This window comes from Aplidium turbinatum, chromosome 4 (genome assembly GCF_918807975.1).
Source record: "Aplidium turbinatum chromosome 4, kaAplTurb1.1, whole genome shotgun sequence".
NCBI lineage: Eukaryota > Metazoa > Chordata > Ascidiacea > Aplousobranchia > Polyclinidae > Aplidium > Aplidium turbinatum.
This window is the reverse complement of record NC_137475.1, coordinates 25,640,376-25,712,464: the sequence shown is the minus strand read 5'-3', so window position 1 is coordinate 25,712,464 and position 72,089 is coordinate 25,640,376. Positions and strand designations below refer to the sequence as shown.

The 72,089-nt window shown below is 39.0% G+C and overlaps 2 protein-coding genes across 2 annotated transcripts in view; both read right to left on the bottom strand.

The window, feature by feature from the left end:
* LOC145768714 (large ribosomal subunit protein bL19m-like) overlaps positions 1-10,413 on the bottom strand; it is a 15,816-nt gene extending 5,403 nt beyond the window's left edge. Inside the window, exons 1-6 of the mRNA XM_082580292.1 lie at positions 10,274-10,413; positions 7,744-7,844; positions 6,205-6,407; positions 5,842-5,971; positions 4,981-5,118; positions 141-262 (exon numbers count right to left, since the gene is read on the bottom strand). Coding sequence (XP_082436418.1) covers positions 141-262; positions 4,981-5,118; positions 5,842-5,971; positions 6,205-6,407; positions 7,744-7,844; positions 10,274-10,328 — 749 coding nt within the window. The 5' untranslated portion in view covers positions 10,329-10,413. The remainder of the gene's footprint in view (positions 1-140; positions 263-4,980; positions 5,119-5,841; positions 5,972-6,204; positions 6,408-7,743; positions 7,845-10,273) is intronic.
* Positions 10,414-26,486: 16,073 nt separating this feature from the next.
* On the bottom strand, positions 26,487-68,273 carry LOC145768784 (uncharacterized). The gene is made up of 5 exons (XM_082580375.1): positions 68,099-68,273; positions 47,559-47,652; positions 38,419-38,521; positions 29,117-29,277; positions 26,487-27,266 (listed from the first exon to the last, which is right to left on the bottom strand). Exons 1-5 carry the CDS (start codon positions 68,230-68,232, stop codon positions 27,060-27,062), a joined length of 699 nt encoding a protein of 232 aa, XP_082436501.1. The 5' UTR covers positions 68,233-68,273; the 3' UTR covers positions 26,487-27,059.
* Positions 68,274-72,089: the final 3,816 nt, after the last annotated feature.

Below are 72,089 nucleotides of genomic sequence, written 5' to 3'. Positions count from 1 at the left end.
AAACCTCCGCGCATTTGCCTGTTTGACTTATATAATGTTTGTACAAAAAATAAGCTTTAGTTTAGAAAGGTGTTATATTGTGCACAATTTGCTGACATTCAGTCACAAATAAACTGAGGATATTGTGTATTTTCACTCACCTTTCAAAAGCTACCAGTTCTTCCTCTAAGAAATATTCTTCAAAGAATGCATTATAAGGACGCGGCCAAGTCTTATGGTAGTTATATGACCATCTCGGCTCCTCCCTCAGTTTTATTTTATCCTGTTTGGAGAATGCAGCAAGTTAGCAACTAAAGAGTCACACATGAAAAAGCAAACAGTCATAAGGTCACCTTTCCCATGAGCAATGTTATTCCAAGTGAACGATGAACTACTTGAATACAACACAAATTAATCAGCTGTCGTGTAACTAGTTGATAACATGTTGATAACTTATTTTCACAAACCACACTAACACCACTTATTGCCTCGGGATGTGATAGCTACATACGTCTAACATGTTCAGTTGTTCACTGTGGCAAAGATATATGTGATATAGGTATTAACATTTCACGAATAATTTTGTTTTGTTTAGATGAATTAAGATATTTTCCTGAAGAGGGCAGAAAGTTTTGCCGAAAACGTTTGAAATTATGTATCTATTTCATTTCTGTATTAATTTTGAATTATGCAATTCAATGTTATTAAGTTGTTATCGATTGTCTGTCTATGGTTTTTAAAAAGTACCTCTCTACCAAAGCTATACTATGGTTATATATGTGTCAAATATATTTTCTATTTCTTGTTCAAGGAAAAATAACGTTTGAATATATCTTTCAGCTTGTGAAATCTTAGAAATGAGATTTGGATTATTTCGGCTGGTTCATGCGTGCAAGTGAAACAAACGCAATGCAAAAATGAGACAATGTGTACTGTGTAGCGTAACAATGTGGATGTCACAAAGAAGTATGTAGATTGTAGAGTGAATAGCTGATTTTTAACAGCATAGATTTACAATAGATCACATGGATGATCTTGATGTCAGATAGAGTTGTAGAAAAAATTGACGACTTATAGTTTGAATATCTTTGCAGTTTAAAGCTGTGGGGATGTTCGAGTAAGCACGGAACCCAATTGCTAAATAGTAATCTGGACTAGGTTAGTGATATCTAGCCAGTTGCCTGTTTTTGTTTGTTTATTATCGGCGGGATGGTGCAGCGGATAAGGTGTTGGCTTTCTTATACCAATAATGTTAATACTAAGAATAATAATACAGCGTTGGCTTTCTAATACAGGCCTCGAAATTCACGGCGGACACGTCCGCCGTCACAGCATGTGATGTCCGCGGGAAGTACCACCTAGATCGGTCATATTTGTCCGCCGAGAAATAACACAGGAACTAGCGATACAAATCGTCATAGCACAAACAATTTTTGCGAGAATGTAATTTCCCACGCATTCTAGCACGCATCTAGAAAATGTTAATATTGTATCGCATCCCTTAGTTTCAATTCAAACAGGAAAAGTTTCGATTTTTACGTTGCTTCGATTGATGACATTGAATCAGCGTAACATAGGTGGATTCTTCGCCAAGAATCGATGGGAGTACGGGTACTTCTACACTATTCACGCACAACTTAGTTTAAGTCTTACGTCACAATGTCTGGCTATGATCTCCGAGTAATATTGATAAGGCAAGGTTGGTTACAAAATTTGTTAAGCTTTGATATTACTGTAAGAAAGAAAAGGCCGAGGGAAAATTCTCTTTCGTTAACATGACGCGCAAAAATAAACCTAAAGAATAAAGCCTAGTGAAACTTTGCACAGCAGAAAATAGTAGCGTTCGTGTAGATGTTTTCCGACTCGTGCCCAAAGCATTGTGACGCAAGAAGCCACAGGACCTCGTTTCGTGGAAGTTAATCAGTTATGCGGGTATCAAGCAGCTACAGGGCGCTTTGACTCTTCCAGCGCACGTCGTTGGTCTGATGAAAGCCTTTCAGAGTGACTTCACTGCAATTTTAACAAGCTTTCTAAACCGTAGCTATAGTTCTCAAATGGTGAAGAATTATCAAGATAAAGTGATTAAGCATGACGATCGACTCTAAAACTGGTGTGTCCGCCGTGAGACTTAATTTGTCCGCCGAGATAGCTGCTCAAACCGGACACGTTTGTCCGCCGTCAACAAAAACGAATTTCGAGGCCTGTAATACATGGTTCGACACCCGGCTTAAGCTGGTTGTTAATAAACACCGCTCACCTCTACCCAGGGTAGAGTAAATTGGGTGAACGAAAGAAAGGAGCTGGCCACCCAACTCTTGTTATTAGTGCTGAAGGCAAAGAGGGTTGAGAACCTTATCTCTTTATTTTCCGAACTTCAATAACTGAGTGTGGGACCACCTTTACTTTATATTTGCGCGCACGCAAATTAAGGGAGTGATTAATGCGATGCAAACTATGCTTGAATAATTTCATTAAAAGTTTGGCCTTTCCTTATGCTTTTAGGGCCAGACTCACTGGCGGTCGTAAGTAGAAAAAAAGCAACTGATGCGGCTGCCGAAGCAGGGGCGTAGAAAGTAGGGTGCTCAAGGGGCTGCCGCCCCCCTAGACCTAATTCAGCCCCCTTGGAATTTTTAAGAATTGTTTCAAGGAGCGTGGAAACGGCAATACATCGAAGCCCTTGATTGATTTGGTTCAAGCTGAGCTTGATCGAAGATTCAACCAGGCGGATCCCGCTTATACCAGCAAACAGAGAGAAGGCCCTTCTGAAATGTGCAAACGGTGAGGAAAGATCTGATACTGAGATCAGCTTACCCGATGCCATCAGAAAAGATCTCGTAAAAACGGAACTTACCTTGCTCAGCAATGTTGTAAGTGGAAAAACCGCAAACTCCATTCAAAAAGTTGCTGAGATACTATCGCAACTAAACCCTCCAACACAACATATTTTCAAATCAAAGAAACGCGACAATTCGTGGAGCTCTGCATTTGCCTCTCAGTTTCAGCTGCATCATCCGAACGTACTTTTTCTGCTCTAAGACGCCTGAAAACGTAGTTGAGAAACTCAATGACACAAAAAAGACTTACTCATCTTGCGTTGATGCATGTCCACCAAAACATTTTGGACACTGTCGATGACACAGTTCATAGAGAAAACACTTGAGCGAAAATCAATCTTCAGAAGAGTGTGAGAACTCATTTCCACAAACTGTCGTTTTCATATCACTTTCTGATTTGTTCGTTTTAACTTCCTGAACAGCTGCTTTGTTGTTGTCGTTCTTCATTTTTTTCAATGTTAGTTTTTGGCGTCGTTTTTTTTTACACAGAAGGGGACCGAATGAAGGGGGATCTGGGGGGCAAAGCCCCCCAGAATCTGACAATACTTCAGCCCCCTAGAGAAAAATAGTTCTTGCGCCACTGTGCCGAAGTGAAAAGATTGTGCTAAATTGCACCCCTGAACTAGATGATCACCTCCATCAATAATTGCAAATGCTTTTTACTATAATCAGACGTATTTTTACGTTGAACTTTAATTGTTTCTTACCACAGTATCGTGTAATGTGTTTTTTTTATATAGCGCTGTGTCCATCGCAGATATGCGTTGCTCCTCAGAGCTTTACCAAGCAATTATTGCACCTGCAGAGAGGCGATACCGAGTACATTATTATCCAATCATGATCATTCTTTAAGTGAGAAATCAAACAGATATTTGAGTTTATAAAACAATTAATACCATTTGAAGTTTTGCCAAATGTTTCGCAAATTTTTCCAAGTTTTTGATAAATACAAAACATTGGAGATGTAATTGCACCTTTTGCTCCCGCTCTCATATTTTAGCGCTATATTAAAGCACAGTCGTTTGCTTTCGGTACAGGCTGAAACAAAGTTTTACGTAAATTGAGGGATGCATTGAATTACGAAGTATGTGGAATGAAGATGAGCAAAAATATACAAAGGAGTATTGGATCGTCCATCAAGGTTGCTTAAAGGGCGGGGAAATCCAAATTCACTTTTTGCGAGTTTTTTGTTTCAGCGTGATGTCATTGTGTACAACATGCGTTTTAGCAAAAAAAAAATCCAAATTTTGTTTCCTTCGTCTCGCTAAGGCCGCTTTTGTTTGATACCCGTTTGCGAGGTCTCGCGCGCATCAAGCTGTGATTCTGTTCGCTGTGACGTCACAAGATACATATAGTTGTGGCCAAAACTTTAAGACCAGACTTGATTTATGACGATTTTTGCATTACTTCAAAATACTGCATCATATATTGTTTCAGTTGCATCATCTTTATGCATCATCTTATATCTGATGCAGTATTTTGAAGTAATGCAAAAATCGTCATAAATCAAGTCTGGTCTTAAACTTTTGGCCACAACTATATGTACTGTACCTTGTGACGTCACAACGAACAGAATCACAGCTTGATGCGCAACGAGACCTCGCAAACGGGTATCAAACAAAAGCGGCCCTAGCGAGACGAGGGCAACAAAATTTGGATATTTTTATTGCTAAAACGCATGTTGTACACAATGACATCACGCTGAAACAAAAAACTCGCAAAGTTAATTTGGGTTTCCCCGCCCTTTAAGGAGACTTTCAAATTTAGGAAGCTCGTATTGTAAGTCTCCCTACCCTTTTCTAAAACTTCCTTTAACGCACAACTTTTTGAAGCTTATTTGTTTTTCTTTTTAAAGGATTAAAAATAGTTCTTCACAAACACCAAACAATATCAACACCAAAAGATCTCAGCCATCAGGACGGCATTAACAAAAAACTGGAGTGATTGAAAGTAAACAGTGAAACAATACTGTCTCTACCTTTGAGAAGGCGCCTTCCCGCAGGTAAAGCGCTAATGAATTAAGTTACGCGTGCGCAGAAACAATTAAGCAAATGAGCCTCGAGAACAAGTATTTAATAACTTAAGTTTTTGTTACGTATTCCATACTGTTTCACAGAAAAAGCAGTGCTGTACAAATACACACACAGACAGTGCCAGCACAACTAACCTTGAAGATGGGCAGCTCTTCAGTGGTTGGTAGTGGGGCCTCTGGCGACATCTTTGGATCAATGGTGCAGATAGATTGGTCTGCAGCGTCTCGCAGATACCGTAAATCCGTGTCTATCCATTTTTCTAGTCGTAAAACCTGTGGAGAAATGTACAAAAAAAATATATATATATAGGGTATAATCATTATATAAAACAACTCAACGTCCCACCTCAGGAACCTTCCTGGCGACCAAAGTCAAGACACCCCTTTGTACCAGCTGTCGCTGAATTATTACAACCCGACACTAAACTCTATGGTTTTATACTTCACCTAGTGGCATGCCACCCTGGTATGGACCTGCCCTGACTGACTTGGGTTAAGCTTGACAGAGTTCAAACAGGAATTAGCCACTTCCATTCGAATACGAACAAGTGGGGTTTGGCTCCCTCATCGGCCTGTAAATGTGGCGCAAAGGAACAAGCTGCTGACCATGTCATTCTTGAATGTCCTATTTACAAGGCACCAAATGGAATGCATGGTACAGCAGCACTAGACGAAGCTACACTCACCTGGCTTTTCATCACCTGCCCTGAAATTTGAACAATCCTGTCTCATACGAAAGAAGATTTATTTTACAAAAAATTGGTAAAAATACTAAAGTTGCTAAAAACATGACCCCTGTTAAAATGACATCGGTAAACGTTCTTTTAATTTCATGCATTCAACAGATGCTACCATAACCCATGACATGCTTGAAGATGAACAAAAAAATTACCTAGTCAAACTAACATAAATTTCTCAGGCTAGTGGTAAGGCTAAGAAGTTTAAAAATATGTAATTGTTAAGCATTAGAACTTTAGAAAGAAACATTGCAGATACCTCATACTTCTTAATCAACGGAGAAAACAAATGATATATGACTTCCATTCCCTCTCCATTAATTACATTTCGAAGGAGAAACTTGCATCCCAACCCAAAGCCATCTCGATATAAACACCTCCCGGCAAATCTGTTTAAGAAGCGTAGAAGATATGGTGATAACTGAAAAGGTGATTTAATTCTTTCAACACCTAAAAAAGCGAAAGTAGATCTTTCTGCGAGCCAGTTAAGCAGTTTGACACCTCACCAGTCACATACATACTGCACTGGGAACATATTAATAAAACAAAACAATAAAGATGCAAAAGCGTTAAAATGGGGAAAGGCATTTTTTAATTTAAATTAAAAGGCCTGTAGATGTACCTCATTGATTTTCCAGGTGCATACTGATCAGCAACAGTCACTGCTAATATACTTCCAGGATAGAATTCTGGTATGTTAGTGGCCTTGCGACGTCTGAGACAGTCCATCCTTTCCAGTCGATAAGAAAGCTTATTGCGATGCCATTCCGGTCTAATCGGAGGAGGGATGTATTCAGAACTAAACAAGAATGGATCTTCTCGTCCCTAAATTAAAAGCACAGTTTGTAGCTATGCCTAATAGGGACAAGGTAAACAGAAAAAAGAAAAGTCACATACAATAAGTTAACCAGTGAGTTAACACAGTATTTTGGAACACCAGTCATTGTAATTAAAGCAGCTGAGACTGTAAATTAGCTAAGTCATCTTTCGCATGCAGTTGAAGTGTTCTATTGCATAATGAAAAAATAGCTGACAAGCTTGTAGTTTTAAGAATTTGGTAATTATATTGATTCACAATATCACATTTAATATAGGCCTGTCCTAAGGTGGATATATTAAGGACTCATTACCATCCACCCTAAGAATGCCTTTATATGGTTTGGTAATATAATTAAGAAAAAAAGAATCGTGGTCCTTGGTGGTAATTTGAATGAACATGTTAAAAAAGAGGTGATGTTATGACAGAGTGCATAGTGTAAAGTAACTTTAATATTTATTATAAACATATAAAATTGAATAACGTCAATGGGTTTAACACATATACCAGTATTTTTTACTCATGCAAAAACTTTCAACTGTTTGTAACACATCATTGTGTCATCAGGAATAACCTAACAATTACATCTATAATACATAGAAACAACATTTAAGTGACAATTACCATAGACGATCAATTTGACTACTGTATGCAAATTTTTTTGTCCTAACTGAATGCTTTTTACTGAAGTTCAATCACACAGAAATATGACACCACTGCTTCTTCTACCACTACAAACTATAAAGAATTGATGAAGTCAATTAGATATCAATGGGAAACTGGTTGCTGAACAGAATCAACCAATTCTTATGTCCTATGCATTATATTACTGGGAATCAACATATTACGGTTCGGTGGTTTGGGCGTCTGCCTCTAAATTTGTAGGCATTGTTTGGATACCCGGTCGCCGGTCGGGTCCTACCATTACCAAAAACTTAAAAAAAATGGTAGGCTACTAAATCTTATTCCTGCTTGGCACTCAGCAATGGATTTGGGTAATAATGTATTCAGTTGCGCATCTATATGGCTGCATTGACACTGCCTGCATTTTAAAGCGCTGAGAAGCAAGGCATTCTGCGACGGACGCAGTACTAAAAAAACAAGCATGATTATTATTATATGTTTCAACGAAAATGACTAGGGTTGGTGATAAACATAAAACACAATTAGTGATGTTCCTGAAACGATACCTGGATAAGATAATTTAAATGTAGACATTCCTTGCAAAGATTTGTGACTGACTCAAGTCCAGCTAAGTTAATAAAGAAACATTGATTTAAATAAAACTCAAGGATTTCAAACAAGTCTTTAAGGTAGCCTGCTACAGTACAGAAAGCAGTATACCTCAACTATTGTAGATTTAGTATCAGTGCTATCAATGGATGGTCGTTCAGGAGCAATAAAGGTACCACTTCTTCTACAGCAAACATAAGATTGTAGTAGCCCTGAAACAAATTACAAACATGGTAAATAACCCTTTAATTTCAATCAATTTATTTTCATGAAACACATGCGGTTGGTGGGCCAAGTTAACTTGGACAGCGATAATACTGAAAGACTGTTGAGAGTGAAGTTTATTGAAATTGAACCCTTGTAACCATGAAAAGTGGAGATCAGATGTCCAATTTATTGTGCGTGCAGCTAGGCAGCCATCTGGAATGGGCATATGAGTGAAGAACTGCCCTGCAAAACTTGCATGTTAAAATGACCCACTTGGCTCCGCTCAAATGCACACCCCGGCACTTGAACCATGGTTGCGTAATTTAGCTATTTTTTTTGTTCACAATCGGTCTTAAATAAATGAGCTTATCAAAGCTTAACAGAATGAGCTATCAAAGCTCACTTTTCTAACATTTTTTAAACACTTTTTGATTTTGTAATTGCACATGCTGTGTGTTACTGTGAAGCATGAAAAAGTATGTGGCCACAGTTACTAACTCATCCGTTAGACTACATGGTATTAATTTAACATTGAGTCGCGATCTTGTCTGGAATATCTGTTATGACTTTTGGAAATACAGTAGAATTCGCCTATAACGGCACCTCTAGGAGATTGCAAAAACTGACGTTATTGACGAACTACCGCAAACTATTCTAAAACTGTCTTTTGATTAAAGAAAGAGGTGTATAATCCAGTCAGGTTTACTAGTGTGTACCACCAAACTGACAAAAGTCACGCAGAAAACACAGTAAACAAAGAAATTGTTTTTAAAAAAAAGCCTACAGCGAAAGGTACAGGAAATTTGTGCAATACAGCTCGTTACATACAGTAGTAGAGAAGTTCATTGTTTATTAGCAAAAAAGACATTGATCTTCAGCTGTTTCGGTTTTGACACGGATTTCTCTACCACATAGCATTCAGCTTTTGTTAAATAATGTAGGATTTGCTCGCTATCGTCGTGACTGTTGCTTTGAGTTGTTTAAAGGTCAGCTGTAGGGCTTCTTTTTACACGTGATAGTTTTTCACGCCGGAAAAAAGTTAATTCAGTTAATTAAAGTCCCTGCTGCAAACGACGTACTAGTAAAATAAAGGGAAGACATTTTCCAAGCAGCAGCGCTAACTGAATTAAAAGACTGACCGTTTGTGGTGAAGGTGATGGCTTAAAGTGACGTTGTAAACGAACAAAAGACGTCTGGGGACCAATAAAGGGTGCTGTTACATGCAAATTGACGTTATGATATAAGCGATGCTCAAGTTGTCAACCTCCTAGTGATGAGCCCTGGTAATTGATTCTTGCAATCAAGCGAATGATAACAAATCGAGACAGCAATTGTAGCTCCCAGAGCTCCATGCCTGGGAGTGACCTTGGATCGGCAACTCACGTATAAAAAACACTGTGACTCAGTTCGTACCAAAGCATCAGCAAGAAACAACCTTCTCAGATGTCTAGTTGGGTCGACTTGGGGATCCAAAACCCCAACACTGCGCACTAGTGCCCTAGCGCTTGTGTACAGTGCTGCCGAATATGCTTCTCCAGTCTGGTGCTGCAGCACACGCCACACATGCAGGAAAAGTAGATATCGCCCTTAATGACACCGTGCGCATAATAACTAGATGCCTGTGTCCAACTCCTACAGACTTACTACCAGTGCTTTCAGGCATCGCCTCGCCAAAACTACGCAGAGAGAATTCTACCATACGGCTCGCATTAAAGGCAGAGGTCAATGATTGCTATCTCCTCCACAATGTAGTCCTTGATGCACAACAGCTCACACGTCAACGCCTGCCTTCCAGGTGCCCTTTTTCTCGACACATTGTGGCGCTTTATGAAGGTCACTTCGACCAGATGAAGTCATGGAGAGACCGCTGGGAAACCATCTCACGGCCCAACCAGTTCCAAGTCACACCAGACACTACGGTACCACCTGGCTCAGGCCTGCCAAGAAAAGAATGGGTCACTCTGAATCGCCTCCGTACTGGTGTTGGTCGCTTCAAGCACAATATGTTTACCTGAGGATTGTGTGACTCACCAGCCTGTATTTGTGGTGACTGTCAAACAGCACAGCACATCATAAATCACTGTCCAGTGTTTCGACCTGAAGAACATGTGAATCTCATAGACCCTGATATGAAGACACTGCTCTGATTGCAACAATTGGGAGATGTTACCTGAATTGCTGCCTCATAAGCAAGAAGAAGCGATGCTGTTGTAGCCAAACTACATTGTACGTAAAAGATAGGAATTCTGCCGGGACCGAGCCAAATGTGATGTAATAGGCGAATTGACGTTATAAACGAAGCCGTTATAGACGAATTCTACTGTATGTAGTCTAACGAATGAGATGTAACTGCGGCCACACACTTTTTCATGCTTCACAGTAACACACAGCATAACTTTTTGTATAGTTTAAAAAGACAAAGTGAAAAACATACCTGCATAATTGGAATACACTGGCCGACAAGCAGATATCAGCTTTAGAGGTTTCATAATCAGGTAGCTTATACCTACTCACTTTAAAACATTAAGCAAACCGCAGAAATCTTGATAATACTTTTTCTTAATTGTATCTCTTCGTTTGTACAACACAAAAATAAAACACAATGAAAAGGCCATATCAATGGTCGCAAAACATTTTTGAATACAGGTAATTTCCGAAAAATTAAATTTTAAAAGCACTTGTGACAGGGGTGTTTTGAGACAGAGGAGGCCCCATCAACACCTAGCTGTGTTGTTATAGGCTAGAAATGATAAACCACTGCTCTGAAAGTCATAAACAAGGTTACCATATTGGCGTTTTTAATATTAAACTTGAGAAATTTGGCGTTTATAGATGAGTTTGGCTATTTTTGGCTTAGTACCCTTAAATACCCATTACCAGGCAATGCCGAGTTTTTCAGGTATTGTTGAACATCTTCATTCAGGGGTTATCAGGCATTCTCAAGCATTTTCAGCAGCAGGCATTGTTGAACATTTTGAGCAAAATTATCAGACATTGTTGAGAATCAAATAAATTGAAGCAGTGTACCAGCAATTTTCTGGTACAACCCTTCATTTTCTTTGAATATTAATATTTACATGTGTCAATATTTTGGATCTATTTCAGATGATTGTTATGTCCTTGCTTAGTGACAAATTCCTGTCTTTTTCTCAAGCTTTTATTTTTAACAAATTTCATTCATTGCTTAGCAGTCACAACTTTTCTCAAAAAAACACACTTCTAATTGGCGGTAAAATTTTGTTTCACTGGAGACCGAAATTAAAAATTAAATCAATTCTCATTGGCTTATTAAAATCACTCTTAGAAACCATCATCTCAAAACTTCAAAACAACTTTCTACTTTCATTTTACTATGCTGAAGAGATCGGAAGAAGCATTTTAATAATGTATTTTTAAACATTATTTAAAAAAAAAATAAAGAGTCAAAAGTCATTGAAATTTTACTTTGTGTAGAGCTACATGTTCTTGTGAGGTTACTGTTATTTTTATATTCAATTGTTGAGAATGCCTGATGTTGAGATGTTCAATCTGAAAAACTTAATATATAATGCCTGACAACCCCTGAAAAGGCTCGACAATGCCTAAAAATGTTTGAGAATGCCTGACAACCCCGGAAATAGTGTTGGGCGATATATCGAATTTTCGATACGATATCTTTTCAATATCGATATTTATTTCAATATCGTTCGATAACTCGTAACTGCAAACCCCTACAAAAACGTTGCCGAAGCCAAACGGCAAAAGTTGAAGTTGCCTCGGCAATTGCTGTGAACGTTTATTACGAAAAAAATTGTACCAAACATGGAAAACGAGAAGCGAAAAATATGCTAGAGCAGTCTATCACGACCGCACTGTTTGATTTGTTGTGATGTAATAATACCAAAAGTAGCGATAAAGCGAGCAACGCGATACGCACGCTGTTACGGTAATTCACGTTGAATAACTCACGGGAAGGAAAAGTAAGTTAATTTTGGGTTGATTCAACGTTCGAGTCAGCATAAATCGATTTAATTTTCCCGGCTGGTTATAGTGGTTATATTGCGTAACAACAATGCCCAATAAGAAATTTACGTTTGTTTTACATTAATTCGACATCTAGCGACGTTGAATTATCATAAAATAACGTTAATGCTCAACCAAGTACCAGTAACAAATTAATCGCTCCCTGCGAGAAGATTGCCTCGATTTAGGTATGCACTAACATAATTTCGGCACAGTTGGGATACTGCGAGCAACACAAAGTCTGTTTGATGAAGAACTAGATGTCAGAATCGGAATCATCAGATGCTGTATCGGAGGATAAGGTTGTCGTGTCATCACTGGAATCGGACACATCAAGAGGCTCATCGCTTGGCTGTAAATCTACACTGTCCTTGCCGTTCGCAATGAAGCGTCCACGTTTGGCCGCTTTTGTGCTTTGATACCCATCCACACGCCTCTTTCGCAGAGCTCCATCAGGGTGTTGACTAAGAAGCAAATCTATGGCTGTGGCATAACGACTGAGAGGAATGTCTAACCCTAACCTTACAAGCGCTTTTGTAGCCTCGGCATTTTTATTGCCGACCATTCATGCATCTGCGTCGGCAATTGCCTACACTAATTTCGAAGACTAAGAAACTCTTTTCTTAATTAGTACAAAAATATCGAAAAGTATCGAAATATCGAGTATTTTTTCAAATATCGTATCGTTTTTTTTTTCAATATCGCCCAACACTACCCGGAAAGTGTTCAACAACGCCGAAAAACTATTGAAAATGTTTGCCAATTATGCGTGACAACCCCTAAAGATGTTCGACAACGCCTGACTACCTTAGACAATGCCTGACAACTTCTGAAATGCTTACGAATGCGAGAAAATGCTTGCGAATTCCTGATAACCCTTGAAGATGTTCAACAACGCCTAAAAACGGGTACCACTAAATACTGTACCCATTGTCAGGCATTGTCGGGCATTGTCAGGCATTGTCAGGCATTGTCGGGCATTGTCGGGCATTGTCAGGCATTGTCAGGCATTGTCGGCTTTTCGGGGGGTTGTGGAGCATTTCTAGGGGTTGTCGAGCATATTCAGGGGTTGTCAGGCATTGTAGAGTAGCTATACTTTCAGACATTGTCTATAATTTAAAGACATTGTCTAGGATTTCCAGGCATTGTCGATCATTATCAGTGGTTGACACACTTTTTAGTCATTATAGAACATTTTCAGGCATTGTCGAACATTTTCAGGGGTTGTCAGGCATTGTAGAATAGCTACTTTCAGGCATTGTTGATAATTTCCAGGCATTGTCTAGGATTTCCAGGCATTGTCGGTGGTTGACAGGTTGGGTAGTCATTATGGAACATTTTCAGGCATTGTCGAACATTTATTTTCAGGGGTTGTCGAGCATTATCAGGGGTTGTCAGCCATTGTAGAGTAGCTACTTTCAGGCATTATCGGTAATTTCAAGGCATTGTCTAGGATTTCCAGGCATTGTCGATCATTATCAATGGTTGACAGGCTTATTATGCATTGTCGGAAATTTTCAAGCATTGTCGAACATATTCAGGGGTTGTCGAGCATTTTCAAGTGTCAGGGGTTCTCAGGGGGTACGTCTAAATTCCCATTGTCATGCATTGTCAGGCATTGTCAGGCATTGTCGGGCATTGTCAGCTATTGTCGACTTTTTGGGGGGTTGTGGAGCATTTTCAGGGGTTGTCAAGCATTTCTAGGGGTTGTCAGGCATTGCAGAGTAGCTACTTTCAGGCATTGTCTATAATTTAATGGCATTGTCTAGGATTTCCAGGCATTGTCGATCATTATCAGTGGTTGACAGATTTTTTAGTCATTATCGAACATTTTCAGGCATTGTCGAACATTTTCAGAGGATGTCAAGCATTTTCAGGACCTGAAAGTAGCTACTCTACAATGCCTGACAACCCCTGCAAATGCTCGACAACCCCTGAAAATGTTCGACAATGCCCGAAAATGTCCTATAATGACTAAAAAATCTATCAACCACTGATATAATGATCGACAATGCCTGAAAGTAGCTACTCTACAATGGCTGACAACCCCTGAAAATGCTCGACAACCCCTGAATATGTTCGAAAATCCCTGAAAATGTTCGACAATGCCTAACAAGCCTGTCAATCACTGATAATGATGGACAAGGCCTGGAAATCCTAGACAATGCCTGAAAATTGTCGACAAAGCCTGAAAGTAGCTACTCTACAATGCCTGACAACCCCTGAAAATGCTCGACAACCCCTGAAAATGTTCGACAACGCCTGAAAATGTTATACAATGACTAACAAACTTGTCAATTACCGGTACTGATAATGATCGACAATGCCTGGAAATCCTAGACAATGCCTTTAAATTCTAGACAATGCCTGGAAATTATCAACAATGCCTGAAAATAGCTACTCTACAATGGCTGACAACCCTTGAAAATGTTCGACAACCCCTGAAAATGTTCGACAATGCCTGAAAATGTTCTATAATGACTAAAAAATCTATCAACCACTGATAATGATCGACAATGCCTTTAAATTATAGACAATGCCTGAAAGTAGCTACTCTACAATGCCTGACAACCCCTGAAAATGTTCGACAACCCCTGAATATGTTCGACAATGTCTGAAAATGTTATACAATAACTAACAAACCTGTCAACCACTGATAATGATCGACAATGCCTGGAAATCTTAGACAATGCCTGGAAAGTATCAACAATGCCTCAAAGTAGCTACTCTACAATGCCTGACAACCCCTGAAAATGTTCGACAACCCCTGAAAATGTTCGACAATCCCTGAAAACGTTCGAAAATGCCTGAAAATGTTATACAATGACTAACAAACTTGTCAACCACTGATAATGATCGACAATGCCTGGAAGTCCTAGACAAGGCCTGGAAATCCTAGACAATGCCTTTAAATTATAGACAATGCCTGAAAGTAGCTACTCTACAATGCCTGACAACCCCTGAAAATGCTCGACAACCCCTGAAAATGTTCGACAATGCCTGAAAATGTTCTATAATGCCCAACAAACCTGTCAACCACTGATAATGATCGACAATGCCTGGTAATTCTAGACAATGCCTGGAAATTTCCAACAATGCCTGAAGGTAGCTACTCTACAATGCCTGACAGCCCCTGAAAATGCATGACAACCCCTAGAAATGATCCACAACTCCCCAAAATGCTCCACAACCCTCGAAAAAGCCGACAATGCCCGACAATGCCTGACAATGCCTGACAATGCCCGACAATGCCCGACAATGGGTATTTAGAGGTACCGCTTGAATATAGGCTACGATATATTTTTTACTGATGTTTAGTGTAGTTATTATTTGACTTACATAACTGAAAGTGAACTCAGTCATGTTCGGAAACTTGAATAATAATTTATTGAAAAAGCATTCGTCGACGCAATCCTGGACTAACAACAAATAAATGCCGAACACGCCCAATAAAAAAACCATATATTTTTCTGTTCAATATAACATTTTGTGTGAAAAGCATTGCAGGTTTAAGCAGCTTCACTCACTGAAGCCATGACATATTTTTCTGTTCAATATATACAACATTTTGTGTGAAAAGCATTGCCGGATAAAACAGCTTCACTCACTGAAGGCATGACTAACAACAAATAAATGTTCGCGCATTAACAAAACAACATATTTTTCTGTTCAATATAACATTTTGTGTGAAAAGCATTGCCCTACCTGCCAAGCTGATACAATTTGCAGACTTTACTAGGAATAGCACCTAAATGAACGGGCGTCACAGTGCTCCGCACTTAAATATCCAGACGCCACAGTGAGCGTTAGTGTTCGACAACCCCTGAAAATGTTCGACAATGCCTGAAAATTTTCGATAATGACTAAAAAATCTGTCAACCACTGATAATGATCGACAATGCCTGGAAATCCTAGACAATGCCATTAAATTATAGACAATGCCTGAAAGTAGCTACTCTACAATGCCTGACAACCCCTAGAAATGCTTGACAACCCCTGAAAATGCTCCACAACCCCCCAAAAAGTCGACAATAGCTGACAATGCCTGACAATGCCTGACAATGCATGACAATGGGAATTTAGACGTAACCCCTGAGAACCCCTGACACTTGAAAATGCTCGACAACCCCTGAATATGTTCGACAATGCTTGAAAATTTCCGACAATGCATAATAAGCCTGTCAACCATTGATAATGATCGACAATGCCTGGAAATCCTAGACAATGCCTTGAAATTACCGATAATGCCTGAAAGTAGCTACTCTACAATGGCTGACAACCCCTGATAATGCTCGACAACCCCTGAAAATAAATGTTCGACAATGCCTGAAAATGTTCCATAATGACTACCCAACCTGTCAACCACCGACAATGCCTGGAAATCCTAGACAATGCCTGGAAATTATCAACAATGCCTGAAAGTAGCTATTCTACAATGCCTGACAACCCCTGAAAATGTTCGACAATGCCTGAAAATGTTCTATAATGACTACAAAGTGTGTCAACCACTGATAATGATCGACAATGCCTGGAAATCCTAGACAATGCCTTTAAATTATAGACAATGTCTGAAAGTATAGCTACTCTGCAATGCCTGACAACCCCTGAATATGCTCGACAACCCCTAGAAATGCTCCACAACCCCCCGAAAAGCCGACAATGCCTGACAATGCCTGACAATGTCCGACAATGCCCGACAATGCCTGACAATGCCTGACAATGCCCGACAATGCCTGACAATGGGTAGGGGAGACCGGGGCTAAAAGTAACAGGGGTAAGTTGTAACACTACCATTTTCTCCCCAACTAAACAGAAAAATATATTTCTTATTTGCGCCCTCTATCAAGTGTATTGTAGCTAAGTTACAGAAAAACCCTCGTTTCAATATCTCTCCGTACAGTTGAGTTATAACGAAAAGCATTTTTTGCCTACTGAAAGTAAAATTTTAGAAAAATAAACTTGTAGTTACTACGACAAGAAAAAGTAAGCTAGAGGGCTGGTCTTTTTTTTTTGATATAATCATTTACTTAGGTATTTAAAAAATTAAAGATGACCAAAAATATGTGGCATTTTATTGGTGAAATATCGAACAGTTTATGGCTAACTGCTATTGGGGCAAGATGTAACAAAAGCTGTGTTATGTTCTTTGGCATTAAATGAGCTAGATTACTTGGTAACTGTTACAATTATGCGTAATTATAAAAAAAAAGTGAACGTGGGAAGATTCCACCTGCTGTATTAAAACGTGCTGCTGAGGAAGCCATCACTGGAAATGAGTCTATTCGAAAAATTGCCAAAGATTAGCCTACAACATATGCCATGTGACTTTGTACAGACTGGTAAAGAAAGTTAAAGGTAAATTTAACTTGCCTACCTAAGATAGCTTACTGATTGTAAGAAAAAACATTGAACACCTGTAGGCCTATGTCTACTCCAAGTGAGGATGTTTCTGCTGATCAACCTTCAGTTGCAACACCTTCTACTTCTCTTCGTTCAAGTGAAACACCGAGTCCTTCTGTTTGTTTGAGTGCTGGTTCAGCAGTGTTTTCTCCTATCCAAGTAATGGGAGGATTGCCTAAGGCTGCACCTACAAAAGTTGGGTCAAAGAAACGCACAACTAAGCAGTCTGCAATCTTGACAGACACACTGGAAAAAGAGAAGCTTGAAGAAGAGCAACATGCTTCCAAATCTAAGCACACAAAGAAGCGAAAGCTTACTTTTGAAAAGAAACAAGGCTGCTCGAAGAAAACCGAATGGTAGGCTATTGTTTGGTGTGCTCCGAAGCGTATTCGAACAGTAGACCGGGAAAAAACTGGGTCAGGTGTGACAAGTGCCATGGTTGGTCGCATTCTTAATGTAGCCTACCGAGGGATTGCCAAAGTATTATTGTCACTTTTGTTAGGAGTAAAGAAAAAATTTGAATTTTTGTAATGCCTATTACATTGTGTGCAGTTTTGCTTCAGTGTGTACCTTCTGGTGAACATTTTCTGGCCTTGAGGAGTGAATAAACCTTTCTTGAGCAAAAGTGAATGTTCAGTAAAGTTTTTGCTATTTATTAGCACCAAAAATATTCTGTTACAACTTGCCCCTGTCCGTATTACAACTTGCCCCAGATCCGGGGAAAGTTGTAACGCCCGATTGAAGTTTTTCTAGGCCAATTTTCTCAAAATCCTTAATACATATCACAGGGCCTTAGATGGAATAATATGCGTAAATAGTCTACCTATACAACTAGTCTTCAAAAAATTCGTTCAGACTTGTTTTTACAGACATAAATAAATAATTCAAAAAATGTTACAACTAGCCCCGGTCTCCCCTATTTAGTGGTACCCGTTTTTAGGCGTTGTTGAACATCTTCAAGGGTTATCAGGAATTCGCAAGCATTTTCTCGCATTCGTAAGCATTTCAGAAGTTGTCAGGCATTGTCTAAGGTAGTCAGGCGTTGTCGAACATCTTTAGGGGTTGTCACGCATAATTGGCAAACATTTTCAATAGTTTTTCGGCGTTGTTGAACACTTTCCGGGTAGTATTGGGCGATATTAAAAAAAAAAAAAACTGTTCGAGAATCGAAAAAAAAAAACTGGTGAGAATCGAACACGCGTCAATGAAATGACTACTTTCTAGCCCTTACCCTAACCCCTAAGCCAACCAGCTGACAAAAAATCCATCACTTAATTTGTTTTCTATGATTTTCTTTTCGCCATTTTTTACGTCACTTAAACCGTAGCTTATGATTGGTTGGCGGTTTCATTCTAGTCAATTTCAGTGGCAGAATTTCGACTTGTTAAAGTGGCTACCTTTGAAATGTTTGCGGAAACTGCGGAAAAACGGAAATTGCGATCAGCGACTTAGGCTTTGTTCTATTTTTTTCTCTCGATCTTTTCAGTTTATTTGTTTGCGGAAACTCCGATCAGCGACTTCGGCTTTTTCGATTTTTTTTGTCTCGATTTTTTCCTAACCCTGAACCCTAACCCTTTTAAAATGTTTGCGGAAACTGCGATCAGCGACTTCGCAAACTCTTAGATCATTAGGCCTACCGGAAATTTTAAAATGTTTGCGGAAACTGCGGAAAACGGAAACTGCGATCAGCGACTTAGGCTTTGTTCTATTTTTTTCTATCGATATTTTCAGTTTGTTTGTTTGCGGAAACTTCGAACAGCGACTTCTGCTTTTTTTAATTTTTTCTTTCGATCTTTTCAGGGTACGAACTGAGGGTACGAACTGTTCAGGGTACGAACTAGGTTGCACCCCCGCCCCGATAGCTCAGTTGGTTAGCGCATAACTTCTGGAACAAAGAAACTTCAAGATCAATCGCGGCTGGTTCGATTCTCGAGTGTGCGCTTAAGCAACGCACGTTAAGGACTGCTCTCCATTCAGCAGCATCTATTGCATAGAATCATTCCCTGGCAACAAGATTTCAACAATCAGAAACTTTACTCTGTCAATCTCGGACATTCTCGGTGACCGGGCCTGCGTCAGTGATTCGAAGCCTCTACATTGTCTACAAGTATGCGAAACTGCCAGGATTAAGCTCTGCAAGAAGCTTTCCCAGTCCGAGGAGAAAAATTCAATCAAATTATGTTTTAGGCTAGTTATATTTCAAGTTTCTCTTTTGTTACTTTGCCGTTCACTACATGTTTGCGCCAGCAATGAAAAATAAATTTGACAAGAAATTTAAAAAAAATAACAAGTTTCTTGAACTTTTTACTTTGAGAGTCTTCTACAAGGTTGCCACTCTCTTATTATGGAAAAGTACTAAATTTGAATGAAAAAATAAACAAAAAACACTAGATTCACAAATAAAAACTAAAAAAATTACCTTAAGTCAAATATAATTCTATTTGAATTAATTTATGTAGAATAATTATTAATTTATTCAATTAATACAATAATTAACTAATTTAATTATTCTATTTGAATAAGTTTAACTGAAGATGATCTAGCTCAGGGTTGTCCAAACTTTATGGGACGCGGGACGCATTCGGCAAGGAAATTAGATCGCGGGCCGCAGTTGACATTTTTCCTCTTATACACTGTCTCACCGTACCAGATGTAAAGTAAAACACGTACATGTGTAAATGAATCTTTATATTTATCATAAAAACATATTGGAGAATAGATTAAAGAAGCTAAGATGTGAATACTACGAATAAGAGAGTTTTGGAAATTTTAAGCAACGTCAGTAGACCAGGAAACCTTATAAATAACTGACAAGTATGAATAAGAATAAACCATAAATTTATTCGTAAAAAATATTTAAGGAAGTACGTAAAACGGTACAGTTTACTTAAAATTCAGTGAGATGGGTGTGCCTGCATTTTGGAAGCCAGCTCCTTTGTGTCAATGTCAACTGAGGTTAAGGCTAAACGAAGGCAGGCTTCGAGAGATGTTTGTTTAAGTAGATTCCTCTCTTTGGATTTAATCGACTTCATTGCGGAAAATGCTGCTTCACAAAGGTAGGTACTGCCAAACATTGACAGCAAGTGCAATCCAAAACGGCGTAAATTAGGATAATGCTCTTCAGAAAGAAGAGGCCAAAATTGAGTGATTGGCAGTGTAGCTTTGCTTAATAAAAACTGGTCACTTTGCAAGTCACACAATTCAAGCTGCAAATCGTCATCGGCTTCTGATATAGTTATAGTCAGCGGAGCATTGAATACATTGAAGTTTTTTGGATTTAGCCATCAAAAGTGATACATCATAAGAAGCAATGGTTGTAGAAGACGAAGGCTTCATTAATTGAAACATGTTTTCTTGACGCTTACGCAGGTTTGATTTGAGATCATTGAGTAGGGCTCGCCGCGCCTCACCAGTGTATTGATCATAGCCAGTGACATGAAGAGTGCTGTAGTGTCGTTGTACATTGTACTCTTTCATAACAGATATCATTTCATTACAAATTAAACATAAAACTTATATGCGGATTTTTATAAATTTACCATTTTAAGGTTGTTTTTCTAAGGTCGGCTTATATGCGAGGATATACGGTAATTTTTAAAAGTTTTCTAGAAGAGGCGGCGGGCCGCATTGAAGGAGGTCGCGGGCCGCATGCGGCCCGCGGGCCAGGCTTTGGACAACCCTGATCTAGCTGATCGAAATCGATTTTTAGCTATTTATGATTGAACAGGCTCGTGGAAAAACAAATTTCTTTGCATAACCTGGTCTAAGCTTTATCTTTTTGAGCAGAAAGCAAAGCACATTGGCGGCTGGTGCTGTTTGTGAGCAGTGGGGCTGCAATAAATAGTCCGGGGGGGAGCGAAGCGCGTCGCCGTGTTCGCCGAAGACGAATGACTTTGCTGGGGGGTCCCCCCTGGAAAATTTAAAAAAATTACATTGAATTTGGTGCGTTCTGAGCATGTTTTTCCCAAAATTTTGAAAAAATGCATTCAAACTTTGTTAAAAAGTTGATGTATTCCTAAGCTATAATTTGAAAAAATAACAGTAAGCAATTGCTTTGGTAACAACCTTTACTAGTGTTGAGCTTAGTCTTGACTAGCCTAGCCGTTGCATACAAGGTTCAAGTGATTTTTAGATGCCCTAGCACTTCCTATAATCTGTTGAATACTCTACAGCTAACACTTCTATATTCATGGCTCATCGCTACTCTGCAAAATAAAAACTAACTTTAAAAAGTCTGTAAAGTTATTCGGTTAGGTGCGGGGCTGTTTTCTATGCAGCCCCAACAGATTCAAATATTGCTGTAAAATACCAAAATAGGTGGAGCTTCAAGGATAATTTTTAGCCAATGGATGTAGCCTACCATTTAATTATTATGAAAAGTTGACAGCTATGTAAATTCTAATCAAGCAGAAATTATCAATACCGGTATTACAAACAAATTGTAGACTACGGAAATTAGCCTACGTTACACCAGAGATACATCCTCATCCATTTCAAAATCCAGCGATATTTTTACCTTAAAAAAAAGATACAGCAACCACCGATTTCACACCTACACAGGGTTGGTTGGGTTAAACCTCTGGGAGGTTTTTCCCAGTTTCCCCCGGGTAAAACAGGGGAAACCCTTAAAACTTTTAAATGTAAAAACAGAGAGAGACTGTTCACCAGGCATTTGGTAATAAAATTAGTTTGCGTTCTTCTGGTGACTATATGCTAGGTTACCTCGTAATAGATAGATAAATTTACGCTGTTGGAAAGTAGCCTACTGGTTTTAGGCATTCACTGCATTTAGTTTAACCTCTAGGTATCGTTGCGTGTTTTAATTCTGATTCTTGCTGCTTTACTTTACTCATTTTATCAGTATGTTTTTGTGTTGTGCCATCGTTGCTGAACAGGTTGTGTTAACCTGTTTTAGCCATCTTGATAAAGTCAGTCGTGCTGACTGACGAAACGTCGGAAATACAAAAGCTAGTTATCATCTTTAACATCACGAGGTAACTTAGCATATAGTCACCAGAAGAACGCAAACTAATTTTATTACTTTTAAATGTGTTGTTTATGGAGTTTTTTATGCTATATAATGACTAGCCAGCTGTTTAGCTGTTATCTCATGACATTTTCCATCTGAATTTCATCAATAGGCTACTTAGATAAAATAGATAAAGCTTCGGATCATCACAGAATGATATTTCAGGTTTTTCTTGACACTTTCTCAAAGCATACTGACTCACTATCTGCTAGCAGGACCAAACTACCAATAGTAATTTCTTATTGAATTTAGATGATCTACTTCCAGCTCAAAGACCACGTCGGTCAGTGTTGTGCTGTTGTGACTAATTGCTTCAGTTTAAATTGCAGCTTGCAAACCAACTGATATCTTCCAGCACTTTGCCGGAAAGCACTAGAGGTCGTCCACATAGCCTTCCCAGGCCGAGTCCCTCAGTGGTAAGCACTTTCCTAGAACGCTTCCTCCCACAGAAAAAAAAGAAAAGCCTCAAAAACGATGACTAATTTTAATCAATCAATTAATGTTTTATTTGTCAGTAACAGGAACATAGGTACATGTTTGAAATATGCAAATAATATACACAATGCAAAAGTTATACAAGTTCTCTCATGGAAGGAAAAAAGTGAGAAGATAAATGAAGGAGACAATGTTGATCAGTTTCAAAATTATATGACTTTGTCTGCAGATGAGCAAGAAACTGCACGCAAATTTGTTTTTGAAAAAGATGACAATTTCATTCTCGTACTGGCAGGATATGAAACTAAGGATACATCTATTTTTCCAAACATCTCTTTTATCAAATCAATAAAAAAATTGTCACCACTTCAATATTGGCAATACATAAGAAAAGTTGCAAACAATGAGCCAGTAAAGAAGTTTTGTTTATTGATGATGGCAATATCATCAATAATGATCAATGATCAACATTGATGATGGCAATATCATCAATGTCCGCCCCGATAGCTCAATTGGTTAGCGCGTCACTTCTGAAACGAAGAAGCTTCAAGATCAAGCGGCGCTGGTTCGACTCTCGGGGTGTGCGCTTGAGCAACGCACGTTAAGGACTGCTCTCCATTCAGCGGCATCTAATGGATGGAATAGTTCCCCGGCAACAAGACTTCAACAATCGGAAACTTCACTCTGTCAATCTCGGTGAACGGGCCTGCGTCAGTGATTCAAAGCCTCTACAAGTATGCGAAACTGCCAGGATTAAGCTCTGCAAGAAGCTTTCCCAGTCCGAGGATAAAGATTCAGTCAATCAGTCAATCATGCCCACCATCCAGTGCTGGAATAGAACGCTTGTTCAGTAGCATGGCTTTAAACCACACAAAGAAAAGAAATAGGTAACGCCTAGAACATCACACAACTAAGGCGAAAGAGTCATGTCCAATTGTCCATTGAGTCCTGTCTTTGTCATGAGTTACCAAGGGGGGTGGGGGAGGGGACTTGTATACCTGGGACTGGTATATAAGTCCCCCTCTTGGTAACTCATGACAAAGACAGGACTCAGTTCAATTTTCTCTTTCGCCTTAGTTGTGTGATGTTCTAGATTTTTCCAAAGAAATAGACTGGGCAATGAGAGGGTTGCCAAGTCAGTGCATGTTTGTAGACACTTTGGATGGATAGAATCTGAAACCCCAGATGAAGAACTGCTCAATGTGGACAATGAAGACTGTTAACATGTTATCAATGACTGAGATTATACCGGCTCTTAATCTTTTCTTTCTTTGGCGTTTGTTGTTCAATGTTTACAATTTTGTTCGCTGACTGCATGTTAGGCACAGGGGAGCATCTGACTTGATAACATACGGTACGGTACAGTAAACCGGGGTGACTCAGGCATTCTGGTGTGACAAAGGCAGCATCCCAGGAAATTGTTTTGAGGTACTTTAACGTGTGCTAATGCCTTTTTTCTTTCGAAGTTGTAGATTTTTCAAGTTATTATAGGAAACTGACGTTGTAGTGGAGTATAATTTAGTAAAAAAAAATGTGGATATTTTCCTTCGGTGAGCGAAGTTTATTTGAAAAGTGACATCAATTTTGGAGTTTGACGGATTCTGACTGATATCGCCAAACTTTGATAAGTGCACTCTGTTCTATTACATTCTCAAAGTTGGGTAAAGGTTAAATATCTTCATTTAATCATCATATGAGACACAAAAACTTTTTTTTGGAAAATCGTATTTTAAAATTTAGATTGGGGGGGGGGGTGCCTTAGTCACCTAAGTTCTCATGGTTAAGAATGGGGTGGCTAAGGCATTGGTATATAGCTTAGATTGGTATATCGCCTACCTTACCGTACACACATATATACTCCGGTACACATTTTAGACCTTTTCGATATACAGTATAATGTACCGAGTACCGTATGGTACACATTTTGGACCTCTTCGGATATGTACCGACATATCGGTCTATTGGACCTTTCCGGATACATACCGTACACATTTTGGACAATTATATACACATTTCGGACCCTTACATATCTTTTTAAACATCTCTCGTTTTGCATCTGTCGTCAAGTTATAGCCTATCTATTTTGTGAGTCGTGCAAGGCCTATGGTGCGTTGCGCTTGAAATGGCTTTGCCCGTGGTAGGATTTCTTTGCCTGCCTTGCTCTTCTTTGCTATGAGCTAAACGCATCAAGACGTGTTCCCCTTACGACCATCAGCACTCTTGATAACGCACCATGGCCGATCTTCATAGCAACTGTCCATACAAACCTTAAATATATCAGCTAAAGCTATGTGGGCTAATAAAGCTATAGCATAAATATATGTTGTTTATTTGTAACATTTTCTTTTTTTATTTTCCCTTTATATCTTAAATTTTTCTGAAGGTGTTGCGACCGTGCCAAATTTCTTTCAAATCAATAACTTACTTCGGTCTCAAGCACGTTTTAACGTTCGCGTTTTGTCGCTTCTACCCTTTTCTTGACCTTTGCTATGTTGACGTGTATTGTTTAGATATGATGGTCAGAAATAAAAAACAACTGAACTATGCCTTAGACACCTCAACGTGAGGTGTACTTGCGCTACTTACGTAAAAGAAGTGATAAAAACGAAATTGCCTTATTCACCCCATGCCGACTAAGGCATCCCTAAAAAAAAGGGGATAACTTCCCCAAAAGTAGTCATATGATTACAAAACTTTAGGTACGGGTAGTATTCACCTTTGCCCCCATTTTGAACCTAAAACCTTTGATTTAAACTTACAATTTTTCCAGGGGCGATTAAAAGAAGTTCAAAAGTATGCCTTGGTCACCCCAGTTTACGGTACTATGTAAACTAATGATTGGACTTGGACCTATCTATTATTATTAGATATTTGTAAATCACAGTATTTTTATTTTTGTGTAGAATGAGCACAGAAAATCTTATAGGTTCATTCAAAATATAATGGTATTAAACATTACCTATGAGGAATAATCATTATTTCATTCACATTTGCAAATTTTAACAACTCAAGTTTTTTTTCCAGTTTTCCCCAGGTAAAACTAAAGTGGGGGAAACCTCCTTGGCCAACCCTGCACCTACACAATAACTGTCCGCCCCAATAGCTCAGTTGGTTAGCGTGTGACTTCGTGAACGAAGAAGCTTGAAGATAAGCGGCGCTGGTTCGACTCTCCGGGTGTGCGCTTGAGCAATGCATTCTAAGGATTGCTCTCCATTCAACGGCACCTAATAGGCATACCGGTATATGGAATACTGTAATTCACCCGCAACAAGACTTCAACAATCGGAAACTTCACTCTGCCAATCTCGTCATCTCGGTAACCGGCCCTGCATCAAAGTCTATAGGCTGCAAGTAGCCTATGCGAAACTACCAAGAATGACCTATTCAGGCTGTCATTCCGAGGATAAAGATTCAAAACCAAACCAAACTTTGGAGGTCTTTGGGTTTTGCCATCTTTCCCTTTTGTTGGTGTCAAATTCGTATGTTTACTTTGTCGTTCTGTACATATTTGCGCCAGCAGCAAAAATAAAATTGATTGAGGTCTGCCTTGAAATAATTGCATCAAAACTTGATGTTACACATTTACACAAGACTTCAACGAAGCAATTGGCACTTCTTAATTATATCAGAAAAGTGGTCTGTTTAGGTAGCACAAACAGAAAAATTGCATTGTCCAAAATTTTCGACCCCTATGTTCACATTGGTAAACGTTATTTTTCAGCACTAAAAGTAAGAATTTTGGTGTTGTTTAATCCACATTTTAAGAGGGTTATAGCAAAACTACGATGAACTGTTATATTTTGATCAACAGCGCACGAGTACAAAATAATTGACACGGCGAGAAGAACACAATAAATATGGCCAGGTCAGCGACTTCAAGGAACCGGCCTGCCACACCTTTTGGTCTAAGTCTAACATGGACACACTGTTTCGGCCTTCTCGCTTCGTCAGTGCAGCAGGTATCTCGGTATGGCCACGAAGGGTTGAAATGTTCCTGTGACAGGTCGGCCACGGTCAGTTGTCTCGTGACACATCAGCCGTGTAAGTTCTAATTCCTTCTTATTATCCACAAGGCGATATAATGAGCTTGCGAATCGTTCCAGTATATATCATTGTCCTATAGCCTACTTTATATACATTGCATATCCAGTAAATACTCTATAAGCTTGTAACTTTGGTTGGTCACCCACATACTCCCGGTAAGCATTTGGAACCAAAAACTCAACAGTTAACATAGAAAACTTACTCACGATATTTGTAATAGGGGCGGCATCCGGTGATGCCAGAAATACACAGGCTACTGTACATACACAACGTCATTACAATTAGGTAAACTATAGCAATCCAGCGATGGTCAATCAAAAGGATACAACGCTTTCAGAGCAGGCCTTGCGTGATACTGAGCACCGTCATAAAAGTCGAAGTAGTCATTAAGTTGACCATGTTTTATTTTAGTATTGGATATTATTTCAATGTTGTCTTGCGCCACGTACGTTGTCTCATCACCCGGTCGATCTTTGTTGTGCACCAAGACAGAATAGTTTGGTTGGTTGCGGTGGTGCTGCAGGCAAATCAATAATATACTGTCAGTCGAATCTATTATGTAAACATTTGCAAGACACTTTTCTAATTACTAAATCTAACCATAGCTACAAAGAGATAAGGTCTGATTTGTAACATTTTGCGAACTTTTTTAAGATTTTGCCAACTTTTGGTAACTGTTTGAATGAAATTTTCGATATTTTAATGTCTTTTTTACTATTTTTCCCAGGTAACAAATTGCGTTTTAACATCAATTTACCATGCTTTGAAAAACAAAGACATGACGTTACAGGGTTAAACAGGGCATACAAAATTTCTCCTTTTACCAAATATGTCTGCTGTGAGTGTAAGAAAATATTTTCCTCAGAATGTGACCTTCGCACTGCAAAGTTTAGCAACGATTAAGATGCGCGGCAATAGTGTCCTCTCTCTTCACACACACGTATCGAATTTTCGCACAAAAGGTTGTGCAATAATCAGAACCATAACGCAGCGCAGTGGTGGTAAACATTTGGTGAGTATCTTATCCCAGTTCCGCAATTTGGATCTGGTGCCAGTTTTAAGGGATCCGTTGTTCTGAAATGGACATACCTACTAGAGATGCAGCGAACCCAAATTTTTATCCGCACACCGCACCGTAACTGAATCCCTTACCCGCACACTGCAATTTATCTGGAACTTTGACCCTGCACACCGCAAATTACAAAATTAAAAAAAAATATTTTAACGCGTTATTTTTTAGAAAGTCAATTGTGGCAAAAACATCCATGGCATATAACTGGTAACCTACTGGTACAGTTGTGCACTAATTGACTAGTCTAACCAGATCATATTCTCTTATCAGCAATGCATCTAAGTTCTAAAACATCATGCCTTTTCAAATAGAATGTTCCTGGATCCAGTATCAGGACTTTTGAACACTTTTTGTAAGCAATAATGCAATTTTAATGTCAGTGGTTGTATGAACTACAAAGACAGACAAGACGTCAAGAGTGAAACTTATAGCCTAAACTCACTGGGCTAACTGTTATAGTAACTAATGCGGTAGTTGCGCTAAGCCTATAGCCTGGTAACTGAGCTTTCAGCTAGGCTATTATTCCCTATTAACCAAAAACACTCGTACAGCTGCTTCCCTCACAAGCCAGCCCCAAAAACCCTGTCAACTGTAAGCCATTTGCATAGCCATAGCTTTCCAGCGAAAAAAAGTGATTCGTGTTTCCAATTTAAGTTTGAAGTTTCATAACTGATTTTCTTGAAAAGTTGAAAGTTTAATTTCTTGAAAGTTTACGCGGCAAGCGGCGCGGCTTTGTCATTTCAACCTTCCACGCGGCGCGGCTTGCATCACTAACACCTACTACACTTTTGATTTTTGTGCTTGTCGGAACTGCTCCAGGTTTCGATACTAAACACAAAACCAGGTTGTGAAATCGGTATGGGAACGGTCAGATTATTAGGAAAACGGTTTTGTTTGTTGTACCATAAAAAAGGATGTCCGCATCCCTGGAACTCACCCTTTGTCCGCAATTTTTGCAATCTCCCCTCTTCCTTGACTGCAGACCCTTTCATGAACAGCGCCATAATGCGAAATGCTATGTAACAAAGCAGACAGCTGGAAGTAGCAAACGAACACTTCGTTATCGAGTCAGCTGCTTCCATTATTTTAGCATGTCATTAAGTGTCTTCCCGCGACACAGCCACAACTCCGCCACATTGCCGACAAGTGCGATCTTTAAAAATATTACGATTTCCTTATGAGAGCTCCATGGAAGTTGAAAACGTTCGAGTTATTATTTTGGACCTGCCGTAATTTTTTGTGTGTGAATTAAAACAATGCTAGAAAACATGGGTAACTAAACTGGTGCAACTAACCGGGTGACTGCGATGATTTTGCTCTATCCAGTAATTTGGCGCCTTGCACGTGCTGTCCCATCCGACGATCACTCCTCTGTACCCGTACACCCTGTGCTTGAAAACCTGACCAATCCTGTACCTCACCGCTGCCGGTCTGGGATTTCTAGGTTTCGGTGATTCTGAAAAAAGATTATACAACGAAGTTAAAATGATGACAGCTAGTGGCTCTCTTTTGCTGTTTTTACACTCCGTTCAGCATTGTCCATAGTCCAAACTATCTCCTTGTTATATTTTGCTTCTATTTAACGTAGGGGTGTCCAAACCAGATTTGATCATGAGGAAGTGCCCGAGAGTCAACAATCATCTTTAAACAACATAGCAACATGCAGGTTTAAGAATTTTGTAATATAAGCTACATATCACTGGATCAAATGATAAGTTAGGCAATATAAGAAGGGGGGTAATTCCAATAGCAAAAAAAAATTTTGAAATATCTTCATTGGGGGCCGAGATAGAGCACTTTGAATTTTCGGCCACTAGTAGGACTTTGGGAGCTGAGCACAGCCTTTTTTTCATTTTGCGCCTTCATTTTTTGGCAATAACTCTTTACCTTGAACGATTTTCATAATGAAAACATGCATTTTACCAATTTAAGACCCAAGGAATTCATTTTTGCACTTTAAATTATGCTAAGATGAACATTTCAAATGGTAATTTAGGTTTAAAGTTTTTCTTATTTTATTTTTAATACGCTAACTTTGGGGGGATATTTCGGAGCGTTGGGAAAAAGGTGCAAAAAATTTTTTTTTCTTTGAACAAAGCAATTGAAGTATAACACTTTTACCAAATTTGGTTGATGTAAGTTTTGCATAAACCAAAATAATCAACTTAGAAAACACCAGTAATTTAACTAAAATTGTTATGAAGAAATGGCTATAAAGTTAAAACATAGGACTTAGAGCACTGCTCTTTGAACATCTTTTGCAAGTGTATTTGAGGACAGTGTATCCCTGTTGCCTTAGTTCTGCTCTACTTTATTCCTTTGTCTTAAACTACAGCAGAATGACAAACTCAGTAAACTTATGTATACCATAAACAATAAACATTGTAAGAGATCTCAATACAAACAACACAAACAGAAATCACTTTGTTCATCAACTTTTAAGGTTGGATGCATCAATAGCAGTTTTTTAAGTGGTTGATTAAGCCAATTTTCTGATTGGGTAATTAAGAATCAGTTTTCACAGTACACAAGTATCTACATTCTACAAAAGGTCATTGAAGGTTTGTTCAATTTTCTTCAAGTCTTCTTTTTTGATTACATAGTTGCGTCCAGATATTGTTACAGGGCTAGGAGATGAAACAACACATAAAATATGCTCAGAAGGAACACAGCAGAAATCATCCCTCGGCCAATAGAAATATTGAGATGGTCCATGAGGTGCCATGAACTTGATGTTGACATAATCTCCTTCGTCCCTAAAAACTTCTTGCACCATGCCAAGCCACCAATATAAATCGTATGTGAATGCAACATAGCCAAAGAGAGGCAGTAGTTTCAAAGAATTTGTGTATTCCGGTAAATTCTTTATCATCACTAATCCTTTTATATGTAATACTGTGAGAAGATTTTGGTTCAAAATAATGAAAAGATTGTGTGCCATCATGCCATGTACAGTGGAGCCGTGAACATACCTTTCTATTGTGTCGAATTCTTTCAAGTTCATTGCTTTGAATGTCAAAAAACTGTATGCCTTATATGTACTCTTTACAGAATTTCATTAATGCATCAAAATCGAGAATTTGGTTTGTGTAAGGTCTTCGAAAATTTGCTCTAGTGGCCAATCATTTCACTGTGCCTTCTATTCCATCACAAGGAGACTTACGATGACTGGAGGCAAAAAAAGTCCAGGAGCAATCCATTCCAAAATCAGTTTTATGATACCGTAACAGAGGTTAAGCAGGTTTTTGTAGTTTTTGTACTGAGCTGCAGAATGCACATCCATCAGCAAAATATTCGATTTTCTTTATTTTTTTGTTTAGTTGAAGGCGTACAAAAGTTGTAATTTGTTGAAAAATTTTGTAGACAAATCATGCTGTATCATGGCACAAATCATCTGAAATAAAACACATGGATTGTTGGATCCGGCCACCCTCGGTAATGGGGACATCATCGGATTAAAACTGGACTACTACTACTACTACTACTGTTGGACAAATTCATCTTTAGAATTCTTGTAATAAAATGCCACTGGATGTATTGAGCATTGACTTTCCAGTGGAATGATTGCACTTCATCTTGAACAACAAACTTGTATTTTTTTGCAATATCTAAAATTGATTGATTGTTATGGTTTGTTTTATGTCGCTTTACAACATCTAAGGTCTTTTAGCGAAAGTCATTTTTATAATAGCCATTTAGCAGTTAGAACACAACAGGGCATAGTGAAGAGTGCAATACGACACAACACAACATAATACGATAATACAGTAGTTTAAACACATCATTAGTGGAAACGAAAGTCTTGTGCGAGGTTAGGCCTACGAAAGTCAGATAGGTACTTCTTTGGAATTGCACGTTTGGTGTAACAAAAGGAAACACAATAAGGAAAGCCCAGCCAGCAAATCAATCACCTTCCACACCGAATCAATGTTTGTAGACGTTGAATCAATGCAAAAGGCAATCGATCTCTGGCTGGGAGCAGACAAGACACAGGTGCACTACAGTATAACATGGTTGATTACAGTGATTAGAATAATAATTTAAATGAGCTTATTGCAGGAGTTTATAAAAGTCAGCAGATGTTTAATAGTTAGACGATTTACAGCAAAATTTTTCAACGATATATTTATTCCATACATGCTAAGATTTTGTTCAAGACACTTATAGAATAGCAACACAGCTTTCAAAGTTTAGTGTTTGTTTGCGTTCTGACAGATACTTAGCCTAGCTATGAAAGAGTGTGCTGTAAGCTTGTCCACTGCTTGTGTTAGAATGTCTGTGAAAGATGATGAAGAAACTAAGGTTTTTAGAGTTGATCGATCAGTGGACTGCCATTGTGCATAAACAATGTCATCTTCAAATTAACCTGCTAGCTTTTCTGTTAAAAATTGGTGTAAACCTTCTCTTCCAGGACAACTTTCACATCTATGCACCATGCACATTGCACATCTTATTTTCTGTGTTACATACAATCATGGACATAAAATCTTTGTAATTTTGAGTCATATTAGTAGCATTACATAGTAAGATAGTGTTCTGGTGTTGTGTACACACACAGACTGAGTGTGTACCACTATGTGAGCCGTTAATACACCATTTAGGGCACAAGTGTCACAAAATTTTGATCAGACTAGCTGTGTGATATCAGTTGAATAATAAAACATTGGTAATTTGACACATCAAAAATTCACAAAGAAACGCACGATAATATGGCGGAACCCTACAAACATTGTGACAAAGCATCAGTTATGTTTCAATAATATTTATTTTTTTGATCATATGGCTTGATATTTTCTAAGTTGAATATTTTGGTTTATGCAAAACTTACATCAACCAAATTTAGTAAAAGTATTATACTTCAATTGCTTCGTTTAAAGAAAAAAAAAATTTTTTTTACCTTTTTCCCAACGCTTCGAAATATTCCCCCAAAGTTAGCGTATCAAAAATAAAATAAGAAAAACTTTAAACCTAAATTACCATTTGAAATGTACATCTTAGCATAATTTAAAGTGCAAAAATGAATTCCTTGGGTCTTAAATTGGTAAAATGCATGTTTTCATTATGAAAATTGGTCAAGGTAAAGAGTTATTGCCAAAAAATGAAGTTGCAAAATGAAAAAAAGGCTGTGCTCAGCTCCCAAAGTCCTACTAGTGGCCGAAAATTCAAAGTGCTCTATCTCGGCCCCCAATAAAGATATTTCAAAAATTTTTTATGCTATTTTTATCATTTTTTAGTATGTATAAAATATGTCAAAATAAGCAAAATCTGTGACTAGTGGTTACAAAATTTGAAAAAATCTGATGATTATAAATGGAATGCCCCAGGGGGGGAATAATTTTAATTTCAACTTCAGCCTTGATTTTAGGATACAACAGTATATTCTAAGACTTCTGGTATAATTTTTTGAAATTTTTGTCTACCCCAGGTCAAAGTGCCTAATGGTAATATGTTATTGTTTATAATCAGGGTTGGTAGTAACGACTATTCGATAGCGTTATTCGGTGCTTTCTGAATATCGAATGCTTATACCTATTCCTTTTCAAAATAAATATCGAATGCGCGTTATTCACTGCTTTTTTATGCAAGCAACGAAATCATTATTCGCTTTTCACTAATCAATATTTAGGAGAACTGCTGAATCATTTTTTGTTGTTCACTTACTTCGTCGTCAAAACGAATTTACGAGATTTAGTTTTCGGATTACTATCCGACCTAGTCCCCTTCCGGTTTTCGAACTTTAAAGGATTAAGGAAAATTTTGCGGCAACACAGTTCAGAAAAACCATGCCAGTGAGAGTCGTTAACATTGTTGCCAACCTTGCGGTTTTTCCGCAAGTTTGGGCTTGTTTTTTTGAGTTTGCGGGTTGCTTCTTATTTTTTTAAAATTATTTTTAGTAATTGCTATTCATTGTTTTTATTAAGTATCGATAGCGGAAAGTCATTGCTTTTTTGGGCACAATCGAATAGTGAAATAGTCATTGCTTTTTGGCTAGCGACTTCCAACCCTGTTTATTATAGGCCTAGCCTATGCAGCCTATTCTCCCACGATAAAAATAGCCTACTTTCGGATGGAAAATAGAACAAATGTCGGATTTTTCATACAAGTATTTACCTGGAAGGTTTTTTAAAAACTACAGCCATTTGATCAATGATCATGCTCTATGTTTTAAGATAAAACTACTTTATAAACACTGTAAAACGTTTAATGACAAAGTTCGATGTAGATCATGTCCAAAAGTAGGCCCAATGTGCACAAATTAGTGATGATTCAACTATTGCTAGAAAGCGGAATGGCCCGTTTCGGCGAGTCCGATTCGACTAGTCCGATTCGGCGAGTTCCCTATTCGGCGAGAGCCCTTTTCGGCGAGTGCCCTATTCGGCGAGTTTTTGAAATTTTTAAAAGGAAATTATCGGGTACCGTAGCCTAATTGCAATTGCCGTTTTTACATCGTTTTAACGTCGCTAAACGTTGAAATCGTGCAGAAAGGAATAAAAATAAAATGTTTGAACTATTAATTAAATTAAAATTTGTCATGTCAGTTCGGTTGTTTTTATTTCTGACCATCATATGAAAAACAATACACGTCAACATAGCAAAGGTAGAAGCGACAATTCACGTCAACATAGCAAAGGTGTAGAAAAAGGTAGAAGCGACAAAACGCGAACGTTAAAACGTGCTTGTGACCAAAGTAAGTTATTGAGTTGAAAGAAATTTGGCAAGGTTGCAACACCTTCAAAAAAATTTAAGATATGAAGGAAAAATAAAACAAAGAAAATGTTACAAAAAAAATAATGTTTATGTCTATAAGTTAGTACTTTTGAATAGTTAAAATCATAGGCGCCTAACTATTTTTTTGGCCGTGGGGGCGAAAGCGTGTTTCATCAGCAGCAACGTAAATTCAGCGAAATGTCACGCAGATGGATGACGTAATTATGTCGTCACACTAAGATTGCTTTTATTGCCACACTCGGAGTTATCGCTACGTTCGACCTACCGTTAATTATTATAAACAAAGCTCGACCAAAACACATGCTATGCGTCTGCGTTGGCTAGCGGTTGATGGACTGCGACTCTTTAAGCTAAGCGCAACATAAAGTTTAGCAACGAACTAGATTTATTAGCATGAAACAAGAGACGAAAAGGTTTACTAAAAGGTATACTGTAAATGGAATGAAAATACTAACTTGATCATATGTTTGAAAATATACCTGTTGAAAGCAAAATCATTCATGTTTACATCAATTCAACAGCACGTCACCTTTAATAAATTTAAAAGTCGCTGACATCCGTAAACAGCCCTTGAAAAATAGTTACAGAGAGACGTTTGATTAAGTTTTCGACTTGACATTGCTCCCTTTTCACTACAATATCGCAACTTATGGCTGACCAGCTTTCAAGTTTCAATTCGCTGTAATACGCCCGTTTTCGTGTTGCAGATGAAACAAAAGATGCGCATATTCCCCACCTTTGATCGGGTTTCTATGGCAACGAACGTGTGTGCGCCATGCAGTTTGCGCGGCTGTGGGCAGTGCGGTTTGTACCAGCCCTTGTTACGTTGGTTAGTGGTAACCTCGGGCCGAGACTAAAAGTTTATTTTCACAGCAACCGATTCACTGCCGGGACAATTCTCTGCAGAGGTTTCGACTTTCGAAAGCGACAGGAGGCTGTTTGCAAGCGCATTAAGTTAAACGCACGCTGCGTCAACGTAGCAAATTATGTTGTTTTTGGGTGCATTCAACATCTGATGACATTGAATCGACGCAAAATGGTAGATTTTTGCTATGTCACAGGCAGCAAAATCAGTCATTTTTACATTGATTCAACGTCTGCAGACGTTAAATCAACGTAAAAATGACAGATTTTTTTGTCTGGGGTAGGATTGTAGCATCGCTACTCGTTCTAGTGATTATTTACTGCGAAGCTGTTGCGGTTTGTATTTAAAAATGTTTTCCTGCTGCCGATCGCTAGTTCATCTATTGTTTTATGTATCAATGCCGCATAAAAAGTTGCTCCCACGCGGAAATATGCGTGGGGGCTTGGCCCTCACGGCTTAGGCGTCTATGGTTAAAATGATTAGTTTGGATCAACAAATGTGTGACCTAAACTCCTACAGCTTAGATTGAAAGGAAATTATCGGGTAGGCTACCGTAGCCTAGTTATACCGACCAGCAAAAATTTGTTCCAAGAACCCAGTTAGCCTAACAGTTCATTTTTACATTGTAGTAACAGAATGAAAAGGCTAATCAAATGTGTGGCCTATCGTTTTAACGTCGCTAAACGTTGAAATCGTGTAGAAAAGGGTGCTTTTGCTGACTAGGATACGTTGAAACTGAAAAACATTCACAGAAGCCCTACGATACGTTGCATTTTTAAGATAATGTATTCAGACGTTGAATCAATGTACAAATGAAATGTTATGCTAAATGGGTTCTTGGAACAAATCGTAGGGCTTCTGTGAATGTTTCTCAGTTTCAAAGTATCCTAGTCAGCAAAAGCTCCCTTTTCTACACGATTTCAACGTTTAGCGACGTTAACACGATAGGCCACACATTTGTTTAGCCTTTTCATTCTGTTACTACAATGTAAAAATGAACTGTGTTCTTGGAACAATTTTTTGCTGGTCGGGATAACTAGGCTACGGTACCCGATAATTTCCTTTCAATCCAAGCTGTAGGCCACACATTTGTTGGTCCAAACTAATCATTTTAACTATTCAAAAGTACTAACTTATAGACATAAACATGATCTATTTTATTATTTTTTTGTAACATTTTCTTTGTTTTATTTTTCCTTCATATCTTAAATTTTTCTGAAAGTGTTGCGACCGTGCCAAATTTCTTTCAACTCAATAACTTACTTCGGTCACAAGCACGTTTTAACGTTCGCGTTTTGTCGCTTCTACCTTTTTCTACACCTTTGCTATGTTGACGTATTGTTTTTGATATCATGATCAGAAAGAAAAACAACTGAACTGACATGACGAATTCAAGCACGTTTTAACGTTCGCGTTTTGTCGCTTCTACCTTTGCTATGTTGACGTGTATTGTTTTTCATATGATGGTCAGAAATAAAAACAACCGAACTGACATGACGAATTTTAATTTAATAGTTCAAACATTTTATTTTTATTCCTTTCTGCACGATTTCAACGTTTAGCGACGTTAAAACGATGTAAAAACGGCAATTATAATTAGGCTACGGTACCCGATAATTTCCTTTCAAAAATTTCATAACCTCGCCGAATAGGGCACTCGCCGAAAAGGGCTCTCGCCGAATAGGGAACTCGCCGAATCGGACTAGTCGAATCGGACTCGCCGAATCGGACTCGCCGAATCGGACTCGCCGAATAGTAGCAGACCCGCTAGAAAGTTAGTGATGGCAATCGCCTACTTGCTAGTATAAAACAAACCAAATGTGCATCTATTGATATAGGGTCAATAATCAGTATTCAATAGCTGGTCAATATCCATAGCTAGCTGAGCTACAGTATTCCCTGTTCTTCCCCACCGCTGCCGCGCTCGGGATGTCGTTGCACTACTGCAGCTGTATAGTGTATATGTGTGGTCCATCTTTAAATAGTGCCACTATACTTTCTAACCTATTTCAACCTCAACTGGAAGAAATGTAACCTCAACCTTGCATTTATGACAATACTACACAAGAATTTAGTGATATTCTATTAGTAAAAACGTGTATAGTAGGCTACCTCATATCTACCTTAAGTATTGCATTTAGTATGGAGATGAGAAATTGATGCTTTGTGATAGCTGAGATAGTTTCGCAATAATGGGGTAATAACTCTTGTTGATGTTTTGTATTGTTAGTCTTTGTCTCTTCTAATCTTTAGTGGATGTCATGTCATTGGATGCCACTCTCATTGTCCTATCGGAAAGACCTGTTTCGAAGAAATCTCATTTCAGAGACAGCCTTTTTCAGGGATTTGCTGATTTCTTGAAAATCCAGCGGGCTTCTGTTTATGTAGAGAATTTGTAGGCCGTAGGAATGATTTAGGTTTTTTGTGTTCACCTTCCCATTATGATAACCAAACGCTGTTTGTCACCAAAACCAAACGCTGTCAATATGATCTTGTGCCATTAGCACGGGTCTGCTACTATTCGGTGAGTTCCTAACCTCTAACTCCTAACCCTAAAACGGCAACGATAATTAGGCTACGGTACCCGATAATTTAAAAAAAAAATTGAAAAATCACCGAATAGGGATCGGACTCATCGAATCGAACTCACCGAAACGGGCCATTCCGCATTAGCACAGCACCCTATGCTACAAAGTTGTCTACTGGATCAGAAGCCAAAAGTCTACAATATGTATACATGGTGAATGGTGATAAGGACATACATAAGTGATTTTTTTCTACATGAGCTGGACGACCAAAAAAATACGATACTCAAGACTGCCAAAGACAATGACTGAAATAGGTTCAATGAAACTGCAATTACTACTGTTGCCAAATGCTTTTCATACCTTTCAATATAGCAAGCCCTTTGAATAGACACAAACGATTTATACAACTTGATTTTACATGATAATTTAAGAACAGCTATATCCACAAGTTCTTTAAAATTTTCAATATGCCGACCTCCAAAGTAACCAAAAGGTTGACGATGTTGAAATACTTCGGTTGCAATGCATTCCTGCCCATCAGGGACGTGATGTGAGTCATCAGTAAGTGGCTTTCCAACCTGTCGGTGTAAATAATATCATGTCATTAAATGGAACTCATGTTTGGTACAGAACAAAGCACTGTGTTTGTAAAACACTTTATATATATATAATTAATATAATTAATACAATATATATATTATATATATAAAGATATATATATAATTATTATATTAAAACAATGAAAACTATTGATACTACAAAAAGTGCTCAATGCTAAGCAAAAAGGCAAAGCAGAGCGAATTAAATCAAATATAGTTATTACTATCTGAATCCTTAACAGCTTGTTTCACCTAACGAATCATCACAAAGTCTTATTCAAATAGAATCTCTGCGTTCTGCTTTGCTTTTTTGCTTAGCATTGAGCACTTTTTGTAGTATTAATAGTTTTTATTGTTTTTATATTAATATATATATACAGCATATTCAATCTTATGTTATTGGTCGACGTTATGATATGGTTCAAAGTTCGAACGATATAAACCAGAATGACACAATTCGTACGTCATCATACCCCAATGCCACAAGTCTTGGATATTTCAGATTGTTCTGTTCAGAAGCAATTTTGTTGGTGCAACAAAATTGAATCTCTAAATTACATGGATCAGCGTATGAGAGTCTGTGTCACAATAATGTCAAAGTTTGCGTTGTCTCTTTCTGCGTTTTTCTCCACCACTGCTATGCTGATCTTGCTAAGAACATCTTCAAGAAAGATACGACAATGCTAATTTATACCTTTTTATCATATTGAAACTTTACAGAAAAAAGCAAGGTAACCAATTTTGTATACAGACATTCTATTCATTAGGCATTCTGCCAAAGACACTGCCACATACTCTTGAGCAGTGTGAAACTGGTGGCCTTTCAAACATCATACCAGCCTACATTTAATTAAAAAAGAAACAATAGTATGTATCCCCTTATACATATTCTCACCGACTTTTTGTTAAATTTTCTAGAAAAAACTACATTTCTGTTTTGACGTGTCGCAAAACTGTTGTTCATGACATAGCGGGGCATTCTGTTGAAACATTTTTCGGTATAAGCGACAGGCAGCAAAATCAAGGAATGGCCCGTTTCGGATAATCTGATTCGGAGAAATCCCGATTCAGAGACAGCCTTTTTTGGAGAAAGCCCTTTTCAGAGTTTTTTGAAAAACCAACAACGCCTTCTGTTTCTAAACAAGTCGCATTCTAAACTGCCACTTATGTTTTAACTTAGTTGATTATGTCAAATGCTATTTGGCAACCTTTTTTTTGTTGATACTTTTTCGCTGAGACTTTATCTCATTAATCTCTATTGTTAATCATGAAACGCTGTTGGAGCAAATCGGTGTTGCAATTGATCGGCAAAATGACCAATGTTGCATTTACAAGCGAGGCGCGCCAGTCAGCAAAATAGTTTTTTTACAATGAATCAACCTGTTCAGACATGAAATCAATGTAGAGAAAAACGATAGGCCAACTGAGTGATTCAACGTATTCACCCATTCTTCTTCTTTTGTATGAGAGGTTGTTTTTTTGGACTACATTTCATTGGGGTCAAATGTCCGGGCATTCTTCGAGCAGCCACTTAATTGTAGAGTCCTCCAGCATTGACAGGCCAACTGCCTTTGGAGGAGTTAACGTCAGGCAGTGGTAGAGGATGTATTCTGCAGTCTATTCCTCTGCACCACAGTTGCATGCCGCAGATGTTGATAGGCCTCATTTGTGCATCAAGGAAGCGAAGCGCAGGCAGGTCGTCTGAACTCCTTTCCTGGTGGCATGGGTCCAGCGTCAGGGACAAAGGTGTGGAGTCTGGAGGTGTTGTCTGTCCACTCCTCTTGCCAGGTATTAGCGATCCAGGATGAGGCACTGGTGTTGTGCTCCAGCAAGGATTGTGCTTGAGCGACAAAGGGGCTTCTCGATTCGAGGCGCTTCTTTATTACCGATCTGGTGATGTAGCTGTGGAGCGCGTGGTGTGGCTCCAGTGACTGGCGAGCCAGGGAGAGTGTGGCAGCTTTGCGGCAAAGCTCAGCAGGGGCGATGCCTGAAAGAACTGGTAAAAACTCAGTAGGTGTAGGTTTCAGGCATCCCGATACAATACGCAAGACGTCATTGATGGGTTTGTCGAGCAAGTGAGTATGAGCACTATGACACCATACAGGGGCGCAGTACTCCGCAGTGGAATGGACAAGAGTCAGGGTAGTGGACTAGTGGTGCGCAGAGTTGTTGCTGTCGAACCCCAGCTCGCACCTGCCAGTCGACGAATAAGGGCAACGCGTGATGTTACTTCCTTGCGAAGTGATTCCAAGTGGTGTCGGTACGTGAGAGTCCTGTCCAAACTAACACCAAGATAGACTGGTGTGGGGTTAAAGAGCAGAATGTTTGAATCGATGTTTATGGTCACTGGTCAGCTCATGCTTTGCTTCCTTATTGTTTAGATGGAAAGCGGTCGACACCGTTTTAGATTTACTGAGCTTGAGTCTCCACTTGTGGAGGTAGTCGGACATCTTAGCCATATCTTGAGTTAGGGTCCTTTTCAGTGGAGACCATTCCGAAGCGTTATGCAGTATGCACCATAGCCAGGTCGTCGGCATAGGCATACAGCTTAGATGTTGTTGGTGGAAGGTCATGGATGTAAACATTAAAAAGGAGTAGAGCCAGAACAGATTCCTGAGGAACACCGTTCTTGAGGCGTCTTCACTGGCGCCGACTTAGGGGGTTACGAGGTGGCCACGCCACTGCTATGGCGGGGTGGCCATACGCGCCGACTTCCGGGGGGCCGGGGGCGGCGCCCCCTGTAAATTTATGGTTGAGGGGCAATAAAAAGGTTATTACAAGTGGTGTTTCAAAGATAAAACACTTCGCGAAAGAGATTTAGATAATTTAAACGGACTTAAAGAATGCCGAAAGCAAAAAAACAGCTTACGTTGCTCTTGCCCGCAAAGCAGCAGCTGATCGCATGGCTTTCTCATACGGTATGGAAATTTCAAAGTAGATGGTAGAGTAACATACGCTGCTGGAATAGTCACGTAACTATTCACTGCAGTATTAAGTAAACCAGCTAAATTAGACGTGGTATTTTCAACGAGGTCTTCCGCTGTGATATCAATTATGATTCAACAGAACACATTGTTTTCTTCGCAATGTGGTAGAACTAAATCGAAAACCGATGTAAGAAAAAGTGTTTAATGGTCTTGGTCGCAGATATTGCCTGCGTTAACGACGTCTCTTACCGCTATTATCACCTAGCTAACCTGACATATTGTTTTATGCGGCCGCTAAGGTTTGACATCGACTACAACGATCATGGAATGTTACATAATAAGAACGTTTATATCCTACACGCAAAAATAAAAAAATTGATCTCTGAAAACAGCTGTTTCTGCTGTTTTGTCTAGTGAGCTTTGCATATTGCTCAACAAATGCATAAGTTTAGAATTAACAAGAAATCATTAAATTTGAAAATTAAGTTTGAACCAGGGATGGATCCAAGGGGGGGGTGTGGGGGGGTGCGCACCCCCCAAAAGTTTCAAACTGCTATTATTTTAATAAACTAATGGTATTAAGATCTACTAGTATTACTTTATATTTTGATAGATTATATCATTTTATATCAGCATGTAACGAATTGATGCTGTGTAGATTATGGAATGTGTACCAATAGAAATTATCATGTGTTTTGTACTGCTCATGTTTTTAAACTTTAAAATACTTCCCAAAATTTCATCAGGTTCTTGAATTTTGTTGTAAGTGTTTTTCATTCATGCATGTTTTTAAGACTTGATTTTTCATGCACACTTTCTCCGTTTTCAGATCTTTATTAATATTAAACAAAAAGGATGCTACCTAGTTCGTACCCTGAACGGTTCGTACCCTGAAAAGATTGAAAGAAAAAATTAAAAAAAATCTGAAGTCGCTGATCGCATTTTCAGCAAACATTTTAAAATTTCCCTCTGAAAAGATCGAGAGAAAAAATAGCACAAAGCCGAAGTCGCTGGTCGCAGTTTTCATAAACAAACAAAAACTCAGGATCACTACCGAAAATTTTAAAATGTTTGCGGAAACTCCGATCTCAACCCTAAACCCTAACCCTTTTAAAATGTTTTCGGAAACTGCGATCAGTGACTTCGGTTCGGAAAACTCTTAGGATCATTACCAAAAATTTTAAAATGTTTGCGGAAACTGCTGAAAAACGGAAACTGTGATCAGCGACTTAGGTTTTGTTCTATTTTTCTCTCGATCTTTTCAGTTTGTTTGTTTGCGGAAACTCCGATCAGCGACTTCGGTTTTTTTAATCTTTTCTCTTGATCTTTTCTTAACCCTAACCCTTTTAAAATGTTTGCGGAAACTGCGATCAGCGACTTCGACAAACTCTTAGGATTATTCCCGGAAATTTTAAAATGTTTGCGGAAACTGCGATCAGCGACTTTGGCTTTTTTTAATTTTTTCTCGATCTTTTCAGGGTACGAACTGAGGGTATGAACTGTTCAGGGTACGAACTAGGTTGCACCCAACAAAAACATCTGTATTAACAACATGAATGCTTATCAGTATGCCAAATACAGCAGAGACACATTTTGACAGTGCCACACTGATCGACCTCCTTGAATGAAAATAGATTTCAGCAGCACCCCCCCAAAAATTAGAGGCTGGATCCATCCCTGGTTTGAATCACTGCAAATAAACGTATTCAAAACTTTCACTTAGGCCGACGCGATTTCACAATTCGTAATCTACGTCGACAATGATTTTGCGCAGCTTAAGTGCGTTAATTTTGAAAACTGCCCAGCTGGAGACGACAACTTGTCCGGTGTTAGTTGAACTTGTCTTGTTTTCACTGTCTTGATCGTTGTTATTCACTCGCACAAAAAGGAAATGAATCGGCTTGCTTTCCAACTGTTCCAATTATGAACTAACAATATCAAAATTTTTACGACTAGGCGTACTGCATGCGTAAAACTAATCGTTTCAAGCAGCGGTTCTAATAAATTCGGTTTGCGACCTAGGTGTCAATATAAACAAGACTCTAAGCTTAATCAAAGACTATATATTTTAATTGAGTAAAGTAGCGTTACGTTTATGACGTCATCACCTTTCTCGCCCCCTAAGGTTTTTTGAAAAGTCGGCGCCTACGGGGGTGGCAGCCACCCCGTTTAGGTTACATTACTTACTGCAAATAAATGTAATTTGAACGGACGTTTAAATCTTTTTTTGATCATTGGTTTTCGCTTCAAGTCAACGTAACGCAAGAGGTGAACCAATACAGTATTGCGAAGAAAATGATTGTTTTTGTCACAAGCATGATACTCGCGTAACAAGCAAGCTACGTGAAGATTACGCAACACGTGGCTATGAGTTTTTTCCTTGTTGTTGCGATCGTTATATTTGTTACTTGTCATAAGTCATTGTTACATTTGTTAGGTTTACAATGGGATTTATTAATCAATAAAATACGATTTTTCCATTGCCTCCCTCAAAAAATTTTTTTTTTAATTTTTAATCTACTTGCGATCTACCATGACGCAACAGCAATTGAACCACGTCCTAATTTTAAATGTTTATCATTATCAAGCTGAAGCTTCACGGTTACAACTTGACCAGTTGGATTGAGAAAGCTGCTGTTCGCAAAAATACTTTTGCCAAATGTTAAGTGTCAGAGCAGCAACGTAACAATCAAATTCACGACATACCTCCTGTGCTTTGTTTTAAAGTTGCTTTGTCAATTATCGAGCTACAAATCAGGTGTGAAAAAAGAATTGCATCTATGAAACACGCTTAGTAAAAATCAAACAAAAACATGCAGTTTAAAAGTTTTTAGGTTGCCATGTTGTGCTATTCGCCACCCGTGCAAAAATAAAAGTCGGCACCTATGGGCGTCTTGGCCTGCTTCTTTGTCCGCATCCGGTAATGAGGGTGAAACTGCGGTTGTAGACAAGCTCCATAATCATTCTGACCATATGTCGTTCGAGAAGAAGGTGAAGAAGTTTGCAGGCGAGGCCGCGGTGCCACACTGTGTCATATGCTGCAGTGAGATCAATGAATACGGCACCAGCCTTTTTCTTTTCCTCAAAACAATTCTCTATGTCTTGGCTCATGCGAGTGACCTGTTCTACAGTTGATCGGCAATGACGAAAACCTGCTTGCTCTGGTGGTAAGAGTGGGTCGATGATTGGATCGACTCGGGTGTGGATGAGCCGCTCGAGAATATTATAGGGGATGCATAGGAGTGAGATAGGATGGTAGCTCCTAGCGTCATCCAGCGGCTATGTTGGGCTTTGGTATGACTATGACGTCAGCTCGTCTCCAAGTTTTGGGTATTTTTAGGTGGTGCAGACAGGAAGAGAGGAAATCGTGTAGCCAAGATTTTAGTGCTTTGCCGGCGTGGATGATAAACTATGGGCATATATGATCTGGGCCCGGTGCTTTACCTGGCTTTAGAGCATGCTGGAATTCTTCGTGGGTGAAGTCTAGGGATATATTTTGCTCAGGTAGTGTTAGAATCTTCCACAGTTCAGACACTTCCTTAACCACTTGGCGAGCCGTGCTTTTATCCCCTAAGGGGTATACCCCATTATTCACAAAGCTCCCAAAGTCGTACAAAAACTATATAACAAGTAATGTGCAACCTAAGGGCGGTAGGCACTTTAACATACTGATATCCCATTGAACCACAAACCATCAACCAATCAGAAGCTTTGCTGTTCATGACGTCATCAAGGTTGCGTTTCTCGGAACAAAGGAAAAATGCAACTTCCCACCACTGCTATTGCTCTTGTTTGTTGTGTAATTACCAAAAAAAGTTTAAAGTAATAATCAACTCTCTGGCTGAATGCTGAAATGACCACAATTGGACGGACAACCTAACATCTGATGGTTCGGGTTCGTTCAATTGGATATCAGTATGTCAAAGGTCCTACCCCTAAGGCCGCTTGTCAATTGGTTGAGAAGCTTTTGCCAGGCCAAGACTACCCAGGTACCAAAAATGTATAATTTTGCATCGTTTTTACGTTGCTAAACGTTTAAAAAACCCATGTAACTTGGTTGTTTTCAGTAAGCTGGTTCTATCAGTTTGTGATTTAATTTCCACCTTTCGTTGTAATAAACTCATCAAGCTTAAACAATGTCAGAGTAAGTAGGCTGCGCAACAAACTCCCACAGCCACAGTTATCACCACTTGCTGCTGACAAGTCAAAGAACATCTATGTCTTTTGATGTTGCCTATTTGCGTTGCATTTTTTTTTTTTTTTTTATAGTGATATTTGCTCTTCGCTATTTCAGTTACGTTTAGATGATGTCACATTATTATGCCGATTTGAGATATAATAATTTAATTCATGACGTTGTATGGATGAAAAACTTTTACAAGTTTTATACTCTGCTGAGAGTAAAAAAGAAACACAAATGATAAATATTGGAGAAATTGAGTCTCCTTACACAACTTAAGAATCGAACAACGCAAAACTGCTGAAACAAAATGTTTTGTTTAAGTGAAAGAATCACTCTAAGCAACCAATGTTAAAACGTGCGCGCAAGAAGTCATGGGAGTGTGACGTATCAAATATTTGAACAAGTTGTTATTTTTCTACATCAATGTGACGTTAGTTACTACCGGTACTTTAAAAAAATTATATCTTTGCTTCTGTAGAAAATCCGCAGCAAACGCCTTTTTTTACGTGTTTAGTATTGACCACAGTATCGGCCAAATTTTGCCGATACCGATACTCAAAAAATGGCCGATATCACCGATACCGATATATCGGTACATCTCTAGTTGTTAGCATAGCAAGAGCGACTGCAACAAGTATATATGAGTACTACACCAAGTAGCTCAAGACGATGTTGACTGAACAATGAACATTGAAAAAAATTTTTGTTTCATATGTGGAGAATAGGTACACGTTTACTTTCTATAAAGCTGTCCACCAGCCGCAAGCTTGCCTTAGGACCTGGTACATATTTGCAGTTGTATTTAAATTGCACTGCTTTCCATGTAGGAGAAAGCCAGTCGTCGAGTTTTTGCAGATCGACAGCAACGCTCACACTTTGCCTTGTTATTAATATTGAAAAAACATTGCAAATGCGAGTGAAAAGAAAAGCACTTCGAATACCAGCGGAATGGAAAAATTTTAAATTGTGGAAGCCGGCCTAACACATCCTACCGGCACGGTAGTTTCGAAGGCCATTTTATCATTTGATAACTGTTTACCTTTTTCTTGCTGAGACTCTAGTTGAGAATTTTTTGCAGACAGTTAGACACTTTACTTACTTACTGTTTGACCAACACTGCTTTTTATGGTTAAGAATTAATTTAATTAACCTCTATTGTTAATCATGAAATGCCGTTTGATACCTTTTTTTTCTTTAGTTGAGACTTTTTTGCTGACACTTTACTTGGTTAACTTCTATTGTACATAAATAATAAGCTAATTCCTTTGAATAGGCTAAACAAACGCTGCTGTGGAATTTTAAAATTCTCCAAAAAAGGCTTTCTTCAAACTGGAATTTCTCCGAATAGTAGCAGACCGTTCATCAACAATGTCAGTTACAACTCTTGTATTTTGAAAGAAGACCGATTAGGTTCAGACGTGCTGTCAAAAAGCCTGTAGCAAACAAGTAGCCTGTTTCTAGAATTTGTAAGGTGATGTCTAAAAACTTTTCCATGTGATTGAGTCGTACTTGGTTGGTGCAAACCTCATTCACCCAGCAAAAACAAAGTCTAGATCTACTACTTCTACTATGCTGATCTACTTCTTCAGGACTGCACAAAACCAAGCTGTGCACATAGCTTACTCGGCTTGTATTGATAGTCTCAAAACAGTCATAACAGAACTATCCAAAAAGTAACAATTTGTTTTGGAAAAAATACATGATTTTGCGGCATTTGGGGCTTGCGGTCTGGGGATGGTGTCATTCGGGGCTCGGGCCATGGTAGACAGGAGTCGTAGACCGAAATAATCATAACGTAATCCACACGAAAAAGAATGCAGTTTCATTACAAATGCAAAAAATATGTTGTCCAAAATTATATGGAGAGAATATATATATATACAATATTTTCTTCAACTAAACATACTTGGAAGCGTTTTAGAATAAGATTTTTCATCCATTGCCTCCATGAATTGATGGAAAAGTATGAATTGAACACTTTGTGAAACGACTTCAACAAGCTGGAAACAAAAAATAACATAACAGGCTGAGAGGTACAAGACTTAGCACCTTTGCACTTTGGGGGCAGTAGTGATGGATTTTTAAAACATGGGTCTCAGGGAACTCTGGTGTTAATTATGTTCCAAGCAAACAGATTTAGTTGCGTGATCTTGAAATTCAATATGATGAAGACCACTTGGAAATTTAAGTTGACTTAGTAAAAAAGGCGTTTTTTAGAACTTATCCTGTGCAAAGTAATAACTGATCACTAATAACATTAAACTGTCATTAATATGATGCAGTCTTCGAAATTAGCATATTTTTACTTCGGCAAAAACGTTGCCGAGGCCAAACGGCAAAAGTTGAAATTGCCTCGGCAATTGCTGTGAACGTTTATTACGAAAAAATTGTAGGCTACCACAACATGTAAAATGAGAAGCGAAAAATATAATAGAGTAGTCCAGTAGTTCTCAAACTGTGCGTCGCGACGCCCTGGTGCGTCGTTTCACTTTTCCAAAGGCGTCGCAGAATAGTTCCGTTACGTGGCTGAACTCAGTTTATCTTATTAAAATGAGGTTAACCCTTTGAGCACCACTGGGACACATGTGTTCCATGCACTTAGCCGATTACACCGCAATTAACTAAAAAAATTGCCACTGCTGATACCCTAACGTAGTATTGGATGGATAGTCTATCCTTCAAACTAAATAAAAAAAATGGAAACTCTGAATCATTTTTCTTGGTGTTATTTCTGTTTGAAAACAGTGAAGAGTTGAGGTTGCAAGTGTACTTTTTTCCTTCAAATTTGCGAAGCACATTTGGCCAACATATTTGTCCAAGCTCGAGTCGAAATTTGCAAAATACTTCCCGAAAAATTTATCAAACTACGAATGGAGATGTGATCCTTTTGTAGTAGGAAATCCGAAAATTTTTGGATTCAATGAATGACGATTAGGTGAAACAAAGCACTGCGAATTATTATCCCAGTCGCCACGTCGTATTTATGTCAAGCAGGATTTTCTGCCTTGGCGGTGATAAAACCAAATATCGATCACGAATAAACGGCGAAACAGAAATGCGAATGGCAATTTCAAAAATTCTCCCAAGATTCAATGAACTTTGCGAAAACAAACAAGTCCACACGTCACATTAAATAATATACATTGCTTTTTGTTGTTGTATCAATAAACAAAACTTTAATCATAAATTTCTTTATTTACGTACGTTTATTTGCTGGTGCGTCGCAAGTCCAGAAAACTTTTCCAGAGGCGTCGCAACAAAAAAAGTTTGAGAACCACTGGAGTAGTCTATCAAGACCGCATTGTTTGATTTGTTGTGATGTAATAATACCAAAAGTAGCGATAAAGCGAGCAACGCGATACCCACGCTGTTACGATAATTCATGTTAAATAACTCACGGGGAGGGAAGTATGTTAATTTTGGGTTGATTCAACGTTCGAGTCAGCACAAATCGATTTAATTTTCCCGACCGGTTGTATTGCGTAACAACAACGCCCAATAAGAAATGACGACATCATTTTTTAAGACGCAAAACTGCCCGTTCATGAACGCGCGATGTCATATGATCGGAAGCATTACTTTTCTTTACTGCCGAAGTACTATTTATCCAATTTTGTACTACTTTTTTAACTGCGCCTCGTAGCTTTTCTAATTCCGATTTGTTTCCGTCATAAAATTCTTTACAAATTTTGCAAAATACTACACTAACTTTTCCTTCTGTCCCCTCTGTTTCATAACCTATAGCAGGTAAAGAAAGAATAACTTATTGCGTAACAATTAAGCCAGTAGTTATAAGGTTGCAAACTTTTTTTATAGTTCACATGAGCATTGTCAGCGCATAAAATTGCACCAGTTGTTGTTACGCAACCAGACATCTATCACAAACCGCAATTAACAAAGCTCACTCTAACGTTTAACGCGTTAACCTATTACTTACATGTATTCGACGTCTGTTGATGTTGTGAAAGCGACGAGATCGTTTCTGATACAGCTGGACGAGATAACGGAAGGCGAAGCGCGATAAGGAGTAAATGCTTACAATAATTTGACGTCTACTGGCGTTGAATCAATGCAAATAGGGTGATATTTCTATAAGCGCAGGCGAAGTAGAAAGTAACCCAAATAAAAACATTAAGCAATAGTAAGATTGAATCAACCTCCTAGTCTGGTGTGGTCTGAGAAAATTAGGGTTATTTTTGTAATCTTGTGGTCCTTACAAGCGCTCGTGCGGCCTCGGCATTTTTATTGCCGAGGCTAATGTGCCATTCATGCATCTGCCTCGGCAATCGCCGATTGCCGAGGCTAATTTCGAAAACTGATGATGTGTGTTTAACAAAAGTCGATTTAAATCTGATCAAATTTAGTTTGATAAGAGCAGGGCTGCAATTTTTGCCTTTGGTGGCAATGCCGCTCGACATGTGCCATCCGGTACACGACAAGTGGGCAAGACAAGGTGGGCGATACCCACTTGGGCGAGACCAGGTGGGCGATGAATCAAGTGGGCGACGAGTCAAGTGGGCGACGAGCCAGGTGGGCGACAGACCAAGTGGGCGACGGCCAAAGTGGGCGACAGTAGCGCAAGTTTAGCCATTGGGAACGGTGATGACATGTTTAATTTATCTAGTTACTTTGCGGCGTCACGGTTTATCGTGAAGCTAAAGAGAAACCCCTCAGAAAAGAAACAAACGAATGGCCAAAGAGTGGTTGAAGTCATCGAAGCTTGTCGGTCGTTATAAAGTTATATTTTCTGTTTTAGATCATAAAATATGACTTTCAATTTTTACTTTAAAATACAATGATTGAGGCAATGAGAGTTCTTACGCTGAGTTTCACGAAGCATTGGAAGCAAAATTTTCATTATTTTTGTAGTCTCGTAATAGCGCTTGTTGTTTGATCTTAATTTGCATTGTGACATCATCTTGACACATTATTTTGAAATTTGCGGCGTCACGGTTTATCGTGAAACTTAAGCGAAACTCCTCAGAAAAGAAACAAACGAATGGCCAAAGAGTGGTTGAAGTCATCGAAGCTTGTCGGTCGTTATAAAGTTATATTTTCTGTTTTAGATCATAAAATATGACTTTCAATTTTTACTTTAAAATACGATGATTGAGGCAATGAAAGTTCTCACGCTGAGTTTCGCGAAACATTAGAAGCAACATTTTCATTATTTTTTGTAGTCTAGTAATAGCGTTTGTTTGATCTTAATTTGCATTGTGACATCATCTTGCTTTGATGATGATACGCTACGCTAGTCGAAAACATACGTATATCCGCCATCTAAAACTTGTTCGCGTTTTCTCTGACTCAATAGTGGCTCGGAACTTTCTGCCATACTTCGTACCGAAGTATTTTTCTGACTTGTTTGTTAAAGTACCGGTAGCTGAGTATCGTTTGAAAGACGCTTTCGATTGTGGTGACAACTACGACTTGCCTTGCATGTTTTATACCAAGTATTCAGGTCATTTCAATTTGTGAGCACGCTTCTTCAGAATGTCGTGGCCTACATATATATATAGGTCACCAATCGAATGATTGTCCTAATTGTCCAGACGCATGCGATCAAAACAAAGACAAATGTCTGTAACCCCAGACCATAATCTTATGTGCTAAACGTTGCACTGCAAACAAAGACGTTGAATCTATGTAAAATATTGCAATGATGAATCTAAAACTCTTGAAAAATCATTTGGTGATCTGCTTTGTTAAGTCAACATGTCAAGCAAATCTGTAAAACGAAAAGATCTGGCTTTAGCTGAAAGAGTACTTGTAATCAAAAAGTTAAAGAGGAAAACGTCGCAGAGAGTTGATGCAGCAAAATTTGAGGTGGCACAGGCGCAAATTTCACGGATATGGAAAGCACGGGAAAAGCTCTTGAGCAACCATCGTAACAACATCGACAAAACTCACCATAAGTAAGTAAAAGTTGTGTTTTATTTCCAGCAAACACACAACTTCTTCTGTCCATCCTTCAGACCAAGGTATCATCAAGAATTTCAAACATCATTAATTCATTATCGATGGAGTATGTTGCAAAAACTTCCGGCCACCATCGATGCTGATGAAAACGCTACAGCCACCAACATAGCACGCGCAATCTGTTTTTTTTTTTCGCTGAGACTTTTCAGTCATTTGTCCGAAATGACTTGTAAAAATTCGGTCATTTTTTATTTATTTCGGTCATTTTTTCTGATGAAATTATTTCTTTTCAAGTAGCTGATACAAAAAAAAATTGCACTTCCTGACCAGCTACAACATTAAGTTTTGCTGAGAAACATTGTCGTGTTTTACCTGAGAAAAGTTAGAAAAGACAAACGTTTCTTCAACGTTCATATCGGTCAATGACCGATAAATGACCGAAAAAAACAACAACAAAAAAGCAGCGCACAATTAGTGTTGTAGAGTAGACGCTATAAATCGTATGTGCGCGGAAAATCCAATGTCTCATAGAGACTTGCTATTAACTTACATTTACAATGTTGTATGTGAAAGTACCAATAAAACTTTAATGGACAGGATCCACCACAGACTATGTGGGACTTCTCAAGAAGCATAAGTCATAATTTTAACTTGGGAACTTAAAGTCAACTGATATTTTTTAATCCGAATGCTCTAGTCTAGACGCTTCGTAGCTGCATCAGCAGTTTACAGAAAACATTTGGACTGACAGTCATTACTAGGGCCATTTTGTTTATGACCTAAAAATTGAAAAATGTGACTTTATTTTTAGAGCATCAAATTTATACTAATCTCCGTAGTTAATGATTCGTATGTAAGTTTTTACATGTATTTTGAACAATAACACACTCGAACAACTAACAAAAAACTTCTGTTTTGCTTGAAAATCACTCAAAAATTCAAATGTTTATTCAATTGCATGTACCTACCAAACCAGCTACTTAGTTGTTAAGATCTCAGCACTGGCTGACCTAGTGACCTACCGCAAGTGTTTAAAATATTCAAAGACTGGATTGTGTGTTGCAAAATAATGTGTCAAGATGATGTCACAATGCAAAATAAGATCAAACAACAAGCGCTATTACTAGACTACAAAAAATATGAAAATGTTGCTTCCAATGCTTCGTGAAACTCAACGTAAGAACTTTCATTGCCTCAATCATTGTATTTTAAAGTAAAAATTGAAAGTCATATTTTATGATCTAAAACAGAAAATATAACTTTATAACGACCGACAAGACAAGCTTCGATGACTTCAACCACTCTTTGGCCATTCGTTTGTTTCTTTTCTGAGGAGTTTCGCTTAAGTTTCACGATAAACCGTGACGCCGCAAATTGCAAAATAATGTGTCAAGATGATGTCACAATGCAAATTAAGATCAAACAACAAGCGCTATTACTAGGACTACAAAAAATAATGAAAATTTTGGGGAGCAAGTCTTTTAGGCGCTGACAATTAGGCGCTGGTCTAATAGGCGCGCACACTGTGGCGTCTGGATATTTAGGTGCGGAGCACTGTGGCGCCCGGTCGTTTAGGTGCTATTCCTAGTAAAGTCTGTAGATAGTAACAGCTTGGCAGCTTGCCAGAAAATTATATCATGGCTTCCGTGAGTGAAGCTGCTTAAACCGGCAATGCTTTTCACATAAAATGTTATATTGAACAGAAAAATATATTGTTGTTTTATTGATTTATTATTGTTTTATGTGTTGTTAGTCCAGGTTTGCGTTGGTGAAAGCTTTATCAATAAATTATTCAAGCTTCCGAACATTATTGGAAGTAATCCTACGGAAGTATTCCAACGTCGTAAATCATGGCAGATCCATAGTCTTTGCCTGTCCTATTTTGGCTACGGCAATAATACAATATTTTGTGTGAAAATCATTGCCGGTTCAAGCAGCTTCACCCATATATTTTTCTGTTTAATATAATATTTTGTGTGAAAACGCATTGCCGGTTTAAGCAGCTTCACTCACGGAAGCCATGACATATTTTTCTGTTCAATTTAACATTTTGTGTGAAAAAGCATTGCCGGTTTAAGCAACTTCACTCACTGAAACCATGACCAACAACGCACACGCATTAACAAAACAACATATTTTTCTGTTCCATATAATATTTTGTGTGAAAACCATTGCCCTACGCCCCTACCTGCCAAGCTGATACAATCTGCAGACTTTACTAGGAATAGCACCTAAATGACCGGGCGCCACAGTGCTCCGCACCTAAATATCCAGACGCCACAGTGTGCGCGCCTATTAGACCAGCGCCTAACTGTCAACGCTTAATAGACGTGGACCCAAATTTTGCTTCCAATGCTTCGTGAAACTCAGCGTAAGAACTTTCATTGCCTCAATCATCGTATTTTAAAGTAAAAATTGAAAGTCATATTTTATGATCTAAAACAGAAAATATAACTTTATAACGACCGACAAGCTTCGATGACTTCAACTACTCTTTAGCCATTCGTTTGTTTCTTCTCTGAGGGGTTTCGCTTAAGTTTCACGATAAACCGTGACGCCGCAAATTACAAAATAATGTGTCAAGATGATGTCACAATGCAAATTAAGATCAAACAACAAGCCCTATTACCAGACTACAAAAATTAATGAAAATGTTGCTTCCAATGCTTCGTGAAACTCAGCGTAAGAACTCTCATTGCCTCAATCATTGTATTTTAAAGTAAAAAGTAAAAGTCATATTTTATGATCTAAAACAGAAAATATGATTTTATAATCACTTCAACCACTCTTTGGCCATTTGTTTGTTTCTTTTCTGAGGGGTTTCTCTTAAGCTTCACGATAAACCGTGACGCCGCAAAGCAACTAGATAAATTAAACATGTCATCACCGTTCCCAATGGGTAAGCTTGCGCTACTGTCGCCCACTTTGGCCGTCGCCCACTTGGTCTGTCGCCCACTTGGTCTGTCGCCCACTTGGTCTGTCGCCCACTTGGTCTGTCGCCCACTTGGTCTGTCGCCCACTTGGTCTGTCGCCCACCTGGCTCGTCGCCCACCTGGCTCGTCGCCCACCTGGCTCGTCGCCCACCTGGCTCGTCGCCCACCTGGCTCGTCGCCCACCTGGCTCGTCGCCCACCTGGCTCGTCGCCCACCTGGCTCGTCGCCCACTTGACTCGTCGCCCACTTGACTCGTCGCCCACTTGACTCGTCGCCCACCTGGTCTCGCCCAAGTGGGTATCGCCCACCTTGTCTCGCCCACTTGTCGTGTACCGTGTGCCATCACTATTCGACAAACACCGTAGAGATGCAGCGAACCCAAATTTTTTATCCGCACATTGCACCGCAACTAAATCACCTATCCGCACACCGCAATTTGTCTGGAACTTTGACACTGCACACCGCAAATTACAAAATTTTCAAAAAATATTTTAACGCGTTATTTTTTAGAAAGTCAATTGTGGCAAAAAAACACCCATGGCAGGCCTCGAAACTGAAGGCGGCCATCGCGGCCTTGGCCGCGATTAACCTACAAAAACCGACATTTTGTCTGCCGGTGTCGCCCTTCCGTCGGCCGCATTTGTCCGCCATGAAGTTCCGAGAAAATTTTACGCAAGCGGCCTTGTGAATAAAGTACTTTGCCACTTATAATCACAAAGGATTAGAAAGCAGTCAAAGTATCCGATAAATCACAATACACCCTGTCTATGCTTGAATTGTTAACATTATTGATTGACCAAGTAGCTAATGTCTGACATAAGCAGGATGCAAGTGACATCACAATACACTTTGTTGATGCGATATATTCAGTCTTCGAAATTAGCGTCGGCAATAAAAATGCCGAGGCCACACGAGCGCTTGTAAGGTTAGGGTTAGACATTCCTCCCAGTCGTTATGGCACAGCCATAGATTTGTTCCTTAGTCAACACCCTGATGGAGCTCTATGAAAAAGAAAGAGGCGTGTGGATTGGTATCAAAGCCCGAAAGCCGCAAAACGTGGACACTTCGTTGCGAAAGGCGAAGACGTCTGATTCCAGTGATGACGCGACAACCTCATGCTCTGATACAGCATCTGATGATTCCGATTCCGACAACTAGTTCTTTATCAAACAGACTTTGTGTTGTTCGCAGTGTCGCAATTGTGCCGAAATTATGTCAGTGTATACGTAAATCGAGGCAATCTTCTCGCAGGGAGCTATTAATTTGTTACCGGTACCTGGTTGAGCAATTAACGTTATTTTATGATAATTCAACGTTACTAGATGTCGATTTAATGTAAAACAAACGTAAATTTCTTATTGGGCATTGTTGTTACGCAGTATAACCCGCCGGAAAATTAAATCGATCTGTGCTGACTCGAACGTCGAATCAACCCAAAATTAACTTACTTTTCCGCCTGTGATTTATTTAACGTGAATTACTGTAACAGCGTGCGACGTGCGTATCTTGTTGCTCGCTTTATCGCTACTTTTGGTATTATTACATCACAACAAATCAAACAGTGCGGTCGTGATAGACTACTCTAGTATATTTTTCGCTTCTCGTTTTGGTACAATTGTTTCGTAATAAACGTTCACAGCAATTGCCGAGGCAATTTCAACTTTTTTCGTTTGGCCTCGGCAACGTTTTTGCCGACGTAAAACTGTGCTAATTTTGAAGACTGTATGTTGATGCGTGTCGACGTTCCGATGGCCGCCATGTGCTTGTGATTGGCCGCCGAACAGCTTGCTTCAGTCGGACACGTTTGGCCGCCGGAAAAAAAAAGTTGTTTCGAGGCCTGCATGGCAATGGCATATAACTGGTAACCTACCGGTTCAGTTGTGCACTAATTGACTAGGCTAACCATAACCAGATCATATTGTCTTATCAGCAATGCATCTAAGTTCTAAGACATCATGCTTTTCCAAATAGAATGTTCCTGGATCCAGTATCAGGACTTTAGAACACTTTTTGTAAGCAATAATGCAATTTTAATGCCAGTGGTTGTATGAACTACACAGACAGACAAGACGTCAAGAGTAAAACTTATAGCCTGAACTCACTGGGCTAAATGTTATGGTACGGTAACTAATGTGGTAGTTGCGCTAGGCCTATAGCCTGGTAACTGGGTGCTGAGCTTATCAGCTAGGCCAGGGGTCACCAAATGGCGGCCCGCGGGCTGCATGCGCAGGCCTCGAAATTCACGGCGGACATGTCCGCCGTCACAGCATGTGATGTCCGCGGGAAGTACCCTCTAGATTGGTCATATTTGTCCGCCGAGAAATATCAGAAACTGGCGATACAAATTGTCATTGCACAGCACGAACAACTGTTGCAAGAATATAATTTGCGCTGGGAATGCGAAATTATCGCATTCCAAGCGCGCAACTAGAAAAAGTTAATACTGTATCTCTTAGCTTCCATTCAAGCAGAAAAACTTTCGAATTTTACGTTGCTTCAACGATTGATGACATTGAATCAGCGTAACAGAGGTAAATTCTTAGCTAAGAATTGATGGGAGTACCGATACTTCAACACTAATCACGCGCAACTTAGTTCAAGTCTTACGTCACAATGTCTAGCTTTGATCTCCGAATAATATTGATAAGGCAAGGTTGGTTACAAAATTAGATTTTATAAGAGTAAGCTTCTACAGCAAGATGCCGAAAAAATTAAGTTTTGGTATTACAGTAAGAAAGAAAAGGCCCAGGGAAATTTCTGAAAGTGAGAATGAGGGCGATGAACCTACTACTAGGAAATTTACTGGTAATAGACGCATATAATAAAGGAGCAACGAATGTAAGGATTAGCTCTGTCAAAAATCACAACACATCGTTTACCCCAAGCCGTCCATTTCCGATCATCAAGGCCATCGACAATATAAGTGACAACGAAAAGCATATGTTATCGCTAAAGAAGAGCTCGCATTTACGCTTTTCCCTCAACTAGCCGGTCTGGAGAAAAGACACGGAATAGATCTCGGTAACACGTATCTTAACGACAAGCAGTGATCTCGTGGAGATTGGCGCACATCTTTAAAGATCGATATTATTGAAGCTCTCATCATGCGCATATGTTTGAATGGCCTTGACTGCGCTGATTATAACTCCGAGCCTGCCATGGTCTCGTGGAATACTGATACTATTTTGGAGAGGCAACCGCATCACGGAAAGGGGAAAAATAATTGTGCTTTTTTCTAATGTTTTGTTTATTCTTTTCGTCACTTTTGCTCACATGACACGCAAAAATAAACCTAAAGAAAAAAGCCTAGTGAAACTTTGCACATCAGAAAATAGTAGCGTTACGCGTTAGTGTAGAAGTTTTCCGACTCGTGCCCAGAGCATTGTGACGCAAGAAGCCACACGACCTCGTTCGGTGGAAGTTAATCAGTTATGCGGTGGATTATTTTTTTATTATTTATTTGCATCAGACACAAAAAGTCCATAGAATTTAAATTTTGAACAATCATCATATTATCATCATCATCATATTTAGCAGCTACACGGCGTCAAGCGCACGTCGTTGGTCTGATGAAAGCCTTTCAGAGTGACTTCGCTGAAATTTTGAAAAGCCTAAACCGTAGCTATGGTTCTCAAATGGCGAAGGCTTATCAAGATAAAGGGATTAAGTATGACGATCGACGTTAAAACTGGTGTGTCCGCCGTGAGACTTAATTTGTCCGCCGAGATAGCTGCTCAGACCGGACACGTTTGTCCGCCGTCAACAAAAACAAATTTCGAGGCCTGATGCGGCCCGCCACGCTTTTATGTGCGGCCCGCGGAAGGTATCAGTGCACAAGTATAACCAAAAATACTTTTCTTGAGGAGTTAAACAGCATGAAGGCAAAAAATACTTTCCGAAAAGCATATTTTCGCTTTGCATACGATTCCACCGACCGACCAATCAGATTGTAGTTTTAGGTAGGGGTCGTTTAAAGTTATTCCAATGCGATGTCCAGCCACACTGTCCCGGTGGTTGATTAAAACGTCTGTTTTCGAATTTCGAAAATGTCTGTGAGCTATAGGTGTGCTTATTTTAAGTTTGTAAATGTCCTGTAAACACTAATGTGCGTTTCACCGTTATGGGATTTCACGAGCAGTGTTCCTTTATGCAAGTTTTTGTTGGCAAAATAGGTCGGTGTGCCAACTCAATTTATAATAAATTGGAAAAATATTATATATATATATTTAAAGACTTTTTCTGGTATGAAAATATTTAGCTCAGTAGCCTACTGCAAAATTTTTTTAATCAACAATTCTTGCCATGCTGATAAGCACCGCAAGTGACATTTGTCTAATAATCAAGAAAGAAGGTTTTATAGACTCTCACAAAATGGTGAAAAACCAACTCATTGCTTTTTTAGAGGGAGCACTGTTCATGAGTTACGATAGAAACGTTTTTTCGGTAATTTCCACAAGCGTTTGTTTCATGGTGCCTGGTTTTTTTCTCCCTGTTATTGGAGCCTATTTTTTGCTGATATGTTTGCAGGTCACTATTGTTGCCTGTATTGCGATGTGTCAAACATTTCCATGTTTACTGAAATTGTTAATGGCAAGATATCTTTTGTGAAGCGAAGTGACAACATCACTCTTGCTTGGCGATGAATATTCTGATGAAACCGCTCGCCTCGCTATAAGTGCGCAAAACAAGTGGCCTCGTTTATTAGGCATTGTTAAAGAAGCTTGGCCTGGCAGTAGCGTTGTTTAACTAATTTTTTTGCTGCGGTATTCTAAGATAAATATTAACAACATGTAACGCTGGATACTGGGTACAAAATGCGTTTTTTTTCTAGCATAAGAGTCAACCTACCTAAAATTTTATTAGTGCGGCCCGCCACAGCTCTCCTAAGTGCCAAAGTGGCCCGCATGCAAAAAAGGTTGGTGACCCCTGAGCTAGGCTATTAACCAAAAACACTCGTACAGCTTCCCTCACAAGTCAGCCCCAAAAACCCTGTCAACTGCAAGCCATTTGCATAGCTTTCCAGCTTAGGGTTTCCGTTAAAAAAAGTGATCCGTGTTTCCAATTTAAATTTGAAGTTTCATAACTGATATTTTTTTAAAGTTTACGTGGCAAGCGGCGCGGCTTTGTCATTTTAACCTTCCACACGGCGTGCTGCAAAAAAGTAAAAAGCGGCTGCGCACGCGACGCGGCTTGCATCACTAAAACACCGTTCCTTGCAAAAAAAACTGATAGAGGACGTCAAGTCAGGTGGAGGAAGAATGGTGGGGGGGCATCACTTGGTGCAATCATAAGAGTGCCGACTTACAAAAATTGGGAGCTGGTATACAAGTCTCCCCCCCCCCCTTGGCAACTCATGACAAAGAGGAATTGACCAAAACATGTGGAATGTGGATTGAAGTGTGTGAACAGGAAAGCAAAGGTAAAGTAGTTTCACCCTATACGTTTGGTTGAGTCCTGTCTTTGTCATGAGTCACCAAGGGGGGGGGGGGGACTTGTATACCAGCTACAAAAACTGTTTTACGCTAGGGTCATTCTATTATAATACAGTCACACTGTGTAACACACCCTCTCAAAATTTCTTCATTTATTAATATGTTAGAGCAGTGGTTCTCAAACTTTTTCAAAAAATTTGTTGAACGGTCTCCTTACGATTTTTTCAACCATTCACGGTCCTTCAAAACTTAAGGAAAATTAGCGCAAAAACGGTAAATAATAGTTTATTTGTTACATGCAATTAAAAATGCACACGTCAATAAAACGGGTGCACCTGCTTGGGTGTTATCAGTTCTATGCTAGGTTTCGTTTGGTTCAATATGATTCTCGGCTATGTCTTTGGCAGGACACTTAAAGGCATGCCTGAAGGTGCACACAAAGATTGGTTTCCTTGCCTTCCCGTCCACTTAATCTAAATCTTCAACCACCAGGTGTAAGCCTGGATACGACAAACAACAAATATGATCTTGATGTGTTACCAAATGTCTTTTCAGCTTGCTAGGTTCTAGAGCAGAACTTGCTGCAACTTTACAGCACAGCACGCACTGCAGCTTTTTTTTCTCCTCCAAAATGTATCACAGTGAAACCAAATTGAACATAGGAATCATTGAATCTTAATATTTTCAAGGCTGAGCCATTTTTACTTTTTGTACTCAAATTTAAGTTAAAAATTCAATTAGTCAAGTTAAAAAGTTCTTAATTTTAAGCTAATTTGACTGAGGCTAAAAAAGCTAAAAGTTCGGAAAAGCATTCAATTCAAAACTTAAATCAGTAAAAATAACCAGCCTTAATCAACTTCGCCTACCTCCTTTTTAGTCAAGTATATTTCATAATTCTGTTCTTTCATAATTCTGTTCTGTTCCAATCTTCATCTTTTCGAAACAGTTCCAACATATTAAAAAATGAAGAAATTCTGAGAGGATGAGTTACAAAATTTCGACTGTATTATAATAGAATGACCGCTAGGTACTTCAAGGCAAGGCCTAGAAGCGTTGCTTCAAGCGAGAAATTCCCTAGGCGTCTGCACCGCCATTTTGAACACCAAACATTTCGCTACTGATTTGCTACAAATTTGTTTACGCTCTTGTGTTGTGAGTTCTAAAAAAATGTTTTGTTTTTTTGACCCAATCTTAGATGTTTGAAAAGTTTAGAGTGGAAATAATAAAAAAAATGACTCAAGTGGACTTTGTTCATGTACATTGTACACTGTTGTAGCCTACGATGACATATTGCAGCAAATCAAGCAGATTAAGAATTGTTTAAGATCTGAGTATAAACAGATAAGTTAAATATAAAAGTACTTCCACATTATTCAGACTATCAAATGGTCATCAGCAAGAATTCGTTTAACTTTATGACCAAACAACATTTGAAAAAGAAAACTAAACTGGGCTTCCCTAAATGACTTGAAAATCAAAGAAAAAATTAGCGTCGAAGTATGAAACCGCTTCATATTTGCAGTCTTAACGCCAAATTTTAGAAACTTGACATATTATTTAAACGTTTTCAAAATAAAATATGGCATGGTTGCAACACCTGACGCTGTAGACAATATCAGCCCAAAATGCAATATCAAGATTCATGAAAAGCATCACCATTCATAAAAATTGCCTTATCGAACTTGATGTTTAGTAGCCTAAATAGGCTAATGCGCATTGATAAAACAGAGTTTTTTTTAAACTAGTTACCATGCTAATAAAAATTAAAAAAACAAATTTCAAAAATTTGGATGAAAACTGCCAATATGGCAATCCTGTTTGCTGTATGAGGCCTAGAGTTTGGCTTTCAGTCTAGATGCTATTATAGCAACATCCACACTCCACAGCTGAGTAAAGGATTAATCGTGGAGTTTTGCTCAGTAAAAATCGGATGCAACCTAGTTTGTCCCCTGAACACTTTGTCGCCTGATTTCATTCCGTGAAAAGATCAAGAAAAAAATACAATGCAGGCCTCGAATTCGTTTTTTGTCGACGGCGGACAAACGTGTCCGGTCTGAGCAGCTATCTCGGCGGACAAATTAAGTCTCGCGGCGGACACTCCAATTTTAGCGTCGATCGTCATGCTTAATCACTTTATCTTAATATTTCTTCGCCATTTGAGAACTATGGTTTAGAAAGCTTATTAAAATTTCAACGAAGTCACTTTGAAAGGCTTTCATCAGACCAACGACGTGCGCTTGAAGAGTCAAAGCGCCGTGTAGCGGTACCTCTAAATACCCATTGTCAGGCATTGTCGGCTTTTTGGGGGGTTGTGGAGCATTTCTAGGGGATGTCGAGCATTTCTAGGGGTTGTCGAGCATTTTCAGGGGTTGTCAGGCATTGTAGAGTACGGCACCGTAGCTACTTTCAGGCATTGTTGGGAATTTCCAGGCATTGTCTAGGATTTCCAGGCATTGTCGATCATTATCAGAGGTTGACGGGTTTGTTAGGCATTATAGAACATTTTCAGGCATTGTCAAACATTTTCAGGGGTTGTCGAGCATTTTCAGGGGTTGTCAGGCATTGTTGGGAATTACCAGGCATTGTCTAGGATTTCCAGGCATTGTTGATCATTATCAGTGGTTGACAGGTTTGTTAGTCATTATAGAACTTTTTCAGGCATTGTCAGCATTTTCAGGGGTTGTCGAGCATTTTCAGAGGTTGTCAGGCATTGTAGAGTAGCTATACTTTCAGGCATTGTCTATAATCTAAAGGCATTGTCGATCATTATCAGTGGCTGACAGATTTTTTAGTCATTATAGAACATTTTCAGACAGTGTCGAACATTTTCAGGGGTTGTCAGGCATTGTAGAGGAGCTACTTTCAGGCATTGTTGGGAATTTCCAGGCATTGTTGGGAATGTCCAGGCATTGTCTAGGATTTCCAGGCCTTGTCGATCATTATCAGTGGTTAACGGGTTTGTTAGGCATTATTGAACATTTTCAGGCATTGTCGAACATTTTCAGGGGTTGTCGAACATTTTCAGGGGTTGTCAGGCATTGTAGAGCAGCTACTTTCAGGCATTGTTGGGAATTTCCAGGCATTGTCTAGGATTTCCAGGCATTGTCGATCATTATCAGTGGTTGACAGGTTTGTTAGTCATTATAGAACATTTTCAGGCATTGTCGAATATTTTCAGGGGTTGTCGAGCATTTTCAGATGTTGTCAGGCATTGTAGAGTAGCTATACTTTCAGGCATTGTCTATAATCTAAAGGTATTGTCTAGGATTTCCAGGCATTGTCGATCATTATCAGTGGTTGACAGATTTTTTAGTCATTACAGAACATTTTCAGGCAGTGTCGAACATTTTCAGGGCTTGTCGAGCATTTTCAAAGGTTGTCAGGCATTGTTAGGAATTTCCAGGCATTGTCTAGGATTTCCAGGCATTGTCGATCATTATCAGTGGTTGACAGGTTTGTTAGTCATTATAGAACATTTTCAGGCATTGTCGAACATTTTCAGGAGTTGTCAGGCATTGTAGAGTAGCTACTATCAGGCATTGTCTAGGATTTCCAGGCATTGTCGATCATTATCAGTGGTTGACAGATTTTTTAGTTGTTATAGAACATTTTCAGGCATTGTCGAACATTTTCAGGGGTTGTCGAGCATTTTCAGAGGTTGTCAGGCATTGTAGAGCAGCTACTTTCAGGCATTGTTGGGAGTTTCCAGGCATTGTCTAGGATTTCCAGGCATTCTCGATCATAATCAGTGGTTGACTGGTTTGTTAGTCATTATAGAACATTTTCAGGCATTGTCGAACATTTTCAGGGGTTGTCAAGCATTTTCAGGGGTTGTCAGGCATTGTAGAGTAGCTACTTTCAGGCATTGTCTATATTTTAAAGGCATTGTCGATCATTATCAGTGGTTGACAGATTTTTTAGTCATTATACAACATTTTCAGGCATTGTTTTTGCGTTCTATCTGTGAAATGAGGTCACAAACTCGTTCCAAACTTGTTCCGACGGGTTAGACTTCTGGAAACAAACTCATTTACGATTTCGATGAGATCAAGGGCTTCCACATGATCTCAATAAGTAATAAGTACTTATGATAGCCAGGTCATTTAAACGCTGCTGTGTTTGTGTATACTGTAAATACGTTTACAACCTACGCAAAATAGAAAGGGATCATTCTGCTGCGCATGCAGAGCTGGGAATAAAAATGCATGAAAATGTTCGACAATGCCTGACAAACATGTCAAAAACCAATAATGATCGACAATGCCTGACAAACGTGTCAAAAATCAACAATGCCTGGAAATCCTAGACAATACAAGGAAATACCCAACAATGCCTGAAAGTAGCTTAATCTAGAATCCCTGACTACCCCTGAAAATGCTCGACAAGCCCTGAAAATGTTCGACAATGCCTGACAAACCTATCAACCACTAATAATGATCAACAATGCCTGGAAATCCTAGACAATGCATGGAAATATCCAACAATACCTGAAAGTAGCTACTCTACAATGCCTGACAACCCCTAAAAGTGCTCGACAACCCCTGAAAATGTTCGACAATGCCTGAAAATGTTCTATAATGCCTCACAAGCCTGTCAACCACTGATAATAATCGACAATGCCTCGAAATCCTAGACAATGCCTCGAAATCCTAGACAATGCCTGGAAATTATCGACAATGCCTGAAAGTAGCTACTCTACAATGCCTGACAACCTCTGAAAATGCTCGACAATCCCTGGAAATGTTCGACAACGCCTGAAAATGTTCCATAATGACTACCAAACCTGTCAACCACTGATATTGATCGACAATGCCTGACAATGCCTGACAACCCCTGAAAATGCTCGACAACCCCTGAATATATTCGATAATGCCTGAAAATGTTCTATAATGACTAACAAACCTGTCAACCACTGATAATGACCGACAATGCCTGAAAATCCTTGGCAATGCCTGGAAATTCCCAACAATGCCTGAAAGTAGCTGCTCTACAATGCCTGACAACCCCTGAAAATGCTCGACAATCCCTGAAAATGTTCGACAATGCCTGAAAATGTTCTATAATGACTAACAAACCCGTTAATCACTGATAATGATTCCCAATGCCTGGAAATCCTAGACAATGCCTGGAAATTCCCAACAATGCCTGAAAGTAGTTACTCTACAATGCCTGACAACCCCTGAAAATGCTCCACAACCCCTAGAAATGCTCCAAAACCCCCCAAACAGCCAACAATGCCCGACAATGCCTGACAATGGGTATTTAGAGGTACACCCGTGTAGCTGCTTAATACGCGGCATAACTGATTAACTTCCATCGAATGAGGACATGTGGCTTCTTGAGTCACAATGCTCTGGGCACGAGTCGGAAAACTTCTACTTCTACACTAACACTACTATTTTCTGCTGTGCAAAATATCACTAGGCTTTTTTAGGTTTATTTTTGCATGTCATGTGAGCGAAAGTGAATTTTCCCTGGGCTTTTTCTTACTGTAATACCAAAACTTAACAAATTTTGTTGCATCTTGCTTTAGCCTACTCGTATTTCTAGTTTTGTAACCAACCTTTCCTTATCAATATTACTTGGAGATCAAAGCCAGACATTGTGACATAAGACTTGAACTAAGTTGCGCGTGATTAGTGTAGAAGTAAGCCTACCGGTACTCCCATCGATTCTTAGCGAAGAATTCACCTTTGTTACGATGATTCAATGTCATCAATCGTTGAAGCAACGTAAAAATCAAAAGTTTTCCTGCTTGAATGAAAGCTAAGGGATACAGTATTAACATTTTTTAGATGCGCGCTAGAATGCGCGGAAATTATATTATCGCAACAATGGTTCATGCTATGCAATGACGATTTGTATCGCTAGTTCTTGTGTTATTTCTGGCGGACAAATATGACCGATCTAGAGGGTACTTCCCGCGAACATCACATGCTGTGACGGCGGACATGTCTGCCGTGAATTTCGAGGCCTGCAACGGAGCCGAAGTCGCTGATCAGAGTTGTCGCAAACGTTTCAAAAATTTTCCATTGAAACAATCAAGAGAAAAAATACAGAAGCGCCGAAGTTGCTGATCAAAGTTGCCGTAAATATTTCAAAATTTTTCCATAGAACAAATCGAGAGAAAAAATGCAGAAGCGCCTAAGTCGCTGATTGGAATTGCCGAAACTGTTGACAACGCTAAGTATCTTGAAAAATAGTTGATAAACCGAATTTTGGGTCAAGCGCTAACCAACTGAGCTACCGGGCAGTGTTGTCATATTTCTGTACAATGTATTATTTATTCAGTTAATTAACAGTTTGATCTAGTACATGCCAGAAACGGTATCCGATCTGCTGGGTGTAGGAAAGCGCTCTTAGCCGTAATGACAGTTTTTTTTTAAGTTTAGCGGCCGTGCACAAGAATTTTGCAGTCGAAAAGAAACCATGGTTAGCCATGCTTGGTCCCCAGCAAAATGAAGGAATTCAGAGACATGAGAATGTTGCACAGTAGGGTGATTCATAAATTGAAATTTTTTTTAATTCAATGGGGCACCCTCTTGTATCGTGTCAATACCTGAAAAAATAATCCTGTCAAATTTGTAGGGCAATCGAAAGCATTTTTAAGGCTGCTACCGACTTTGAAAGCTGCATATAATACACAAATGGGTCATTCCATATCAACTCAACGTCAACGGGGTGTGCAAACTCGACCCTCTTAGATTTTCTTGAAATTCACACTAAAGTTTCATGTTGATGTATAATAAACACAAAAAAAATTTCAGCTCATTATCTCAAGACGTTTAGACCTTAAAGCCCTTCAAAGTCACCAAGGTCCCTCAAAATGGGTTCGCATGTACATTTTCCTCCATGTTTGGGTCTTCATAACTTTTAATCTAAAGCATTTACAAAGCTGAAATTTGGTATTCTGATTAAGAAGCAGCCCTAGTTTTCATATCTACCACCAAAATTGCTAATTTCAAATTAGTTTTAGATATAGAACCTTTCAAAAATTGAAATTTTTTACATTTGAAATTTTTTTATCAATTTTTGATGTCCGCTATCTCCCAAACCATCTTTACACCCTCCAAACTTCAATAATTTCACATTTGTTTAGTGTCAGTCTCATGGGAGTTAATTACCAACTAGTATAGATTAATGATACGCGAAATGGAGTTTTGTGACTATTGGTTTGGGAGATAGCGGACATCAAAAATTAATAAATTTTTTTCAAATGCAAAAAACTTCAATTTTTGAAAGGTTCTATATCTAAAACTAATTTAAGATTAGCAATTTTGGTGGTAGATATGAAAACTAGGGCTGCTTCTTACTCAGAATACCAAATTTCAGCTTTGTAAATGCTTTAGATTAAAAGTTATGAAGACCCAAACATGGAGGAAAATGTACATGCGAACCCATTTTGAGGGACCTTGGTGACTATGAAGGGCTTTAAGGTCTAAACGTCTTGAGATAATGAGCTGAAATTTTTTTTGTGTTCATTGTACATCAATATAAAACTTTAGTGTGAATTTCAAGAAAATCTAAGACGGTCGAGTTTGCACACCCTGTTGACGTTGAGTTGATATGGAATGACCCATTTGTGTATTATGTGCAGCTTTCAAAGTCGGTAGCAACCTTAAAAATGCTTTCGATTGCTCTAAAAATTTGACAGGATTATTTTTTCAGGTATTGACACGATACAAGAGGGTGCCCCATTAAATTAAAAAAAATTTCAATTTATGAATCACCCTATTGCACAGGCACTCTTACCACTTGGCCAAAGCTTTGACTACGATTAAGCGAAAAGTACCGTAACCTACAGTAGGCTAAATTTTTAGAAAGTGGCTATTTTTCCACACTTAATGCCATGGTTACAATCAGGTGTTGCCAGAGTTAGGAGTAAAGTTAGAAAGGGTTGAGGTGAGGGTTAGAGTTAGGAATAAGATTAGGGTTTTGATTCTTGCCCAGGACTAAAAAAATCCCAAACTACAAGTTTTTGTTTTCAACAGCTTTAAACTTTTTTCAAATTAGGACAGAATTCCTTATCTGGCAACACTATTGAAGCTATTATTACACTCTATAGTGTAAATATAGCCACAGCCTAAATTTTATCTAGCCAACTAAGCTGCTACCGGTACATGTCCTTTTAACAAATAATTAGATGAAAAAATGTATGGTACCTTTCTATATTTTCACTGCGCGCTAATTCACTTTTATTTCCAGTCCATTGAACAAGATAATATTGTAGCGGCAAAGCAACTATGATCAGGAAAAAATGAAAGGCTTGCCACCCAGTCAGCTGAACTTCTGGCATGGCACTTTAATTAGTGAACTTGGCATGAAACAACTTCAACCCACTAACTTTGGTGCAATTCAATGACAGGCCTTTTTAGCAGTGATGCCAGATTATTTTTTTAAAAACATGCAAATAAATTTACAAAACAAACTCAAAACAGGCAAATCAACACAAAAACAAGCCAAATAATTTGTATTTTGCAACCAATGCCCATCAATATAAAGTAAGTTCAATATGCTCAACAGCAACATGTTACAATGGGGCCTCGCCGACTCACCATCTTGTGCATGTGGCTCAGATTCTCAGATTGTACACCACATTATCTTCCATTGTCCTGTATATCGACCCCAGGACAGATATGTGGTCGTGGACCTCACAACGCTCGATGAACACATGTAGGCCTAAAACATGTACCATGTTTTTAACTTCTTTTCTTCTTTTATAGTCACACTTGATTGCAAGCATTGACTGCCTCTTGCATGAAAAGTTTCCAAGATTTTCTGTTGTTTGGTTTGTGAATTAGGTGTATGTTGGTGTTAGTTTTGTCGGTTTGTTGGTTTAAGTAGGATAATCTTTGTCTGCCTTGGGCACGCTTCCCTTCAATTTTTCCTGTGAGAGAGAGATGTTCTAACTTTCCTTTTTACAGCACGTGTCCTAAAAATCGAAATTGATTTTCTTTGATATTTTTAGTAGACAGGGCTGGATGTCGTTAGTCAAAAAGCAATGACTATTTCACTATTCGGTGGTGCCTAAAAAAGCAATGACTTTCCGTTATCGATACTTAAAAAAAGCAATGAACAGCAATTACTAAACATGATTAAAATAAAAGCAATAAATAATTACTAACAGCACAGATGAAACAAAACTAGCAGTTTAACTTTATTAAGAACAGAAATAATAAAAATATTACTTATTGGTTAATTCTTAGCCTACTCATTTCCATATTTTACAAAAAGGTTACAACGGTATGGAATAAAACCGAAAGCCTCATGAGTAAAATGACCTATCAGACGATAAGATCAACAGTACGGTATTATGCAGTGGCTTGCAGTGCACTAATCATGAGACCAGTGCTTCCACTTCTGACAATTGATAAATCCTCTTCAATTTCCTTTTTTGTCCTGAAAAATCCCTTTTTTCTCAGTCGGAAATCTTTCAAAATTTCCTTCATAGGCGAGGTTATTTTTGACGTTATTTAGGTTAAAAAAGGTGCTAACACAACTTTAAAGTTATTATAATCTCAGTTAAAGCTATTTTAATCTCGATTTTATTCAGTAGCACCGGTATGTCGAAGCCGGTATGTCGAAGCCGGTATGTCGCAGCCGTGGCCGAGTGGTTAGCGCGTTGGGCTCGCAGTCGAGAGCCTGCATGTTCGACTCCAGCCACCCGCACTTGCTGTTATTTCTCTGGGCAAGAAACTTTACGATAATTGCCTCTACCTAGTGATCGATTTCGAGTAATGGGTAGTACCAAATTTAAGTCATAAGTAGAGTAGACAACCGGAAACAGACATTGCAGTCGGCTGCAGCGTGGGTCAGGTGTACGTCGGAAGGCGTACACCGATGCATAGCGCTCAAGTCCGCTTTCCCGCAATGCAGGATAAAGATAAACAAATAAATAAACAAAAAAAACAAAACGTTGTTTTGTGAAGAAAGGGGCGTTCTTCCCGGCTATCAGCACAAGGCTGAGCACTCACTAGTACAGCGAGCAACTGCGATTCGCCAACCATAACGGTGTAGCTTCCACGCTAGCCATTCAGACTTTCCAATCAACAATATGTTTCTCGGCAGCCGATTTGTAGCAAAAATTGACAGCGATAGACACGTGTTTCGCCCATGAGGCTGGGCTCATCAGTATCGCACCGTATTCTGCCACAAATTTATTCGACCACCGCTTTACCAGTCAGTTTAACTCTTATCTTTGTGGAAACAAAGAAAGAGCCAACAAAACCAGCAGGCGCCAGGGCAGAGGACATTGTGAAGAAAGGGGCGTTCTTCCCGGCTATCAGCACAAGGCTGAGCACTCACTAGTACAGCGAGCCCCTTTCTTCACAATGTCCTCTGCCCTGGCGCCTGCTGGTTTTGTTGGCTCTTTCTTTGTTTCCACAAAGATAAGAGTTAAACTGACTGGTAAAGCGGTGGTCGAATAAATTTGTGGCAGAATACGGTGCGATACTGATGAGCCCAGCCTCATGGGCGAAACACGTGTCTATCGCTGTCAATTCTTGCTACAAATCGGCTGCCGAGAAACAAAACGTTGTTTTATTAGAACAGTAGGCTGCACAAAAGCAGCCCATATTTTACAATAACATGGTTTAGGCTACTTCTTTTTTTCACTGTCCAGCGAAAAAACTGCTTGTCAGTTAGTCGGTTCTGGGACATTTACCACCTGGAGTCCTGGACATCATTTATCGTACCAATTATCACTCTCATCTTTCCCACCCGGACTCCTAACCTATCTCTAACAGCGAAAATGTACAGGTGGTAAATGTCCAGTTTCAACGAATTATCCATCCATTAACAATTAATTTATTTTTGTGTTTAGTTTAGTTTTCTTTGATGCGCTAAGCCGCTAACTTAACACTATTGGCTAGGCTATCTCTCTTTTCTCCTTGTCAGTAACGTCAATCAATCAATCAATGTTTTATTTGTCAGTAACAGGAACATAGGTACATGTTTGAAATATGCAATTAATATACACAATGCAAAGTTGCACAAGTTCCCATACCGACAGGGAGACAACGAAACGACCATACGGTCTACTAGTCAATTGCAACCCTACGGAAATGACGATTTTGCCATAATAAGCTTACAAGAGAAAAATAAAACGTTAAAACGTTCCCGCGCTTCAACATACGTGTTCCCGACAATGGTTCACCTAATCAAACGTCATATAAAAACCGTTCAAGTCTACTGAATCTTACGTCATGAAATTTTTCTTAAAAATGAGCCAAAATTGCACCATCGTTCGTAAGACTTGTGTCAAACCTGTTTAAACATGAAATATTGCATCACCACCTTTGAACACCTGTTTGAATTGCGTGACAATGTCTTTCACTATTACGTCACAGTACTGCGTGCGTGAGTTTGAGATATTGATATCTATTCTGGTCCTTCGTGAAATGGTTGCTTGAGAGTTAGTCGCACATTTAACTGTTTGCTTAGTGCTTGCCAGCTGGACGAAAATTCCGTCTTTATCTAAGTAGTTTATTCTGTAGTGACAGGTTTTAGTGGCGTACCGTGTTGCGTCCCATTTTCGATAGCCGCGGCCTAATTTTACAGAAATACAATTTTGAATAGACGTTTCAGAAGAGTGTTTTTCTATCGGTCATTACATACAGACGAACGGATTCGGGAATCTTATGTTACAATTTTCCCACGAAGTAATTATGGTTTACCACTGTGACCAATACGCACCAAAAAAAAAAACATATTTAAGATACCGGTAACGTAGATAACGTCTTCACAATCATCTGAGACTGACAAAAAACTCCAGGATACTAGGCCTATTCATGATGCTGACTCAGTCTGACTGTGTACACTATACATGTTGTATACATACTACATAGCCTCTTTTATTATGACACCACAATCAGTTAGCATAGGCAAAAACTAACTTTTCTAAACCGGAAGGATATCACTAGCCTAAGCTTATCATACCTAACTGTACGTCGAAACTTTGTCATTGCTACTCAACTTCAACAGTAAAACAACGGATTACCTAATTTTAACTCAAAGAATTGAGAACTTGCTCTCTCACTTATGCAGACTGCAATCACGTCCAATTCCCAAAATGGCGAGAAAAGAAATCAAGCGACAGAAAGGCGAAGATGGGAAAGAGAGTAAGAGGGGTTCTGGATGTCCAGTGACGACGGA

Coding starts and splice junctions, on each gene's coding strand:
- LOC145768784 (XM_082580375.1), bottom strand. CDS start 68,232: ATGCCAGAAGTTCAGCTGACTGGGTGGCAAGCCTTTCATTTTTTCCTG. Junction 29,278..38,418: donor ACCTTTTGGTTACTTTGGAG/GTCGGCATATTG, acceptor ATCTTTTTTCAG/AATCACCGAAACCTAGAAAT. Junction 27,267..29,116: donor AAAATCATCGCAGTCACCCG/GTTAGTTGCACC, acceptor ATTTGCCTGCAG/CACCACCGCAACCAACCAAA.